Below are 72,089 nucleotides of genomic sequence, written 5' to 3' on the forward strand. Positions count from 1 at the left end.
TTCTGAATGATAGTTTTGCTGGATAAAGTAATCTTGGTTTTAGGTTCTTTGAATATTTCTTGCCATTCCCTTCTGGCCTGCAAAGTTTCTGTTGAGAAATCTGCTGACAGTTGTATGGGTATTCCCTTGCAGGTAACTGAGTTTCTTTCTCTTGCTGCTTTTAAGATTCTCTCTTTGTCTTTTGCTCTTGGCATTTTAATGATGATGTGTCTTGGTGTGGTCCTCTTTGGATTCCTTTTGTTTGGGGTTCTCTGTGCTTCCTGGACCTGTAAGTCTATTTCTTTCACCAGGTGGGGGAAGTTTTCTGTCATTATTTCTTCAAATAGGTTTTCAATATCTTGCTCTTTCTCATGTTCTGGCACCCTATAATTCTGATGTTGGTACGCTTGAAGCTGTCCCAGAGGCTCCTTACACTATCTTCGTATTTTCGGATTCTTTTTTCATTTTGCTTTTCTGGTTGGGTGTTTTTTGCTTCTTCGCATTTCACATCTTTGCCTTGATTCTTGCGCTCCTCTGGTTTGCTGTTGGGAGTCTGTATAGTATTCGTTATTTCAGTCTGTGTATGCTTAATTTCTAGTTGGTTCTTTATCATAACATCGAGGGTCTCATTAGATTTCTTGAGGATCTCACTACATTTATCGGCGGCTTCTAGACAGTTCTTAAGAGACCTTAAAAGTGTGGTTCTGAACTCAATATCCTCCATTGACAGTTTTTTTTTTATTATTAGTTAAGGTATTACAAATGTGTCCTCATCCCCCCCATTAACCCCCAACCTCCCCCTCCCCCCCCCACCCCGCACACTCATGCTCCTATCCCCCTGTTCCTCCATTGACAGTTTTGTCCTGTTTCTTTGTCTCCGCATTTTTTATGCTTTCTTGGTGCACCCCCTAGTGGTCTTTGTGCGCAGTCTTCTTGTAGTTAAGCCTTGATTGTTGTCGGCAATACCGGGGGTGATTTGACCTCCAGGCTAACTGGCTATGAGAGTCAGCTGTGTCTGCAGTGGGAGAACTTCTGTCCACAAAATATTTATTAATTACAAAGAATATCTTCACAGTAGAGAAGCCTGGTACATACCACTTTAGTCAAGTGATCCAAGTGAACATCATCAGTAACAGGACACATCGAAATCATGCTCCACCTGACAGAATGCGGAGTACAGTGTCACTTCTGTGATAGTACCTCCAAAAATGTGTAACCTGAATCTAATGAGGAAAAATCAGACAAACCCAAAACAAGGAACATTCTCCAAAATACCTGGCCTGTAGGCTTCAAAAGTGCCAAGATCTTGAAAGTCATTGAAAGACCAATGAAATACTCCAGACTGAGGTGATGAAAGAGACATGACAGCTAAAAGCAACATATGGCCCTAGCCGGTTTGGCTCACTGGATAGAGTGTCGACCTGGGGTTCGATTTTGGTCAAGGGCATATACCTTGGTTGCAGGCACATCCCCAGCAGGGGGTGTGCAGGAGGAAGTTGTTTGATGCTTCTCTCTCATCGATGTTTCTAACTCTCTTTTCCTCTCCCTTCCTCTCTGTAAAACATCAATAAAATATATTTTAAAAAAATAAAAGCAACATATGGCTCTGAACTGGATTCTTTGTGATAATAGATCACTTGGGGACAATTGATGAAACTTGATTGGGACCTGAGAATTAGTTATTAGTAATCCATTTATGTTAATTTCCTTGTTTTAATGATTATGTCATAATTAGAAAAATATCCTTGTTGGCAAAAAACAAAACAAAAAACACACAATCATTCGGAGATAATGGGTATCAGGTGGATAACTAGCTCTCAAATCATTCAGAAAGAAAACCCCAAGACATTCTCTATTGTAATTCAAACCTTTCTCTACGTTTGTGATTGCTTCAAAATAAAATAATAATAATTTAAAAATGCAAAGAGCCCTGGCTGGTGTGGCTCAGTTGGTTGGACATAAATCCCTGCAACAAAAGGTTGCTGATTGGATTCCTGGTCTAGGCACATGCTTGGGTTGCAGGCTCAATCCCCAGCAGGGGGAATGCAGAGGCAGCTGATTGATGTTCTGCTTTCACATAGATATTTCCCTTTCTCTCCCTCTAAAACTCAATAAACTATTCTTTTTTAAAAAAAGAATGTCTTACTCATGAAAGGCAAGGACAGGCTGAGTTTTAGATTAAAGGAGGCTAGCTAGAACTAACAAATCAATGCCTGATCCCGAATTACATCCTGGAAACCACCACCACTCTATTTGTACAAAGAATATTATTATTTGTACAATTGGAGAACTATGAATGTGGCCTGTAGGTTAGATAATAGTATTTTATCAATATTATTTTCCTGATACTATTTTTATTGATTTATTTTAGAGAGAGAGAGAAAGGGAAATGTTGATTTGTTGTTCTACTTATTTATGCATTCATTGGTTGCTGCTTGTGTGTGCCCTGATTGGGGATTGAACCCACAACCTTGATGTACCAGGATGATGCTCTAACCTACTGAGCTACCTGTCCAGGGCAATTTCACCATGCCTACATAAAAGAAATATTTTATTCTGAGAGATACATGCTGAAGTATTTAGGGTTAAAGGAATATCATGCCTAAAATTTACTTGGAAATGGTTCAGGAAAAACGGGGAATATTCATATATATTGAAAGGAAATAACAAATCAAATAACAAACTGTTAACATTTGGGAAAACTGGGTGCAATGAATATGAAAGTCTTTGCAACTTTTCTGCAAGTCTGAAATTATTTTATTAGAAAGTGTTACCAAAAATGACCCAGCTGGCATGGCTCAGTGGTTGAACGTTGACTTATTAATAAGGAGGTTCTGGCTTGATTCCAGTTGGGGCATGTGCCTGAGTTTCAGGCTCAATCCCTGGTGTCGGGAGTACAGGAGGTAGCCCATCAATGATTCTCTCTCATCATTGATGTTTCTATGTCTCTCTACCTCTCCTTTCCTCTCTGAAATTATACACACACACACACACACACACACACACACACACACACACACACACACTGGCCAGATTATTATGACCACCTGAAGTTTGTAGGCAAATTAGCTATAATTTCGCGCTGAAGATACTAGAGGGCCAGACCATTATAAATAGGGAAGCAGGTTGTTTACCATGACAGTAGAACTGATTTTTTTCTGAAGATACGGGTAAACAACCGATTTAACAGCCTTTGAATGTGGGATATATTTGAACGTGAGTGGTCAGATTATTATGACCACCTGATGTTTGTAGGCAAATTAGCCGTATACTGCATCATATGGGATATGGAAGCTGAAGGCCTGTTCGAACACTTTTGTTGTCTGCAGTTACCAAGATAAAACGTCTCCAATTCGCACAGGAACACAAGGATTGGACAGTTGAGCATTGGAAAAAAGTCATGTGGTCCGATGAATCACGTTTCCAGTTGCATCTTGCAGATGGCAGAGTGAGAATTTGGCGGAAACAGCATGAAAGCTCGCACCCCCCACATGCATGAGTACAACCCTTCAAGCTGGTGGGAGCAGTGTTATGGTTTGGGGCATGTTTTCCTGGCATGATTTGGGCCCTTTAATTTGTGTGGAACAACGTCTGAATAGCACAACATACCTAAGCATTGTTGCTGGGATGAAGTTAAAAGAGCCATCAGGCAGCTGGTTCCACAACCATCAAATCTCACAGAACTTGGCAGTGCTATTCATCAGGCATGGTGTCAGATTCCTCGCATCAAACAAAAGTCCTGGACCAGATGACTTCACAGGTGAATTTTACTAAACATTCAAAAAACTAACAGCTATCCTTCTAATACTATTCCAAAAATAATTCATGTAGAGGGAAGATTCCCAAGCACATTTTATGAGGCTAGCATTATCCTAATTCCAGAAACCGATAAAGACATTATAAAGAAATAAAATTATATGCTGCTATCTCTAATGAACACAGATGCAAAAATTCTCAACAAAATATTAGCAAACTGAATCCAGTACTACATTAAAAAGATAATACAAGTGCACACATACTGGAATGGCTACCATCAACAAACCACAAGTGCTGGCGAGGATGTGGAGAAAAAGGAACCCTAGTACACTGCTGGTGGGAATGCAGACTAGTACAACCACTATGGAAGACAGTATGGAGTTTTCTCAAAAAATTAAAAATGGAGCTGCCATTTAACCCAGTGACCCCACTTCTAGGAATATATCCTAAGAAGCCAAAAATACCAATCAGAAAGAATATATGCAACCCTATGTTGATAGTAGTGTTATAGCTAAGATCTAGAAACAGCCCAAGTACCCATCAGTAGATGAATGGATGAAAAAAACACCTGTGGCACATTTACACAATGGAGTACTATGCATCTGTAGAAAAGAAGGATCTCTTACCCTTTGAGACAGCATGAAGGGACCTGGAGAGTATTATGTTAAGTGAAATAAGCCAGTCAGAGAAAGACAGGTATCACATGATCTCACTTATATGTGAAATCTAATGAATAAAATAAATTGAAAAACAAAATAGATCCAGAGAACATGGAAGCATGCAACAGACAGAGGATCCTCAGAAGGTGGGGGGGGGGGGGGGAGGGAAAAGATCTTCCAAAGAACTTGTATGCATATATGCATAACCCATGGACACAGACAATAGTGGGTTGAAGGCCTGGAGAGGGGATGGGAATTGGGGTTAAATGGAGAAAAAAGGGGACATCTGTAATACTTTCAACAATAGGGATAAATTTTAAAAAAATAAAAATAAAATCAAACCTGCACATCATAAAAAATAAAGTAAATGTAAAGTAAATATAGTGATTTAATTGGTTTGTTAAATACATACATAATTGACATAAAAAAGATAATACACCATGATCAAGTGGGACTTATTCCAGGGTTGCAAGTTTGGTACAATATATGCAAATCAATAAATGTGATACACCACATAAACAAAATGAAGGATAAAAACACATGATCATACCAATAGATGCAGAAAAGCATTTGATAAAATCCAGCACCCATTTACGAAAAATAAAAACCTCTCAGCAAAGTGGGAACAGAGGGAACATACCTCAACACAATAAAGGCCGTACATGGCAAACTCACAGCCAACATCATATTTAGTGGTGAAAAATGGAAAGATTTTCCTCTAATATCAGGAACAAGACAAGGATGTCCACTCTCACCACTCTTATTCAACATAGCACTGGAAGTCCTAGCCAGAGCAATAAGGTAAGAGCGAGAAATAAAAGGCACCCAAATCAGTAATAAAAAAGTAAAATTGTCACTTTTTGTAGATGACATGATTTTTTATATAGAAAATCTTAAAGACTCCATCAAAAAACTATTAGAAACAGTTAACAAATATAGTAAAGTTACAGGATACAAAATCAATGTACAAAAATCCACTGTATTCTTATATACTAACAATGAAATTTTAGAAAAAGAAATGGAAAAAACAATTCCTTTTGCAACTACAACAAAAATCAATAAAGTACTTAGGAATAATCTTAACAAAGGTTGTAAAGGATTTATATATTGAAAACTACAAATCATTATTAAAAGAGATTGAAAAAGACACAATGAAATGGGAAAGATATGTCATGTTCATAGATTGGAAGAATCAACATAGTTAAAATGTCCATATTACCCAAAGCAATATGCAAATTTAATGCAATTTCCATCAATATCTCAATGACATTTTTTAAAGAACCTCATCAGACTTTTATGGAACCAAAACGATTCTGACTAGCCAAAGCAATCCCAAGAAAAAAGAATGAACCTGGAGGTATAACATTCTCTGATTTCAAATTATACTACAAAGTGACAATAACCAAAACAGCATGGTATTGGCAGAAAAAGAGACACACAGACCAGTGGAACAGACCTGAGAGCCCAGAAATAAACCCACATGTACATGGGCAAATAATTTTCAACAAAGGAGTCAAAACATACAATAGAGAAAAGAAAGCCCCTTCAATAAATGGTGCTGGGAAAATTGGAAAGCCACATGTAAAAGAATGAAACAACTACAGTTTGTCTCCATATACAAAAATTAATTCAAAATGGATTAAAGACCTAAATATAAAATCTGAAACAATAAATTACATAGAAGAAAACATAGGTACTAAAGTTAAGGACCTTGATCTTAAAGAGGATTTTATGAATTGACCCTAAAAGCAAGTGTAGTAATGGCAAAAATGAATTAATAGGACTATATCAAACTAAAAAGCTTCTGCACAGCAAAAGAAACCACCAACAAAACAAAAAAAGGCAACCAAACGAATGGGAGAAAATATTTCCAAACAACAGCTATGGCAAGGGATTAATATCCAAAGTATATAAACAACTCAACACCAACCAAACAAACAATCCAACTGAAAAAAAAAATGGACAGAAGACCTGGACAGACATTTCTCCCAAAAATACATACAAATGGCCAACAGATATATGAAAAGATGTTCAACTTAACTATTACGGAAATGCAAATCAAAACTACAATGAGATATCACCTCACATCTGTTAGAATGACTATTATCAACAACATGCAAATGATGTATTATAAAATTGTACACTTGAAACCTATATAATCTTAGTAACCAATGTCACCTTTACAAATTTGATTTTAAAAATTTGTAATTTTGCCGAAACCGGTTTGGCTCAGTGGATAGAGCGTCGGCCTGCGGACTGAAGGGTCCCAGGTTCGATTCCGGTCAAGGGCATGTACCTGGGTTGCGGGCATATCCCCAGTAGGAGATGTGCAGGAGGCAGCTGATCGATGTTTCTCTCTCATCGATGTTTCTCTCTCATCGATGTTTCTGACTCTCTATCTCTCTCCCTTCCTCTCTGTAAAAAATCAATAAAATATATTTTTAAAAAATTGTAATTTAAAATTTTAGAATTAAAAAATATTCCTGTATTCATCTAAAAAAAGACAAGCCCGTTATTCTTTGCTATATGGCCATCCAGTCTAGTATATGCACTATTTTCTAGCCTAGTTGAGATTATACTGAACATATAATTTTTAAAAAATGCTTTATTGATTTCAGAGAGGAAGGGAGAGGGAGAAAGAGATAGAAACATCAGTGATGAGATAATAATTTATTTATCAACTGCCTCCTCCACGGCTACTGAGCATCCAGCCCACAATCCGGGCATGTGCACTGACCAGAAATTGAACCATGACCTCCTGGTTTAGAAGTCGATGCTCAACCACTGAGCAACACTGGCCAGGCTGTACATATAATTTTTTATTCTGCTTTTCTTCCTCTCCACATAATACCATTTTTCTTTTAAAATATCTCTTCTTTTTTGTTTGTTTTTTTAAAAAAATATTTTATTGATTTTTTACAGAGAGGAAGGGAGAGGGCTAGAGAGTTAGAAACATCGATCAGCTGCCTCCTGCACACCTCCTACTGGGGATGTGCCCACAACCAAGGTACATGCCCTTGACCAGAATCAAACCTGGGACCCTTGAGTCCGCAGGCCGACGCTCTATCCACTGAGCCAAACCGGTTAGGGCCAGGGCAAATGTTTTAAGTTTCATCCAAATCTAGATATCCTCATGAGATTATATCAAACAAATAAACATTATCTTTCGTATAACAGAAAATGGGTTGAGAATTAACAGGACTATTGTGACCTCCCTAAGAGGGACCCTATATCCTACTTTTCCCATCAAGGATCCAAAATAGAGCTATTTACTCAACTTGGGAGTTTTTTTGTCACTTCTTACACTATTAAAAGAAAAAAAAAACTACTTAAATGAAGTTGTTGGTTTTTTTTAATCTAGCAAACTTAAAAGAGGTAGGGTGTCTTACACCAAATTTGGAATGAAGGAGACTCTTTAAGTCCTTTTAATCCTTTTCTCATTCCCATCCATAATCTGGAGACAAACTTTGGATGTTAAGATTTTTGGAGGTGCGCTTAAGATTTGGTGGGGTTTTTTTTTTAGCTGTAAAACTCTAAAGAATAACTACAGAGAAATGGGGGCTTAGTAGAAAGATAGTAGGCTTTCTTTCTAACTGACTCATTGAGGTACATATACCAGTCAGCTCAGCTAACCAGGTAAAAAATAGAAAAGGATTCAAAAGAAGCCCAAATATAATTAGTTAAAAAAAATCCAATACAGAGGTAACCCCCACATCAGATCAATTACAAATAAGACTATAATTTCCCATTAATATAAAGCTTGGTGGGAAACAACAGAATATAAATAATATGCAACATAAAACTTGGAGAATAATGGCTTTAGCATAGTATAAACACTACCTCATACTGAGGATGTCCTGCACAGATAAGAAGCAGTTCTAGAGTTCGCAGGTCCCCAAGACCTTGGCCTGGAGTACAAACAATTTTTTCAAGAAAAGTTTCACATAGTTCAGTAAAAATCCGACAGTAATTCAGAACTTTGTCTAAATCTTCACGTGCCACAGCCATATGATAGGCAGTCTCCAATGTCAGGACTCCTTGAAACAGTTGCATGGCTAATGGCAAGTTAGTCTCCACATTCTCAATGGCATAGAGAGCTGAGCACACACAGTCTGAAGCAGCTTCATGTAGGTTGGATGAGGTCTTATCCTGTTGCAAAACCTCAAAAAGGAGTGCTAGTAACTTATTGTTAGCCATGAAGTTACTGTCCAAAACGCCTAGGTTAAACCAACTCCCCAAACAGCGAAAGACCTTCATAAGCATTTTCTCATCTGTTCCTGCTTTTTCTACACAGGTCATCAATAGAGATACCACTGTACTAGAGTAGAAGGCCAAATCTTCTATTATTTCTGTGCGTCGGTTAGCTCCAATTCGTAAGGAACGACTATGTACTTCTTCAGGTAACACTGTAAGGATCTCCAGCAGAAAAGGCAGAGAAGTCACATCATTGCTATATTTTTCCACCAATGTTTGTACACACCCCTTCCATGAAGGCATCTGTAGGGCAAGGTCTGCTATTGCTAAAGCCAGCTGTGTTACAGTGACAGGTGACAAGTCTTTCAAGTTCTGGATATGGGTTAGTAATGAGTCCCGCAAAGAGGCATGAGAGTCTGTGGGGAGCTCATAAAATGAGGTCTGAATCTTCATTTTCATGGTCTGTGCAGCAAAATAGCATGATTCTACATCCTGTCGAATTTGTAGCAACTGGTCTGAAATCTCCCATGCATGAACCGAACGCTGCAGCTCCCCAAGCCAAAACGAGGCGCGCTCCTTGCCGCTGGGATCCGGGTCGTGGTAAAGCGCCTGCACTGCCTGGTACACGAGCTGCAGGGTCGGCTTGGCTCCTTCCATGGTGGTGGTGGCGGCGGCGGCGGCGGCGGCGGCGGCAGTGACGGCTCTCGCTCTTCTCCACCACTCCTCCGGTTGCTCCGCCTTCGCCTTTCCTTACTGTGTCAGCCACAGCCGCTCCCCGACTGGCGCCATCTCTTCTTTGCTAAAATATCTCTTCTTAACTCCTTTTAGAAATAGCCCCATATTTATTTTATGAAAAGAAGCAGAGTAACAAAATCCTTAGAAAAGGCCCTGATTGCTTTGGCTCAGTGGATAGAACGTCGGCTTGTGGACTCAAGGGTCCCAGGTTCGATTCCGGCTAAGGGCATGTACCTTGGTTGTGGGCACTTCCCCAGTGGGGGGTGTGCAGGAGGCAGCTGATCAATGTTTCTGACTCTCTGTCCCTCTCCCTTCCTCTCTGTAAGAAATCAATAAAATATATTTTTTAAAAAATCCTTAAAAAAGAAAAGCATGGAAAAAAAAGATTGGAAAAGTATGGTTCTGCAATTACTAAGAAATGGCTTCCATTTACTTATTCATGTCTCTGAAAATCTAAAGTCTACTTTTTTCTTCTTTCTGTATCTGTATTACATTTTCCCTATTCATATTTGGACAGTTTTGTTGGGGTCAGTATGCCTAAGTGACTGTGTCTGAGGAACAGCATGACATTTTGGAAAATTTTTCAATAATTCAATTTTAGGAAAACCCAAAGTAAATTATTGTTCTTTTAAGCTACCAAAACTGATATAATAATGGTGAATAGAGTATTAAAATGTTAGACCCAACATATAGAGATTATCCAATCTAATTCTCCTTAATTTTACAGATGGTAAAACTGAGCTCCAGAGAAGTAGAACAAATCACTATAGGCCACACAGGTTCTGATGACAGAGTCTGGATTAAATGTAGGTTTCCTGATTCCTAGGCCACTACTTTATAAAACTTCTAAAACCCTTTGAATCAATTAATTAATTCTTGTAAGAACTAAGTGAAGTGTGTTAGTGTTATTTATTCTAACTTAGAGCCATTTACTGAAAAAAGTTATTAGATGTCCGTAAGCCAAAATGATTCTATTGCAATTAAACATGTTTTTTTAGTCATTCCAAAGAGAACAGACTATTAAGTGGGCCTGTCATCTTAGGAATTAGCTTTTAGTTTCTTGGCAATCAGTTTAAAGATCGCCACTTTTCACCTGACATCTTAAGTTCCTTTTACACTAAGCATAAAGCCTATATTTGCTTAGTAAAATTAAGCAAATACAGTCATATTCGCTTCCTTTTAGTGCTCCTCCAGCAAATGAATTAATGGGAGTCGGGAAATGTGTCATTGCTGGACTTGCATAAAGTATTAGAATGCATCCATTTTCTTGTTGGTTTTCCTTCCAAATGACTTCCTTAGGCTTCAGTTTCTTATCTACCATTTTGCTATATGGAATAAGCAGGGATGTGCAATATATTTCCTTATGTAATTCATTGTGGTAATTATTGTCTGAACATGATAAAATAATTTGCCAAAGCGGACTTGAATTAAGATGTGTATAGAAGATTCTTTTTTTAAAAAAATATATTTTATTGATTTTTTTTTACAGAGAGGAAAGGAGAGGGATAGAGAGTTAGAAACATCGATGAGAGAGAAGCATCGATCAGTTGCCTCTTGCACACCCCCCACTGGGGATGTGCCTGCAACCAAGGTACATGCCCTTGACTGGAATCGAACCTGGGACCCTTGAGTCTGCAGGCCGACGCTCTATCCAGTGAGCCAAACCGGCTAGAGCCATAGAAGATTCTTTAATCATTAAAGCAAATGAGTTGGAATTTTTAGTTCAAAGACCTAGGGAATTGGTAAGTTTGGAGTTCAGGGTTTCCTTGTCTTTACTTTCTTGGATTTTCCTCCTTCGAGTATTTACTGCTACCATGTTGTCTGCTTTGACATTCCAAGAGGGCTTGTTCTTTCCAAAAAGTACCTATAGTGCCCCAATTATTTCCTGCCACCATGAAAATGCCCAGGGTCCCAGTGCCCTGATCTCAGCCAGCGAGTAGAGGAATTATAGACAGAGCATCTCATTTGATTTTATTGCTGGTGAACTGAGGCTCCAGAGGCATGGTTACTTCCCCAAGGTTAACAACAGAGCTGGAATTCTAGTATCCCGAGGACTGGCTTAACCTACTATGAGTCTTAGCTTCCTTCTCTGGAAAATGGAAATAAAGATATGTACTCAGGTTACTGTGAGGATCAAATATGACAAAATAAGTGAAAACACTTTTAAAACTGCAATTTTGTACAGGTACCTTAAATTTTTTCCCATTAATCTAAACTGCTTTCCTTATGTCAAGTGTTAAGAACTAGTAAATGTTAGCATGTGTCTATTCCAAGTGGCATTTTTAAAAATTTATTTTTCAATTACAGTTGACATAGAAAATTATATTAGTTTCAGGTGTACAACATAGTGATTTGATATTTATATAACTTACAAAACGATCCCCCTGTTAAATCTAGTACCCATCTGGATACATATATATAGTTATTACAATATTATTGACTATATTCCCTGTACTGTACTTTAAATCCGTGTGACTATTTATATAACTGGCAATTTGTACTTCTTAATCCCTCCACCTTTTTCACTCACCCTCCAGCCCCCCTCCCATCTGGCAACCATCAACTGTTTTCTGTATCTAAGAGTTTGTTTCTGTTTTGCTCGTTTGTTTATTTTATTTTTCTAGATTCCACATGTAAGTGAAATCATATAGTATTTGTCTTTTTCTGACTTATTTCATTAGTGTAGTATCCTTTAGGTCCATCCATATTGTCACAAATGGCAAGATTTCAATTTTTTCTATGGCTGAGTAATATTCCATTTTACATATGTACCACATCTTCTTTATCCAATTGTCTATTAATGGGTTTCTTCCATATGTTGGCTATTGTAAATAACAATGCAATGAACTGAACATAGGACTGCATATATCTTTTTAAATTAGTGTTTTGGGTTTCTTCGGATAAATACCCAGAAGTGAATTGCTGGTTCATATAGAAGTTCTTTTTATTGTTATTTTTTGCGAAGAACTTGAATACTGTTGTCCTTAGCTGCTGCACCAATTTACAACCCCAGCAACAGTGTGCGAGGGTTTCCTTTTCTCCACAATCTCATCAACACTTGTTTGTTGATTTCTTGATTATAGCCATTCTGACAGGTGTGAAATGATAGTTCATTGTGGTTTTTAATTTTTTTTTAATTCATTGGGGTGAAATTAGTTTATAAAATTATTTAGGTTCAAGTGTACAGTTTCATCATACATTATCTGTATATTGCACTGTGTGTTTACCATGCAAATTCAAATCTTTTTCCCTCACCATTTATCCCCCTTTACTTTCTTCTCCCTCCCCTAACCCCCCTTTCTCTCTTGTAATCACCATGCTGCATCTGTGTCTATAAGGTGTGTGTGTGTGTGTGTGTGTGTGTGTGTGTGTGTGTGTGTTTTGTTTAATTCCCCCAACACCTCTCCCCTCTGACAGCTGCCAGTCTGCTTTCTGCATTTATGAGCCTGTTTCCATTTTTTTTTATTTTATTCGTTAGATTCCACATATAAGTGAAATCATATGGTATTGTCTTTCTATAACTGGCTTATTTCACTTAGCATAATACTTGTCAGGTCCATGAACACTATCACAAAAGGTAAGATTTCCTTCTTTTTTATAGCCGAGTAGTAGTATTTTATTGTGTAAATGTACCACAGATTTTTCATCTGCTCATCTATTGATGGACATTTGGGCTGCTTCCAAATATTTGGCTATTGTAAATAACGCTGCAGTGAACATAGGGATGCATATATTCGTTTATTCAGTGGAAATGGGTCTGTGGAGGTCAGTCGATTATGTATGCTGCAGCCTCCCAGTCATTGTAACTTTTTAATAATTATCTTATTTACTTATTTATTTTATTGTTTAAAGCTTTACAGATGTCTTCTTTTTCCCATTGTAACTTTTTTGCGTGGGTTGGGGATGAGGGAGCTGGAGCAAAGCCTGGCCTTCACCGGGAACAACCGCTTGTGAGATAAAGTTCGGCTTGGGCTTGGCGCTAGACAGGGGCGGGGCTACTTGAACGGCCTCAGGGGATCGGGATTGGCCCTACGGGAATAGGAGGGGCGGGGCTAGTGTATTGTTGCCATTGGTCCAGCCGACTGGTTGAGGATAGAGGGGGCGCCCGGGCGCAGGTCCGGAGCTCCGCCGGGGGCATTGGAGGCGTTGGTATCGGGGTGTAGACTTGTGTCGCCGACTTGGTTGCTGCGGGGACGCTCGTGCCTTTCAACACCTGGCCTCACGGGCCACAGTCTCAGGGAGCGAAGGGAGCGTTGCCGTCGCGACTTCGGTGGCCGGAAAGAGGCGGCGGCGGCAGATCCGCTACCTCAGCGGTGACCCGCGCGGAGACGCAATTGCTTCTGAGGCGCCGGGTAAATGTCCGCAGCGCTGCTGGTAGAGAGGGCGGCCACATCCAGTTCTAGCCGGCCGCCCTGGTTAACCGGAGCTGTGGGGCTTTGCGATAGGGCCACCCCGGACCTTCGGTGGGATTTAGGGAGGAGATACTCAGGGTATCAGGGCCCCCTCATCCCCGGCCTCTGAAGAGTCAGGTTTTCCACAGACGCGCCGGTCTCTTAAGTTGGTCCTCTCCCGTCACCCGACCTTACCTCACCCCCTCCGGCCCTGGCGCCACACTAGGAGGCGCTCCGGCCACTGCTCCGTCTGAGGAAAATGCGGACGCCCACTCCCCGGGGGTACGCAGGCAGTGGTGTCCCACTTCGTGGGATGATGGTGCCCTCTCGTATTTGATCCACACGCCAGGAACCGGGAAACTGTCCTTGCTTCGGGGTCCTTGCCTTCAGGGCCCCGTCAAGAGTCTCGGCTTGAGGCGTAGGTACAATCAGAACTTTTCCAATCTGGCTGGGAGGGCAGGTTTCACCCCATGAGGCACGGGCTGGTTCTGAGTCGCGTTGCCGGGAAGAATCAAGTTGGAGAGGCCCGCGCTGTCGGAGAAACTGGAGTTCTCATGGAGTCCTCGCGACCCATGTCTCCTTTACATTCGGTTTACCGCGTTTTCCATTTTCTTTAAAGCCAGCCGCTACCCGAGAACTTGGCAGTGTTGCTAACTCAGGAGCGAGTTGTACTGGAAAACCGGGTTCGAGCATGAGGACTGGTTACCCTTTGGGCCTTGTCATTTTCTCAACTATCAGGCCCATTTTGAACTGTTTTCCTGCCTTCCTCTGATCTACCTCTGAAACTTCATGCCGTTGAAAGTGTGTAAACTTGGGCGGCGCAATTGGTAGGGCCGTCTCCGTGCTGAGAATACCACGCTTTGAGACAATATAGTTGGGACCCCTCAAGTTCTGTTTTTTGTGGGTTTTTTTGCTTTTAAAAAAGAATAGGGCATTTCAGTAGTCACAGTTTGTCTGTGCCATGTTTATTTGTTTGGAAAGGAATCCCTCAAAACATGGAGTGACTTGCAGGAAGGTATTTTTATTCTGACTCTTGTTAAGCACAGAGAAAAGCGACAAGGGGAAAAGACCAGCGGGCACAGCTGTGTACAGCAAAGTGGGTGGGGCTGACGAGGTGGAGTAACACTGTGGGGGGGGGGGAGGCAGGGTCAGCAGAGACCATCTTAGCTCTGACGCGTCATGCGCTTTCCATGTGGTCACAGCCAAAGATCATACCTGCGTTTGGCCCGTTTATCTGGCTTTCCCATCATATACTCACGTGACAAGAGTGGCCTTTGGCTGGTTTCGTGTGTCATTTCCAGAATCAGAAGGAAAGGTGAGGCACAAAAGTTTGGGAATGTGGAGATAATGGTTGTGGGAAGTGGAGAGAGAGAGAGAGAGAGAGAGAGAGAGAATTTCTCTCTGCCACCACAATTGGCCACATGTTTATCTTCCCAGCATGCATTCTTGCCTTTGCTAGGAAGAGGGACTTTTGCTGAGTTGTTTCACAGGCAGGATGGTAGAATGTGTGCAACTCTCTGATTTAGTATTCACTTGGAGATATATATATATATATATATATATATATATATATGTATATATATGTATATATGTATATATATGTATATTTGTATATATATGTGTGTATGTGTGTATGTGTGTGTGTGTGTGTATATATATATATATATATATATATATATATATATATATATATATAAAATGTTATATCCAACAGGCTCCTGGAAGGATTCTAATTCCAGATTAGCTTCTTGTCTTCCTGTGTAATTAGGGAATTGTACATCCTCACCATCATCGGCCACGCCAAGGAGTAGCCAGAGCCTCAGCACATGCAGGGCCACATGCGGGTGGCGTGGCTGGCATGGCAGTGCCCCGTGAACCTCCCTCTCTCTCCCTCGGTACAGCCTGGGACAGAGGAGGTCCCACTCTGGCCCTCCAGTGTGTACACTGCAGGGACTTCCATTTGAACCCCCTAGAAGGAGGGCCCTTCTAGCCCTCCTGCCTTGCCAATGGGCGTTGAGGCTGGGTTTCCATGCCACTTCATGCCCACTCACTGTTGCATGAGCCCAGTCTGCCAATCAACTCCAGGGGGCAACTCCCAGGGGAGAGGGATTGAGCCAAGAGGTTAGAGTGCATGTCTCCCCTCCTGTCCCAGCTCCCTGCCTGGGATAAGGTATCCCCTTCCTCTCCTCACCCCCACCCTGGAGTGCTGACTTCTGGGCAGAGAGGATGGAATGTTTCGGGGGAGAAGGTTGCCTTCCTCTCATTCTGCTGTCTTTAAAATTCCAATCAACAGGACCCTCTGGGGAAGAAAAGGATACATATAACTACATATCCTAGGTTTTCATTCTGCATTCTCTTTTTTTCTTATTGTTTATTGCATTTCATCCACTTTTAACATTATACCTCTTTCTCTCTGGTAGTGTTCCCTGGTCAGGATGCCAGGACACAGCGGTCCACTGTGAAGAATTCATATGAATTTCGGCTTCTCCAGTCTTTCCTCCCTTGATCGTGTTCTTGCCTTAAGGTACTGGGTAATATCCTACTTTGTAGGAATTGTATTCAAATAAGCTTACCTTGGGGTTTTTAAAAGGTTGGGAAATACTGCTGCTTTCAGAACCTACTTAGGAGCCTTGGCCAGTGTGGCTCAGTTAGTTGGGCATCATCCCACTCACTGAAAGGTTGCCAATTCTATTCCTGGTCAGGGCACATGCCTGGGTTTCAGGCTCAATCCCCAATAGAGGGGGTGCAGGAGGCAGTAGATCCATTGATGTTACCCCCCCTTCCTCTCTGTCTAAAAATCAATTTTAAAAATCTTTAAAAATTAATGAATTTGACAAAAAGAAGAAAGAAAAGAAAGTACTTAGTAGTGCCAAGCACAGTTCCATGTAAAGGCTGCTTTTGCCCTGTAGGTGGTGACTCGTGGGCAGGAAGTTTGCTGGTACTTTTCAGACTGTGAAGATAAAATAGGGAAGTAACACTGATGACTTCATGATATGCATTTCCCACAAATAATATTCTGACTATTCCATGAGTGAAGCAAAAGTATGGGATATACTCAGCCACATTTCTTTAAAAACCTGGTAGCTTTTGTGTTTTTAATGTGAAGAAGAGAAAGCAATGAGTCTACTTTAGTGTCATTATAGTAAATCAATCCAAAGTATTCCTGGTTGGAAGTGTCTGGAGAGACATATTTTACAACAAAAATGTTCCTGGTGCTAATGAAAGGGCAAAAGATCAAAAGACTGGTGAGCCAGGTCTGTGATTGTCCTATGCATAATTTAAAAATTGCTCCATGGCCCGGCTGGTGTGGCTTAGTCATGAGCATCGACCCATGAACCAGGAGGTCACCGTTTGATTCCAGGTCAGGGCACATGCTGGGGTTGCAGGCTCAATCCCCAGTGTGAGGGCATGCAAGAGGCGGCTGATCAGTGATTCTCTCTCATCACTGATGTTTCTCTCTCTCTCTCTCTCTCTCTCTCTCTCTCTCTCTCTCTCTCCCTCTCTCTCTCTCTCTCTCTCTCTCTCTCCTTTTCTCTGAAATAAATAAAAGATATCTTTAAAAAAATTGCTCCCTCCCTTGCCATCATGGAGTGACTCCCAAACTCACTAACAGAGTTATGTAAATGCATTTGCACAGAAAGGCTTAACACAAACCCTTCTTTAGGTTAATTTATCTTTATTAGCCTTGGAAACACTTTGCTTTCACAAACATTTCACATAAAGGAAACATTAGTATGATCTTTTAAAACGGGAAAGTGGAAACAAGAAATAAAGTTGCCCAGAGATAAATTAACATGAAGCTGGTTTTCTTCATTTCAAGATCAAAATATCCCATACTGGATATTTTTAGAGCAGATTTTCTTTGAGCAGTGGTAGAAGAGATTTGCTCTCAGTAGGATGCTCATATTTTATGGTCACGCAGTTATCATTGCTGAATAGCTGCAGATCTCCAAGAGTCCCTTCCTTTCTGTCCCCAAAACCCTCAGTGCCTCAGTAGGACCATCTTAGTTTGAGAATTTAGTGGATCCTATTGTGACTATATCCTATTATTGCAACGCTGAGGCCACTCATTTTAATGATGTGATTAAACTTTTTTTCAAGGTCAGAGCATATGGTCAGCCTCAGTTTAAAAATTGTTGTTCAGGTTAATAATGCATCAAAACACATAGATTTTCAATCATGAACTTTTACTGAAGAATCAGGCAATAGTTTATTTGATCAACACTTACTAGGATTCTGTACTAGCCAGGAATTTTGCAATTGGCTAGGTTGATTTGACCCAAATACATCTAGGCTGCCTGCTGACAATAAAAATATGTTGATATAATTTTGTATATCTTAAATGCTTTCAAAATGACTAACTTTAAGGTTCAAAAGCCTGGAGAAAAAGAACTGCTTTGAAAGACGATATTGAGTTGTGCAGATGGTCCTATTTTTTTCAGTTTTTAAAAAAGTGCCTCATTCCAATATCCTTGCTAGCGCTCTGACAACAAATATTTATGAAAGGAGAAAAAGTGAGAGAGGATGAATGATGGATACTTTGATTACAACTCAAGTACTTTTAAAGTTATATTTCTAATATAAAAAACCAGAGATGTAGCAGGAATCTCTCTAGTATCTTCTGAACTGAAAGGAGGTATTGGAGTGACTTTGGATGCAAACCCTACAGAATGTACTGAATTTCACTGCAGGTTAAAACAACCATTTTAGGCTTGTGAGAACATCTCAATATTGTTTCCTTTCTCTCCTCTTATTCTAGTTATTGCAGTCAGCTTTGCTACTAGATATAGAGGCAAGGAAAAGGAAATAGATGACTAGAGAAAGCAGCCATGTTCTCTGAGAATCTGTTATAATTTTTCTGGCATGGGGAGCATGTTGAGTGAAATGCTTTGGCAAAGCTATGTACACAAGATATTGCTGGAATGCACACTGTAAATATTATGCGATAACTATGATTTTTAAGGTTAGAAGAGCTCTCATTTGCCTCTGCAAAAGTATTAAAGAATAAGTGATTTCAGAGTCTTGCTTTTAAAAATTTATCTTTTATTGTTGACGGTATTACAGATGTCTGCCATTTCCTCCTTTTGCCCCCCTCCACCCAGTCCGCACTCCACCTCAGGCCTTCACCACACTATTGTCTGTGTTCATGGGCTATTCATATTTGCATATAAGTTCTTTGGTTAATCTCTTCCTGTCCCTCCCACCTCACTTCCCTCTGAGAACTGTCAGTCTGTTCCATACACCCATGCCTCTGGAACTATTTTGTTTGTCAGTTTATTTTATTCATTAGATTCCACATATAAGTGAGATCATGTGATATTGTCTTTCTATGACTTGCTTATTTCACTCAGCATAATATTCTCCAGGTCCATCCATGCTGTCTTAAAGAGTAAGATATCCTCTTTTTTTTTTTTTTTTTTTTACAGCCCTATAGTATTTCACTGTGTATATGTACCACAGCTTTTTTATCCACTCATCTACTGATGTGCACTTGGGCTGTTTCCAGAGCTAAGCTATAACACTGATATGAACATAGGTGTGTATATATTCTTTCTAATTGGTGTTCCAGGTTTCTTAGGATATATTTTCAGAAGTGGGATTACTGGTCAAATAGAAGTTCCGTTTTTAATTTTTTGAGGAAACTCGATATTGTTTTCCATAGTAGTTGCACCAGTCTGCATTCCTACCAGCAGTGCACTAGGGTTCCCCTTTCTCCACATCCTTACCAGTACTTGTCATTTGTTGATTTATTGATGGTAGCCATTCTGGCAGGTATGAGGTGATACCTCATTGTGATTTTAATTTTCATTGATGATTAGTGACATTGAGAATTTTTTCATGTTTTTTTGTACATCTCTATGTCCTCTTTGGAGTAGTGTTGCTTTTAATCAGGCCAAGAAGAAAGATGTGTGTATGTGGTGGTGGAAGGGGATTGAGGAGGTCATAGCGGAACATAATAGAAATGGGAATAGTTAAAAATCTTTTATTAAAATTTAACTTTTTGCCCTAATCGGTTTGACTCAGTGGATAGAGCATTGGCCTGCATACTCAAAGGTCCCAAGTTCAATTCTGGTCAAGGGCACATGCCTGGGTTGTGGGCTCAATCTCAAGTAGGGGGCATGTAGGAGGCAGCCGACCAATGATTCTCTCTCATCATTGATGTTTCTATCGCTCTCTCCCTCTCCCTTTCTCTCTGAAATCAATAAAAATATTTCTTTAACTTTTTGATGATATATGGGGGCTATAACTATGGCATTTGGCATTCTTTGCCATCAGAGTTTGGTTTATACTAGGCTCTTACAACTTTGATGAATAAAGTAATCTCAATGCATATGACAGTGAAAATGATGGGAAAATTTTAAATGAATTCTACCACTGCTGTCAAATGAAGCACAGACATTTTAAAAGGGAATTTAGAGGGAAATTAGGATGTTCTAAAGAATCAGTTTTAATTCATAGCCTAATAACTTGATCATAGTTATTTCACCTCCTTTGATATATATACTAAATAATATCTAATTTAAAATAGGTTATTTAAAAATAGAGACATTGAAACATGCAACAGACTGATGTATTTCAGAAAAGGGGCAGAATGGAAAGAGACTAAACAAAACTTTTATGCATGTTGCATAGCCCATGGACAAACATTAGTGCAGGGGAAGGCCTGCGGAGGGGCAGGAGCAGGGTGGAGAGGGTCAAAGGAGGACAAAAAAAGGAGACATTTCTAATACTTTCAAGAATACAGTTAAAACAATAAATATGTTTATTTAAAAAATGTTATTGATTGATCTGAGAGAGAGAGAGAGAGAGAGAGAGAGAGAGATTTGTTGTTCCACTTATTTATCATTCATTGGTTGAGTCTTATATATGCCCTGACCAGAGATCAGACCCACAAACTTGGTATATTGGGAGGAGGCTCCAACAAACTGAGCTGCCAGGCCAGGGTATTTATTTTGTTTAACAACAAGGATTGTGTAGGGGGAAGAGCACAGACCTTTTTAGACCTATTTTCTTTTTTTTTTTTAAAGAATTGTGCTGAGGCCTTTTCTAATATATTTTTATTTATTTTTTACAGAGAGGAAGGGAGAGGGATAGAGAGTTAGAAACATCGATGAGAGAGAAACATCGATCAGCTGCCTCCTGCACAGGGCTTACCCCCTACTGGGGATGTGCCCGAAACCAAGGTACATGCCCTTGACTGGAATCGAACCCAGGACCCTTTAGTCCGCAGGCTGACGCTCTATCCACTGAGCCAAACTGGTCAGGGCTAGACCTATTTTCAAGAGCAATGTAGAACCCTAGGCAGCTTTAAGTAGATTCGGGATTGGCACACTAAAGCTTGGAGTTGAGAAAGTTTCCTGATTTAGAAGAAAGCATATGTTAAAGTTGAGTGTTGAGTATAAGTATTTTCCATAAACATCTGTCTGTTTTTACTATAAGATAAATCAACTATGACTTTAACAATTTGCAGCCCAATTAGTGGTTGCTGTGGGTGGTGGAAGGATTACAAAGGGGCACAAGGGAACCTTTCTGGGGTAATGGGCATTTTCACTATCTCAATTGTGGTGATAGTTTCATAGGTATGTATACATATGTCAAAATTCATCAAAATGTACACTTTTGATACATGGGCACCTTATGTTATCATATATCAATTATGTCTCAAGCAATTTTTAAAAACACCTTCTATAGTCTGTGGTGTATCTAATATTGAATTTGTCAACTGCTCTTTCATTATTGAAAATCCTATTTTACCTATTCTAATCTCCAAGGCTTCAGCCTTGACTCACACAATCTTTGGTTATGGGCTCAGATGCCTCTCAGCATTTACAGTGATGGCAGAGAGAGGGGAATCTCTGATGGGGGAGGGAGTTGCTACGGTATTACTCAGTTTTGGTCCTTTTCTAGGCAAGTTTATATTAGTAGTTGTGAATTGCTTCCTTTTAATAGTTTGTTGTTGTGTGAGCTAACTGTTTTCAATGGAAAATTTAATACAAAATTAACATGTTTATTGTAAACATTCAAAAATTGAAGCAACAAGAAGTGTTCAAGGTAAAATGGGAAAGTCCATTCCTGTCCTATACTCCCATTCCATTTCCCAGAGGAAATATTGTTGACAATTTGATATACATCTTTCCAGACTTTATATGTAGAGGTGTGTGTGTGTGTGTGTGTGTGTGTGTGTGTGTATGTATGTGTGTGTATACATGTCCATGAAAGTTGGGGGTGGGGAGGCTCAAAATATAATTTTCCTCTTACCTTCTAAGTTCTAGCTGGGCTAATAAAATAACATGAGAGATTAACAGGAGAAAATGTCCAAATTTTATAACAGATTTACATGTGGGGCTGTCATAAGCTATGAGACCAAAAGACATCTTGGGCAGTTGAGGTTTATGTGCTATTTTGGACAAAGGAGAAGGGGCCAGAGGTCTGGCACTTCAAAGGAAAAGCAGGCAATTACAGGTAGACAAAGAGCAAACATGTGGTAAACAAATTCTTTCTGGGCCACGCAGAAACAATGGGACACAGAGCAGAGAGAGTCTAACAAACAGGCTTTGCTGGATTTCTTACTGCCACACTTAGTTTATGTTACGATACTAAGGTGATGCTCTCTTCCTTTAAGCAGGATTTTCTACCTGAATTCCTTTAGGCAGGTAAGGGGAGAAGGTCAAAGATTCTTTCTGAGTCTTTTGTTTCTTAACAATCAGCATAAAATCAATATCCCAGAAGGCACATTTTGCGGTGACAAAACTTTATTACTTATATTAAATACTAGAGGCCCGGTGCACAAAAATTTGTGCACTCGGGGTTGGGAGAGGAGGTCCCTCAGCCTGGCCTGTGCCCTCTCACAGTCTGGGACCCATCAGGAGATAAGGACCTGCTGGTTTAGGCCTGCTCCCGGGTGGCAGAGGGCAGGCCTAATCCTAGGTGTAACCCCTGGTCGGGCTCAGAGCAGGGCCCATTGGGGAGTTGGGGCCCCGCCTCCTGTCATGCACAGAGCAGGGCAGATTGGGAGGTTGCGATGCCACCCTCAGTCATGCTCAGGGTAGGGCCGATTGGGGGGTTGGGGCACCACCCCCTGTCAAACTCAAGGCAGGGTCCATAGGGAGGTTGCAGCGCCACTCCTGTCACGCACAGAGCAGGGCCGATCAGAGGGTTGGGGCTCCGCACCCTGTCACACTGATCCCGGTGCTGGGAAGCCTAGGTGCTCCGCTGATCCCAGGGCCAGGACGCCTCTCGGCTCCCCTGATCCCTGGCCCGGAGGCCTCTCGGCTCCGCTGATCACCGGGGCCGCGAGGCCTCTGGACTCCGCTGATCACCGGGGCCAGGAGGCCTCTCGGCTCCGCTGATCACCGGGGCCGGGAGGCCTCTCGGCTCCGCTGATCGCGGGGCCTCCGACTCCGCTGATCACCGGGGCCGGGAGGCCTCTCGACTCCGCTGATCACCGGGGCCGGTAGGCCTCTCAGCTCCGCTGATCACCGGGGCCGGGAGGCCTCTCGGCTCCGCTGATCACCAGGGCCGGTAGGCCTCTCGGCTCCGCTGATCACTGGGGCCGGGAGGCCTCTCGGCTCCGCTGATCACTGGGGCCGGGAGGCCTCTCGGCTCCGCTGATCGCGGGGCCTCCGACTCCGCTGATCACCGGGGCCGGGAGGCCTCTCGACTCCGCTGATCACCGGGGCCGGTAGGCCTCTCAGCTCCGCTGATCACCGGGGCCGGGAGGCCTCTCGGCTCCGCTGATCACCAGGGCCGGTAGGCCTCTCGGCTCCGCTGATCACTGGGGCCGGGAGGCCTCTCGGCTCCGCTGATCACTGGGGCCGGGAGGCCTCTCGGCTCCGCTGATCGCGGGGCCTCCGACTCCGCTGATCACCGGGGCCGGGAGGCCTCTCGACTCCGCTGATCACCGGGGCCGGTAGGCCTCTCAGCTCCGCTGATCACCGGGGCCGGGAGGCCTCTCGGCTCCGCTGATCACCAGGGCCGGTAGGCCTCTCGGCTCCGCTGATCACTGGGGCCGGGAGGCCTCTGGACTCCGCTGATCACCGGGGCCAGGAGGCCTCTCGGCTCCGCTGATCACCGGGGCCGGGAGGCCTCTCGGCTCCGCTGATCGCGGGGCCTCCGACTCCGCTGATCACCGGGGCCGGGAGGCCTCTCGACTCCGCTGATCACCGGGGCCGGTAGGCCTCTCAGCTCCGCTGATCACCGGGGCCGGGAGGCCTCTCGGCTCCGCTGATCACCAGGGCCGGTAGGCCTCTCGGCTCCGCTGATCACTGGGGCCGGGAGGCCTCTGGACTCCGCTGATCACCGGGGCCGGGAGGCCTCTCGGCTCCGCTGATCAACGGGGCCGCGAGGCCTCTGGACTCCGCTGATCACCGGGGCCGGGAGGCCTCTCGGCTCCGCTGATCACCGGGGCCGGGAGGCCTCTCGGCTCCGCTGATCACCGGGGCCGGGAGGCCTCTCGGCTCCGCTGATCACCGGGGCCGGGAGGCCTCTCGGCTCCGCTGATCACCGGGGCCGGGAGGCCTCTCGGCTCCGCTGATCTCGGGGCAGGACTCCTCTTGACTCTGCTGATCCCAGGCCCTGAGGCCTCTCTGCCCTGCTGCTTCAGGGCTGTTTGGCTTCGCTCTGCTTGGAGCCTGAGTATGCAAATTAACCGCCATCTTTTAGCTTCTATAATTGAAACATTGTATCTTTTGGAGTTGTTGCTTCAGGAGCTCAGAGCCCTGCAGCTGCGGGGATCCTTGACTTTCTCCATCGCTGGGGCAACCAAGCCTCCTATTCTCAGCTGCCTGGCTGCCAGCCGCCATCTTGGCTGACAGTTAATTTGCATATCTCGCTGATTAGCCAATGAAAAAGGTATCGGTTGTACGCCAATTACCATTTTTCTCTTTTATTAGTATAGGATATTGCTTACATTTAATATATTACTTTTACAAAAGCAAGATTATATTACACATTATTATTATGCAACTTGCCTTTTATTTTTTCTTCTAAAATGTATTATGGGCACCCTTCCCTGTCAGTAAGCACAGGTCTACACTTTCCTCTCTCCCTCCTCCCTTTTCTTCCTTCTTTTTCTTTTTCATTCTTTTCTACTCTTCCAACTTCCCTTCCTCCTCCTTCTCCCTCCCCCAATCCTTCTTCTTCATTTTTTGTTAGTTTTGGGACTGAGGTCTTTTTTAATTTTATTTCTCTAACATACATTTTTTATTTATTTTTTTATTATACATGGGACTGAGGTCTTACAGAGAGGAAGGGAGAGGGATAGAGAGTTAGAAACATCGATGAGAGAGAAACATCAATCAGCTGCCTCCTGCACAGGGCTTACCCCCTACTGGGGATGTGCCCGAAACCAAGGTACATGCCCTTGACTGGAATTGAACCCAGGACCCTTTAGTCCGCAGGCTGACGCTCTATCCACTGAGCCAAACTGGTCAGGGCTAGACCTATTTTCAAGAGCAATGTAGAACCCTAGGCTCCTTGAAATCACAAGGAGAACTATTTACTCTCTCTTTATTGTTTATTATCGGGCCTTTAGAATGTTGAATAAAATGGATCAGTAAAGAATGAATTGCGGAAAAGCACCACAATGGGAATTATCATTACCGTGCACCTATATGCCAGGCACTGTCTAGTTAATTTGTAGTGATCTGGCAGAAGTTGCTATAGTATCGAAGCCATGACATATGTAAAAAGCCTACTTCTTGGTACATACTAGGCCATCAGTAATTTTTAAAAATAAGATTAGAAAATCAGTTCTTTATTCTGGGAGAGTATTTTAAGATGAAATATTAATAAACTTTTAAGATCTAAAGCACATGAACAACTGGGGAAAATATGAGAAGAACAAATTTTTGATTAGTTACTATTGCTGCTGTTGGGAATAAGAAATTTGAACTGAGGATTCTAAGGGAGGCCAGTTTTTTCATGTTTTAAAAAACAATTGGGTCCTCTTGGGAAAGTCGGAAAATAACTTCAATGTTTCCTAATCGAGGTATACTAGTGGAGTCCTCTCACTGGAGAAATGACTGTGAAAAGATAAACTATAGAGCAGAGGTCATGGACTGGCAAGCCAATGAAGCCTGCAGAAATGTTTATTCACACTTTGAAGTACTTTTAAATTGTGTTAAATGATTGTCAACAGGCTAGCCCAGATTTGTCCTCATGCCATGGTAAGGATCCAGGAGAGTAAGGGCTACTTGACACATAGGTTTAGGTCTGACACTCTGTCACTTCTGGTACATTCTATTGAGGGGGGGGGACACAAACACCACAAACCAAAATAAAACAAAAAATAGCTCACATTCAAGGGCTGGGAAAAATAGGCTATTTTTTGATAACTATAACTTAAAGTTACATTACAAAGGCTGTAAATACAGTGATGGGTGGAAAATCAGGGCATTTTTTTCAACCATTATACCACAATATTCAAATGAATAGTGTCCTTAAAGTTGTCATTTTTCAAAGCTGTATAACCCTTCTAACAGTGTACCCACTTATTAAAAAATATAATTAGAGCCTTTCTCAGAATCTCCTAAGGAGGGTGTTATAAGCCAATTAAATTCATTCTTTACTGATCCATTTTATTCAACATTCTAAAGGCCAGATAATAAACAATAAAGAGAGAGTAAATAGTTCTCCTTGTGATTTCAAACTCTCTCTCAGCAGATTGTCAAGTAGAATAAGCACATGAGATACTTCGATAAGAGCCATGAAACATATTTTAATGCCTTCAAGAAGTTATGGCAGAACCCCAGATTATAACAACAATCACTTAAAATCCCAGCTGGCAGCTTGCCTGATAGCAAAAGAATGTTTAAATCAAGATTACTTTTCTTCCTAAACATCCATTTATTAATGACAACACAAATCTTTACATGAACTATTGATCAGAGCCCAGTGGAGTCTAAGGAAATTTATTCTAGATGCTTCCTTGTAGCTTTTACCTGAACAGTAAGAAATAAAAGAAACTCTGGCTACTTCTTACCTTAATGTTACATGCCAGAGCTTTCCCACCATCCCCTTTAAGCATCAGCTTCATCCCTCAAAGGGTCTCCATGGCTTTTATGAAGTCAGCTGACTCCTAGTACTGTACAAAGGCCTCAAATGTCTGCATGCTGAAGCTAAAACCCCCAAAGCTTCCACCATTCATTACCTCTCTGTAGGGGTTAAACATAGAAATATCCACATTCTTGATCTTCCCAAAATTCTCAATGACCACCTGTAGGATCTTTTCACATGGCTTCCCCCCAGTGGAACCTTTAGGCGCAAACCACTTGCCAGGCAAGCCTTCAAAATGTGTGGAATCCAGGCTCTTATTGTGGTCCAGCTCACCAGCCCTGTCACTTGATGGGGCCTCCTGTTCCTTCGGGAAGTGCTCCCACTGTCCCTGAGCATCTGTAGCCACTACTTTTAAGTCTGGTTTCAATCCATTTAGCTTGATGATCTTCCCATGTAATTTTGCCTTCAGGATCTAAACCAGTGATGGCGAACCTTTTGAGCTCGGCGTGTCAGCATTTTGAAAAACCCTAACTTAACTCTGGCGCCGTGTCACATACAGAAATTTTTTGATATTTGCAACCATAGTAAAACAAAGATTTATATTTTTGATATTTATTTTATATCTTTAAATGCCATTTAACAAAGAAAAATCAACCAAAGAAATGAGTTCGCGGGTCACCTCTGACACGCGCGTCATAGATTCGCCATCACTGATAAACCAAACTTTGTGTTTAAGCCTCCCCCTGGAATCGGATGAAATCCTTCATACACTTGGAGTTGAACTGTGGTGAACTAACTGGTCAGGGCAAATCAGCCTCTTCAGCTGGTCAAGAACTTCCCAGTTCAAGAAAGGCCTCATAGGTTATGTACTCTCTGGGAGCCATACATTGATAATCAATTTTGCTATGGGCATGAGGTAGAGGTGCTGATCTGCACAGAGCTCTGTTGCCTCAGAGTTATCATACACCGCCGTCACCGTCATTGTATCCTCAGGCAACCTTGGATGGTGAAAGGGAACATTTTCAAACAAATAGAGCAAAACACAAATTTGGACTTTGAATGGTGCTAGCATTTGCTGGACTTAGGTCAAACTGAGAGGGGAAAGTATACTATAGGGATATTTAAGACAATAGCTTTCTTTTGTTTAATATGCTTTAGAGGTTGCAAAGAGTTTCCATATACTGTCTCAGTTTCCTTAACTGTGAAATAAAAGTAATAGGACTTCAGGAAGGATGAAATGGGAGAGTACATGTGAAATCCTTAGAATAGTGCTTGGATTCAATAAACATAAGCTATGGCTATTGTCTATACTACTTTATCTCATTTGATTCATGAAACAACCTGTGAGTAGGTATTTCCATGCCTGTTTTACTGATGGGAAAATTTAGATGAATTCAGGAAAATTAAATGAGCTGCCCATACATTAAGACCCTAAGATTCTAAATATCCAATATATTATAAGTCCCATAAAAACCTGCTGGAGGTGTCACAGAAAGAGGGCAAGAGTAAAATACATGTAGCGCCTTCGTGAACATGCACCTAGCTAACCATTCTAAGGTTGGTTTCTAAGTCTTATATGCCCATATCAATTCTTATTCTTCCAGTCTATTGACTTTAACTAAATTGAACTCTAAGTTCAAGTGAAGAAGAGACAACCTCTTCTAATAAGTGACAAAGTGAATTTGTCCTCTACTTTGGGACTACAAAACTCCCGAAACACAACTGCTTGTGGGCATTTCACTTTAACAAACTATTTTAAGCTGTCTCAAGGTGAATATCACTAAAACTGAGAATTAGGAATTTCTGCTTCTATTTGCTAACTTGAAGTAGCACTTCCCAATTTTTTTTTTTAAAAAAAAAAGCTTTTTTTTTTCCTCTAAAAGTAGATGTATTCAGAATCTACATCACCTGATTTTCTCATTAATGTCAACTTTGGGAACATTTAGACTCAAACGTATATAGCCAGATGATGGAAATTCTAATATAAAATTTATTACTAAGTCTTGGTTGACATCATAGGTACAAATTTCTTTAATAACTGTCCTTGAAGGACAATACGATTTAAGAGACAAAGTTTGCACAAACTGGTTGTTGAAAAGGCCATCAAAAGCAGAATCTATGATAGTAGGTTGTAGAAATCCTTATGGTAGCAACACCGAACTGAGATGATATGAGCATAAACATGTTCTTTTCCAAAAACATTATCTAAATAGCAATTGGAGAAAAAAGTCCAGTAAGTTTGGTGCAATTTGCAGCATGAGAATCAACACTAAGCTTCTTTAGGAGAAAAATTCATTTGACATTCAATTAAGATATACTGAACCCCCAAATTTGGCTATAGTGGATAGGTATCTATTTATATGACCTAATTTAAAATCAATGTTTTAAAAAATATTACAGTAAAAGTACACACAAAATAGTTAATCACGTCAAAGGAATCAGGTTTGTCATGTTCTCCATTTTTTCCAGTGATACTGCCTTTGTTTTAAACATTTTAGAATGCTTCTCTTGGATTGCTTTCAAAGTCTGGGTTACATTTTTTAAAAATAGCCTTGATGAAGGTCAGTTTCAAAATTCTTCTCTTTTTGTTGTTGTTATTAAACCATACGGGGGATATTTTTTTTTCAATTGATTTTTAGAGAGTGGAAGGGAGAGAGGGAGGGAGAGGGAGAAGAGAGAGAGGGAGGGAGGAGGGAGAGAGAGAAACATTGATGTGAGAGAGACATGTCGATTGATTCCCTCCCACATGCTCCCAGACCTGAGCCATGCAACCCAGGTATGGTGCCCTTGACTGAGAATCAAACCCAAGACCCTTCCATGCTTGGGCCAACGCTCTAACCACTGAACACACTGGCCAGGGTTCAAAATTCTTTTAACATAGATTTGATATTTAGAAATCATCAAAAATTACCTAGAAAAAAATAAATGGTTTTTCTGTCAACTATCTGATATAGCTGCTTCTTACAATACCACCCAGAGATGACCCTGGCTGGAGACCCAGGCTTGTGCTCCTTAGCCTAGATATTCCCCTCTCCACAGGGTCCTTGTTTCACCCTCAGTCCAGCTCTGGGAGGACTCCCACACCAGCACGTTGCATTGGTGCCTGACAGGAAGGTCTACTACTTTACTTCCTGGATACTGTCTAGAAATTGGCCTGGTGCCTCCAACCTAACAAGTCACTTTGGTCTAGGACAGTGATGGCGAACCTATGACACGTGTGTCAGAGGTGACCCGCGAACTCATTTCTTTGGTTGATTTTTCTTTGTTAAATGGCATTTAAAGATATAAAATAAATATCAAAAATATAAATCTTTGTTTTACTATGGTTGCAAATATCAAAAAATTTCTGTATGTGACACGGCGCCAGAGTTAAGTTAGGGTTTTTCAAAATGCTGACACGCCGAGCTCAAAAGGTTCGCCATCACTGGTTTAGATCCTGAAGGCAAAATTACATGGGAAGATCATCAAGCTAAATGGATTGAAACCAGACTTAAAAGTAGTGGCTACAGATGCTCAGGGACAGTGGGAGCACTTCCCGAAGGAACAGGAGGCCCCATCAAGTGACAGGGCTGGTGAGCTGGACCACAATAAGAGCCTGGATTCCACACATTTTGAAGGCTTGCCTGGCAAGTGGTTTGCGCCTAAAGGTTCCACTGGGGGGAAGCCATGTGAAAAGATCCTACAGGTGGTCATTGAGAATTTTGGGAAGATCAAGAATGTGGATATTTCTATGTTTAACCCCTACAGAGAGGTAATGAATGGTGGAAGCTTTGGGGGTTTTAGCTTCAGCATGCAGACATTTGAGGCCTTTGTACAGTACTAGGAGTCAGCTGACTTCATAAAAGCCATGGAGACCCTTTGAGGGATGAAGCTGATGCTTAAAGGGGATGGTGGGAAAGCTCTGGCATGTAACATTAAGGTAAGAAGTAGCCAGAGTTTCTTTTATTTCTTACTGTTCAGGTAAAAGCTACAAGGAAGCATCTAGAATAAATTTCCTTAGACTCCACTGGGCTCTGATCAATAGTTCATGTAAAGATTTGTGTTGTCATTAATAAATGGATGTTTAGGAAGAAAAGTAATCTTGATTTAAACATTCTTTTGCTATCAGGCAAGCTGCCAGCTGGGATTTTAAGTGATTGTTGTTATAATCTGGGGTTCTGCCATAACTTCTTGAAGGCATTAAAATATGTTTCATGGCTCTTATCGAAGTATCTCATGTGCTTATTCTACTTGACAATCTGCTGAGAGAGAGTTTGAAATCACAAGGAGAACTATTTACTCTCTTTATTATCGAGATCACAAATTATATTTTCAAGATGCCTGATAGGTAAATTGCTAAAACATAATCCTAACAAACTTGGATTATTTCCTTTCAAACTACACTCAGCCTGTCTAGTCATGTCACCTTTTTGATGTCTGACTACTTAGTCATCTCTTTCTTGAAATCTTAATCCAGCAGAGGAAAGGATGCTGCTAAAGCCTCCTTTTTCTCTAAATTAATCTTTAGCATGAATTTAGACTTTTAGCTTAAGTAGCTTCCTATGTATGAACCTGTGTAGGTGTGTTATGTGAGAAGATACTTCTGTTAAAATGTACATTTTAAAATTATGAGCTACTCAGTCAGACCAAAGATACAGCAAATACTATAATGACCACCCATATATACCAGTGCCCAGCTGCCCAGGTTGTGCCTATTAGAGCCTGTGCCTGATGATGGCATTGTGATGTTACCTGTGGCAGTTAAGTGAGCTCCTCAAGGCTCTGCCAAAGAAAATCCTGAAGCCCACAAGACTGTTAGGAAGGCTCAGCGGAAGTAGTGGAACAGTGTGGGGACTAGGAAATAGAGAGAATATTTCTAATTCATTTGGTTTTTTTTTAAATATATTTTATTGATTTTTACAGAGAGGAAGGGAGAGGGACAGAGAGTTAGAAACATCGATGAGAGAGAAACATCGACCAGCTGCCTCCCGCACACTCCCTACTGGGGATGTGCCCGCAACCAAGGTACATGCCCTTGACCGGAATCGAACCTGGGACCCTTCAGTCCGCAGGCCAATGCTCCATCCACTGAGCCAAACCGGTTTGGCATAATTCATTTGGTTTTGAATTGCCCATGGCCAAATTAGTTTTATTTCTGTGGCCTGAGACACAATGGCCAGCTTATAATGAAACTTTGAAATATTTGGGGTCAGGTTATGTATGATACAACCAAACACTTCCGTAAGGAGTTATTTGGAGGCAAAATCAGGAAAGGCTAAGATTACAAGAACTGGAGGAAGAAAGCAAAGAAAAGAAGAGAGATCAGGAAGAGTCTGTAAGGTAAGGAGACCAACTTTAACAACGAGGGTGTTGTACTTTTGATTTATGGATTTATCTCTTTGGATGAATGGCTAGACTTGATAGAAAGATTACATTGAGGTGGGAGGGGACAGGAATTGGCTCAGATTGTAGAACTGCACGCAGTTCTTTTAGCAGTGCTATTACAAAGCCCAAAATGACAAAAACAGTTGAAAACAAGAGACTTTAAAAGACAACATCCTTGTTAGGGAGAACAAGTAGTGAGAAATAATGGATTAGCCTGATTAAGCTAAAATGATTTTTAAAAAAGGACCAGGAACTTTTATAGTGAAAATTCTAGCCTGATTAAGCTAAAATGATTTTTAAAAAAGGGCCAGGAACTTTTATAGTGAAAATTCTAGTCTACCAAAATTTTTAAAAGATACCAATTTACCTAAAATTTACCAACTTTTACCTAGCCTACCAATCTAAAATGCTTTTTAATTAAACTTCTTTTCAGGTCTAGAAGAGGTTTTCTTCAACAGGATGGTCAATATTCAAACTAACTCATAGGCAAGAAGGTATGGATTGATTTATTGGCACTATATTTCTTGTTGACCTAAGTTCTTTTTGTGAACCTTTATTCCTTTGAACTTACCATTGTTTCCCAATTTAGGAGCTTGAGACTAGAAAGTACTATTGGATTGTCAAAGGTTTTCCAAGGTACAAATGGGCCAGAACTTCTGGGCTCTGAAAACCAGTTTTACCTCCTGGCCCCTCCCCTTGCATGTTTATTCTTTTAGTTTTTCTTGTAAATTACAGCCATTCAAAAAGGGAGATAAAGAGTATCTTCCCCTGTGTCTCTCACTTTTTTAGCTGTTGAGGTGATAGGACTTACTTGAGGTCACGTCTGTGAAACTTGGCCAGAGGTTGTGGCTAGTCAATGTAACTATTCCCCCAAAATTTCTGAACCGAACATGCAGTTTAGATAATCCTCCAGCTTTTGGGCTAAATTCTCACTCAGGTAATTGTCCTTTTTTGTTTTTTTCCCCATGTTTCCACAGGGCCTAACCAAAACAGTTTATATTTTCAGAAAACAGAGGTTAAAAAAAAAGCCCATACTCAGTGGCTAGAGCGTCAGCCTATGGACTCAAGGGTTCCAGGTTCGATTCTGGTCAAGGGCATGTACCTTGGTTGCGGGCACATCCCCAGTAGGGTGTGTGCAGGAGGCAGCTGATCGATGTTTCTCTCTCATCGATGTTTCTAACTCTCTGTCCCTCTCCCTACCTCTCTGTAAAAAAATCAATAAAATATATTTTTTTAAAAAGCCCATAATCTTTGAATCCAGTATGTTTTTTAATTTATTTTTTATCTTTTATTGATTTCAGAGAGGAAGGGAGAGGCAGAGAGAGATAGAAACATCAATGACGAGAGAGAATCATTAATCAACTGCCTCCTGCACGGCCCCTACTGGGGATCAAGCCTCCAACCCGGCATGTGCCCTTGACTGGAATCGAACCTGGGACCTTTCAGTCCGCAGGTAAACACTCTAACCACTGAGACAAACCAGCTAGGGCACCAGTATGTTATTTTATGATAGTGTACTGTGCTGTAGTATATATGAAGGACCAGTTCTCACCCTTAAGGTTTCTGAGTGCCTTGACTTACCTTTATTTGCCTATGTAAAACCAACTCATGGAAGGTTTTGATCTCAAGAAAAATGAAATCATTACTGTGAAAGCTGGTCCAGTAATCCCTGACTATGGTTTGAGAAAGTGGAGACTAGAGGCCCCTCCTTAAAATTCTGTAATCTTTTTTTGTAAGGTCTCCTGTACTTGCTTCTAATTAATCAACTCAATTATGTGTCTTTCTCTTTTGATGGATGCATCACAGTGTCTTTTGTCTCTGCCAGGCCCTGGTATTAGCAGTGAGAGATTCCTACAAACCTAAATGATTTGTTGTCTGTCCATGTTGCCCCCTTCTCTTCCCACCCACAGTGGTGAAGGAGTGGGAAAGAGAGCAGATGCCAAATAAATACCTTCTGAATAGTTGCCCTTTAATTATTGTCCAGAAAAAGAAAGGAGGAGAGGAAAGCCCAGGAAGAGAGGAAGAAGGCCAGGGTCAGGAGGTGACCCCTGAAGGGACAGACACCAGCAAAGGAAGCGGGACAGAGACAAAGCTGAGTCGCCTGGAGAGCCCAACACTTCGGAGGAGTGAGAGGAGAGGAAGTTCCTACTGGCTCAAGGCAGGTGGAGGCCACTTGATTGCTACTGGTGCTCCTGAGGAAAATTTCAGTAAGGCTCTTTCCCATTCATTTGTTGTTCAGTTTTTGTAAGAGACACAACCCTTCCAGTTAAGCTATCAACTATTTAAAATAGATTCTATGGAAGGCACATTGCAGTTTATTTTCAATAAGCTGATCTATAGTAACCCCAAGTATGGGTTTCCAAAAGGTGTATCCAAATTCTCTCAAGGAGTTGTGTCTCACCTTTGCCATCTGTCACACACGTTGTGTTCCTAAACTTCAAGACAGTTTTACCCAGGGCAGTATAGCTAGCGTATCTACTTTTCTAGGTTCCTAATGGATTTAACAGAAAATGCCAGGGGGAAGAAATGGATGGTGTGGGTGTTAGTTTTGTAGTCTTCCATTAACTTTACATGTCCATGTATCTGTAACAGTTTGAATGAGAAGGGAGAGTCTTGAACAGATAGCTTTGTATAGCAAGCTCATGTTAATTAGTCTTAAAGTATTTGCTGAGGAATTTCTCATGTCACACAGCAATTGTTTTATTTGGAAAGTTCCAATTTTGGAACTTCTTTTCCCTCCACTCACTGACCTCTTAAAGATAACCAGACTTAATAGATGTCCCAGAGTAAAGGTCAGAAAGGCTCCCAAACTGATCATTTAAAAATCCATATTCAGTGTTTGTTTTTAAAAAATATATTTTTATTGATTTTAGAGAGAAAGGGAAAGGGAGAGAGAGATAGGAACATCAATGATAAGAGAGAATCATTGATCAGTTGCCCCACACTGGGAATTGAGCCCGCAACCCAGGCATGTGCCCTGACCAGGAATTGAACTGTGATCTCCTGGTTCATAGGTCGATGCTCAACCACTGAGCCATGCTGGCCGGGCCATATTCGGTGTTTTTAAATACTGTACAAAGGGTAAATGGCATTAGTTGAGTTGATTTAATGTATATTTGAAATCTTAGCCTTCTCATTAATGCGAACAATCAGTGAAACCAGGATCAGAAAAAATATTGCATTTCCACTTATAATAAGGGTAGCTGGATCTTTTAAAGTTTACCTTAATAACCACTGAAGAATTTCTCTTTAAATGTGAATGATGTCTAATTCTTGGCCCCATTGATACCTTATACTAATTACGCAATTCTAATCCTAGTTAATGGGTAAGCACTATGTCATGATTTGCACCAGGTGTCAGTAGAAGCACTGTATAAACTGCCCCAGCAGGGTGGGATTGTAACACCACAGATAGAACCGTTGTCATTGGCCACATTTTCTACTTGCTGTGCTGCTTCTGACTGAGGGCGGGCAGAAACACCCTCATCGGCAATCCATAGGAAAAAAACTAGGATGAAAAACAGAAAGACAGGTTACCTTTCAAGTCAGTTGACTCTCTTGTAGACACGTTTCACCCACCAGTTTTGTTTTGTTTTGTTTTTGTTCTAGGATTTTCTGGGAGGGCTATAGGGCATTTCTAATTCCTCTTCATACCCTCAGTTTGTGAACAAATAACAAAAGGGTCATGTGCTTTGAAAATATGTAAATAGTGGTGTCTTGTAATATAAGGATGGCACAAATCTAGTAAAAGCAGTTCATATTAGACTGAGACATTTAATTTTATACCTCCTGTTTCCTAGTACAACAGTGTTCCTAATTTGGATTGATCCTAGGTGGTATTAGAAACCTATTACAAAAATGGCAGAAATCCAACTTTTCTTTGAACATTTTTATTTGTTTAGTTTTTTATGTCAGACTTTTAACCTTTTTCTTTGAAGGAACCCACACAGTTTAACCCACAAGAAGTAGATGTTGCAGGCCCTGAAGCTGCTCATGGTCTGGGGAATTCATTGAAAACTCTAAAGAAAGAAAAGTTAAATAGCCAATATCTTCAAAGTCAGGAGAAAGTGCCAAGATACAGGTTGCCAGTTTAGATAATAAATAAAAACAAAAAATGGAGGAAAGAAATAGGGCTCAGTTACATGAATTTTCCCTCCATTGTAGAAAAAATGGAAATGATTCAGTCAGAAAAAAGGGAACTGGACAATTATTCACCAATGAATGCAATGACATTTTTGACTTTGAACAGAATTCCTTGCAGATTACATTAATTCAAGGTCAGCCTCCTGAGAAGGAAGACCACCTCAGTTCTAATAACTATCCTTTCAGATTATCTGAGCAAGATCTATGCAAGAAAAACCATGAAACATGTGACCTCCTTGACTTTCTATTAAACCATTATTACCACACTCCAAAATATCCTTCTATCTGTCTAGAACCAAGTCACCCAACAAGCACATGTCAGTGGCAGAGATCTGTCCATGCTATAGGAAATGGATTTCAGATCAATTTGAGAAATTACCAATGTGACTCAACCAGCTGGATTCAAATGCAAAACCTGCATACTCAGGGTCCTGTGCAAAAGCCACAAAATAGAGCAAAAGTTTATTATGCCGAAGGATGTTCCGAGGAGTTTAAAAATCAGCCCAGGGACACAGCCAGTGAATCTGATGATCAGTTGACCCCAACTGATGGAAAGGGCCATCTGTTGGAAAAGACCCATGCTTACCAGGTCGAAGATTCCAAATCCGGAAGTCAAAGCCAATTTTCCTCACCCAAAAGGTCAGCAGAGTTGGAGTTGGCAGATTTCCTCGAGGAAATTAGTAGTGATTCTGAATGCTTCAATGAAACCCTCATCATAAACACAGAGGAGGAAGAGAAATCTGTGGCCATATATGAAAATCCACCTGAAAGAGGATCTCTCGATGCTGAAGTCATCACTAACAATCAAGAAATTAGATCAAGTCAGCCGACCTTGTATTCAGAGTGTAACAATTTTGAGGAGGAGAAACACTCTAAATACCATTTTAGGAAACCGGTCAAGAGGTTCAAGTATGAACGAAGAAGTTCAGTGCTTGAGGGTGAAAACAATTCCATGAGAGTTGAGAACAGCAACAGCAAAATGAAGTAAAGGCTAGGCCCCAAGTACACGTTTGGTCAGGGCAACTACCGCAAGTCCAGTTCCGGTTACCTACTAGGCAATATCGCAAGAAAGAGGAGATGGTTCCGTTATAATACATTTTACCAGAGAGTGAACTACAGGCTCTTTCGTGCTCCAACATCATCATCAAAATTTACTAATGCTTTCTATTCAAGGCGTTTTCCCCAAAGAAGACAGACTATGTGGAAGACAAGAAATAACCAGAATGTAAGAAGATTCACAAGACATGAGAATTCTACACATTTCAGGCCAACTTCTGATAATTATAATATTAGATGTAACAATCAGGAGCACACTGGCTATAGAAGCTGTTTAGAAAACAACTAAAGCAATTCTTTATACTTCTAAATGCTTTAAAGGTCTCTTAGATCAGGAACACCCTTATTCACAATAAACAATTTGCAAAAAGAACATTTAAAACCAAGTATAGCTGTGTAGTTAGCAACAACAAGAGCAAGAGCAACATTTAAAAGCTTGAGCAAGGTCAATTGAAAAAACTTGTTTCTCTTGCCAAACTATGGGTCAAAATCACTGCAGGTGTGTTGGCAATCTTTGGAAATACAAAACATCCAGTTTCTGAAAGTTGGTAAAACAATGTACTTGCAAAAGTTCCTGATCTAAGAGCAGACATTTCTACAGTTCAACTATAACTTTAATTTGGTGCCATTGAAAGAGCAAATTAACGATGAGAAGTATTGAGATAGCCTCTTTGACCCTTTAGCTATCGTAAGGTCATCATTTAGTATCATTTATCTTCAAAGAGGACAACAGCGGATAAGGATCTTTTCACGTGTTCTTTGATTTCGTCAGAACACCATGTACAACAAACTTTCTTACCTTTCATCTAGAAACAACTATGTATAAAAGAAATGAGACAACAGTTAGAACATAGACTTCTTCATATCATTAGAGGTTTTCATGAGCACCCATCAGAAGGAAATTAATCTTCTTAATATATTCATAGTACTCAGAGTTTTCCTTTTAGAAAGAATTGGAAGAAGCATCTAAAAGGGGCTCAGATTGTCCTTTGAGTTTTAAAGGGACAGTGGACTATTAGCAGAGTTGTTTTTGAAGAACCCTATGACATTCCAGCCTAGAAAAGCAACAGGATTGAAGTGATACAACCAGTGGGACTTGCAAAAGGGAATATTGAAAGATCCTCGGGCAGCAAAAATGGCACTTGAGAAGAAAAGACATGACAGTATTCCATTTCAGGTTACATAATCTTTTCAGGGTTGGATGACATCAGTTTGTAAAAAGCCACTGGATAGCCCCCAAAATGACTTTCTAAAACAGTAACAAGTGCCTCCTCAATCCTCAACAATGCCATGGAGTTAGGAAGAATCAAGGGCAATGCCCATAGTTTTCTAGCTGGGGAAAATCATATGTGTGCCAGATTTGTAAACTCTTAAGCAATTTATCTTTTTACCTACTGTTTTTGGAGTTCTTTCTTTTTTATTGCTTAAAGTATTACAAAGGGTTGGAGTTCTTGAATATGTTTTTTTACATTGAAATATTTTACAGATTCTTAGACTTACTGCAGTGCATGTAATGTTGAAAGCTTGACTGATTCATTCTGCCTTATGTTGGATTTAGAACCTCAGGGCCAGTAGATGACCTTTTATCTCCAACAAAGCTATACCCAACTTAGCAACTGAAGACATTGATAGGATCAGATTACCAGCAGCAAAAAATGGTGACTTTAACCTACAGAAGTATTAGAAGGCAACATTTTCATACCACATGATTCATTTGCAATAGTCCTAACTTGATAGAACAGTACCAGCTGGTAAAGCCAAGGTAGAATGCCAATCAATGTGGTTGCCCAGAGTGAGAGGCACAACATGTATTCATAACCAGCCTCTTGAGCAACCTGATATCTGAAGGGGCTAGAAAATCTTCTCATTTATCTAAAGTGAGAGCCACGTGTTGTTTCATTAATGTCTTCTAATCATATTCAATAGAAGTATGCTAGTACATGCAAAAGTTCAGAAGTGAAGTAGCAAAGCAGGTTATGTTTACTGTCATTACTTTCTATTAGTTAACATTGTTATTCTTTGTTGTGCTGTTATTTAACTGGGGCAAAAGTGTTTTCTCATATCTGTTTTCTATGTCTTATGAAGTAACCAACAAATGAGGTGTTGACTCTGTTTTCTTCAATTCCACTTTCAAGCCAGTTATTCTACCATCAAACTAGGTTTGGCTTGTCAAATCTGAAAAATCGCTCATGGGGCAAATGCCTTTTCTCTTCTGAAGACTGGCATTGACTATTAATGTTCAAAGTACTGTTGTCCAAGCAGTCTTTTAAAACTATTAATGGCTTGTACTTTGTCAGACAACTTTCTGCAACCAGGTATTCTCTTTCAATGAGACCCTGCCTGTTTATTTTCTCATGTTTCATGCCATTGAAACAAGATTATGGATTTATAATGGAAAACAGATATGTTCTGAATAAAAAAAACACCTCAATTTCTTATTTGATCATTTTTCTTTGTAGAGCTTTCAGTCATGGAAACAATCTGCTGCTCATAAAGACATAAAATAATAGAAATAGTTTAAAACAGTATGTGCATTTTTTGTATAATAGAGCTGGTGCTAAGTTAGATCTGTGTAATAATTTCTGTCTTGTTTTGTTTTGTTTGCTAACTAAATACCATCTTGGGGCCTAGAAGAAAATAAAATGCTGGTTTTATGTTTACTTTTGGAACAACCCTGGGTTTTTATGTCTTGTAACACATTCTAGATTTAACTAAACCTCTTTTCGTTGTGTAGGACTTAAATATGGAAGAGAATAATTGTACTTTTCAACTGAATGACTTAGTAGGGAATGGAACAGAACTGAAAATACTATCATTACTTTCTATTAGTTAACATTGTTATTCTTTGTTGTGCTGTTATTTAACTGGGGCAAAAGTGTTTTCTCATATCTGTTTTCTATGTCCTATGATGTAAGGGCCTGAACTTTAAAATTGTTCTCATATTTTTCATTGTATGTGCTGCTGATAGTGTTTTAAGAAAGCTCAAAATTTGTCAAGGTATTTTTGTCAATTTGTTTGAATTGCTCAGGTAGAAAGCTATGCAAACTGGTAATTTGAAAATAAGAATCAAATGTATTTGTATTTATTACAGTACAGTTTAAATGTTAACTTTTAAATAAATGCTGATAATTCCATGCTAGTTTCTACCTATAGAATGCTGCCTTGCATTAATATTGCTAACCATTTGTACTGTTAAAGAAATAATACACATTCAATTTTCAGATAGATTAAAGATAAAATTGTTATAGTGAAAAGAGTCTTGTTTCATTTACCATATTATTGGCTGCAATGTTGGACATCTACAATAACATTTTCTTTTCAAATGTTTTTATTGATTTTAGAGAGAGAGGAAGGGAGAGTGAGAGAAACATTAATTGGCTGCCTCCTGCATATCCCCTACTAGGGATCAAGTATGAAACTGAGGAATGTGCTCTGATCAGGAATTGAACAAGTGACCTCTCAGTGCATGGGACAATACCCAACCAACTGAACCACACTGGCCAGGGCACTACAATAACATTTTCTATGAAAATATACATCTCTACTTTCAATATTGTTTCTATGTACCTTGTCCGTTTATGATGCTAGTTAATGGAAATTAACTTTCAGAGATCATGAAACCACAGTTTTATTTTCATTTTGGATAAATTGAAATTAAGATATTGGAACTTATGATTCTTCTCCCCTCAACCAAAGTTTTACCAGTGCTATGGAAAGGTAGCAAAAGGACTTCATGGAATCTCATCTCATCCCTTCAGCCGTTGGTGGAAGTAATAAAGTTATGCAATGTCAAAAAATAACTGTGGGTGTGGGCTGGGTGTCTAGTCTGGTGGGAAGTCTAGACAGTTATGCAGTGTCCCAAAACAGGTGTGGGTGTGAGCTGGGGCCTTAGTAATCAGTCCTTGACCATTCATGAGTTAACTGTTCTTTCACATGAAATGTACAGCAAACTGCCTCTAAGTATCCTATATAATAAAAGCCTAATATGCAGATTGTCCCCTTGGGCAGCTGGGAGATCGACCAGGAGTTTGACCGCTCACTATGACTTGCGCTGATCACCAGGAGGCGTCAACAAAGCAGTGCTGGCAGTGGGCGGCAGTGGAGGCACTGCTGGCCCCGATGGACCCCTATGAGTGGGACCACGGTGGGATGGTGGAGCAGGTGAGCGGGTAGTGCCAGGCCAAGGTGGGTGCAAGTGGGGCCTGATAGCCCCACCAATCACCCTGCAGATGGAGACCAGTGGCAGTGGTGGGGGGCGGGGCCGCCACCCGGCTCCCAGGCGCTGAGGGACCTGGGCTGCAGGGAGGAGGCCTGGCCCCGGTTGATCTCCCCGCAGGCAGGATGGTGGAGCAGGTGAGGGGCCGGCACCAGGCCAAGGCGAGGTGCCAGTCGGGGCTGCAGGGCTGCAAGGCTGGGGGCAAGAGCTGGGGCCCAATCCCCACAGGCCACCCTGAGGGACCCTACCCGTGCACGAATTCGTGCACCAGGCCTCTAGTTATTTATATAAGGAAGGCAGAGTGTCCAATCTGGGCACTTGAGAGCTGAAAGGGTCCTTTTTGGGTTCAAAGAGTTCTTTGTGAAATAGCAAGGACTGTATGGATGCTTTTTCTGGATCTTGGGTTTGCCCTCTGAGGTAAGGTAAATGTGACAGTATGTAGAGAAGTCACAAATTTGTGTAGATACTGAAAACACTTAGAATATGCTGCTTCAGACCCAGAGATGCTGATTGTGAGAACAGTGTTTCTGCAGGAGTTGGACAAAAGTAGGTGGAGAGCAAACATGTTCACCTGACACTTTCCCCACTGGCCTATAGTGGTTCCCTCATCTTCTTGAATTGCCTTTCACATAAAATGGCTTATGAATATGTGAACTGGATGTGTAATGTCTTTAGATTCAAGTCCTAACTTACAATAATATCCTTTTACATGTAGTCAGTACAATGTTGATTTAGTTCTGAATGGAGGGAAATCAGGCTATTTGGGATTGAAGCTTTAACCTGGCATTAGACAAACCCATTTAACTTTGTAAAATAAGTAGCTTAATCTTAACATCTAAATGAGATTTCAGGCTGCAAAGGTGGCCCAAGTTCGTCTCCCACTCCTTCCCCCAAAGCATATGGTGGTAAAACAGGTTGCTTGTCACAAAACGGGCAATTTATTTGTTGAATGAAATCTAGTTGAGGAAAAGGGCACATTTAAATAAAAAACCAGGTTAATAATATGGTTTAATAACAAAAACATTCTGTGAGCCCTCTTTCATTCAGGGTCTACATCGCTTATAAGAAAACTTCCAACATTAAACATTAAAAGGCCAAAACACTAATATTCAGAGTAATCATTTGTATATGTTTATACAACTGATATATGCAAATCTAATATCCCCCTTTTGACATGAAGGGAATGAAGTTTGCTACTCTAAGGATTCTTGACTACTTAACTGATCAGATGGTACATGAAAACAAAACTTTGCCTGGTTGGATAGCTCAGTGGGTTAGAGCATCATCCCGATAATCCCAAGGTTGCCGGTTTGATCCCTAGTCTGGTCACATACAAGGAGCAACTGATGAATTCATAAATAAGTAGAACAAAAAAATCGACTTAACAAAACCTTAAAACTCTACCTTGGCATTTGGTAGCAATCCCTTCAATAAAATTATCCCCTTATGTCCTTGCTATATAAAGACCTAAGGCAGAGGTCTGCCTTTGAGTTTAGAAAGTTCTTAAAGAGGCAGAATTTGACAAGTCACAAAAAATCAATTCAATCCACTATTTCTTAACAGCTGGTATTTGGTATGTGGTGGGAGGCTTCTATGAAGTTTTGTCCCTTTATTTGTTTCTCCTGAAATACAAAAAAAAAAAAAAAAATCACTCAAAAGGGAAAATCTTAGTATTTAAGGTAAAGTGATTAATCTGGTTCTTTATATTTGTTTTTGTTTTTTTAAATAAAACAACCCACCACATTATATTGGGTAAAACCATTTTATTAACTGACCAAAGCACTTCATTTTGTTTTCTGATTTGAGGTAAAACCATTAAACATGGTTCACAAGAAAATACAAGGAAAATACTATTCAACTACAATTACAAGAGTTTGAAACTTCACTAGTTGTTCACATAACACAAATTCATATAACTGTACAGTCTACTTAGCTAAGTTTATCGTTAACCATAAGACCAATATCAAAGACCTAGACACTTGACTACTACTCTTGCAGTGGCTCTAGTTTTGTGACAAAAGAGTTAACTGTTACCACTTTATGAATATACTTTACTTCAAAAACCACTTGGCTAGTGATGTGCACTGTTTTCTCACTCAGGGGGGTGTGAAGGCTCTTAGTAGAGCAATCACCTGATCTACATGCCCCTCATGTCAAATCATGTAAAATAACCATTGCTCCACCATGAACATGGAGACTGAAAAGATAGCCCTATAATGTTCTTCATGTATTTAGATTTTTAGGCAAGCCAGCTGATTTTCCCCAAAGCTTCCTTTTGAATGTTCAGATCATGTTTTAATCCTCACTATAGAGAACAGTTAGTGAAGGTGTCCAAGTGTCTGAACAATGATGCTGTCTAGAAACAATGTATTTCTTCCAACTAAGCCCAGCTTTGAGATTTCATTTTCTTACTGGACAGCTCTCTTTAATAAATATCAAAGCCTTTGGGACACTGCAGATTTGCTTTAGAGATGGAATTCATGCAGTTAAATCCATTGAGAAATAAGGAATTTGCTGTCTTTAGAGAACATCATGACTAAAAGTTGATCCTTTGTTCTTAGTGCTTGAAGGACTGCACATTTTGCATTTCTACGTATTTGGGGGAAATACCCAAGTCTTACCTATCTTTTAGGAAAAACAAATTTAAATTCAGCCTGTACTAACTACAAATAGAAGAAGAACAGTACTAACATTTGTATTACAGCACTGCAGTTCACTTTCTGCATTTATGACACACAAACATCATGCACTCAAAGAAGTTAATTTTTTCAGTGTCACTAGTGATGTTAATTAAAAAAATTTACAGCAAGTTCAAAACTTTTCTAAATATTGAAATCACCACATTTTAAAGACAGACTGGAATGTTACAAATGATTCTGCAAAATACAAAAATAGATATGCATCCATGAATGCTTTAATCGTTTTTCCGAGCATTCTCATCTTTTGGTTCTTCATCATCCGAGTACACAGTGGGCTCTTCTCCCTCCTTCAGCAGTTTGCCCACGTGATGATACTTGACTGGATAGAAAAAAACCACAAATGGTCAAGTCACTACCATATTTCGTGTTATTGATTAGAGGCCTACAATCTACTTAGCAATGTGTTGGGCTTCTTAGAGTTTTGTTCAGAAGACAAATATAAAAAAGCAATGTCTGACAGAGTGTGCAATGAGTATGCAAATGAGTGTACAAATGTTTAGAAGGCTCATTATGAGGTAGTTAGAATATGCTTTAGAAAATGTGCAGAAGGATTTGGGTAGGAAAACACCACATACAAAAGCATGCAGGTGAGACTGAACATACCTGGGAAGCAATAAAGAGACCAAGTTGGCAGGAGTAGAGTAGGAGCAAGGTTGTCTAAGCAGTGTGGGGAAATACTATAAAGGATGTGGAAAGCCAGCCTGAGGAGTTTGGACTTCTATATGTGGCAAAGGGCACTGAAGGTTTATGACAAAGGTAGGACCAGGTAAAATAGTGCTTTGGCAACAGTGGTATCGCTGTGATGTTGAGGGGAGATGACAGTAAAGGAGAGACCAGAAAAAGGGTGACCAAGAGGCCAGCAAGGGTGCACAGGACCAAGAGTCAGGAGTAGGGGGGTGTTGGTGTGGGAAGGGAAAGGGAAGAACATATGGTAATTTAAAGGATAACTGCAAACATGAGTTAATGAAGTGAAAATTGGAGATTCCATGGACCGAAATGGGGACTCTGGAGAGGAACAGGATGGATTTATTACAAGGACTGGATAAATTAGTATTGGTAAGCAGGTCCTTGGAAAACCCTGATAAAGTTCAACCCAATTGTGAGGATAGAAAGCATATTGTAGGGAGTAAGGAGGTACAGAGAGGAAATGAAGCAATGCTTAGGAACAACCACTGGTTGTTTGACAGTGGAGGGAATGAATGATAATATCTAGTGGATGAAGATGCTGGCAGGAGATGAAAATTTTCCCCAACACGAGGAAAAAGCTATACGATGTTAAAGCAAGTGGTAAAGGAGGCATAGCACTGGAGATGTTGGAGAAAACAGATTTAAGAGGATATACTGGAATGCAAAAGACTTGGGAAGAGATGGAGTCAGCAAACCACCACCATAATGGCTGTTTCCTTGTGGCCAAGCTAACACAGGGTTAATCATCTCCATGTCAGAGGCCAAGAGGACAGAGCCTCCTCTTTCCAAATATGGTTAGGAATTAAAGGAGTACCAACCTGTCTAACAAGGTAATCTGAGCTGCTTTTGTGTGAAATAATCACCAGGATCAACTGGAACTTCCCTATCTGAACATATTATAAAGGTCCCTAGGGTGCTTGGGACTGTGCAAGACAAATAAAAGCTGCGGGTGCTTGAGAAACATGCCTTAAGGGGAATCCACAGCAACCCTGAAGCCGAAGTTTCACAACAGCAATTGGGACTAAGCATAGTTCAAGGGGGATGGGAACCACACTTTTTACCCCACTGATGAAGGCAAGCCCTAGAAAATAGAGCTTTGTAAGTTATAAATTACAGCTCATTGGTTTCATATAGAAGAATCTATTGTTACAAAGGCATCTTGAGGATGCAAACATGAGGGACTATGTTAGATAGCTAAATTATGTTTTCCATGTAAAAAGACTTGCCTCTAGCCTTGAAAGCTACGCTTAATCTGATTGAGATCCAAACTCTAAAGGTAGAGCCTTATCTGACTAATTATTAACTAAGAACTCTCTCTGAAGTCAGCATTAGTTTCAAAGAAAATGGTTGGATTTAGGGGAAAAAAAGCAATATAATCAGTAATATTTAACTGATTATAGGGAACAGCAATTAGAAAAATCACATTTTAAATGAAAAAATTCCTTAAAGAAATGATCATGGTCTTTATATACTGTTTCAAAGCTGGGAAAGATTATTATCAAATTATTAGCAATGAAATATTGCTCAAGGTATCTTTAAACATTTAGGTTTGACAAAAATCAATTTCTCAGTGCTCAAAATTTGAACTTAACCTCCAAACTTACTTCTCCTCCAAAGACCTCAGCCCATAGCAAAAGCCAGGAAACAAGTGTCTCCGTTTTTTTTCCTTTTTAAAAATGCAGACACCGTTGTTGCTGGGCATATTATAAGCATCATTTATTTGTAGATGAAGCCTATATTTAGGCTCAGTTAGATTCAAAGAGAAGCTGTTTTATAGAATACAAGTCTCCTATTCTTTAGCAGAAATGTGGGTTGCTTTTAAACAGTAAGCTCTACAAGAGAGGGCTTATGAAAACCCCTCTTTCTGTAGCCATGATGGCCGCTGGCCTTTCCCCTCATATCAGTCACCAAATCGTAGTGTGGAATCTGTGCAAACCTTTCAAAAACTAAAAAAACCAGAAACCCGAGATTCCATAGAGAACAAGCTAAAAATTGGTATGCAGTCATGGCAAGTGACTCAGCACTACTGCAATTACTTCAAGCCATGAACTTGATCCGTCCAAGATTCAGGAGCCTATCAAAATGCTCCCCAAGTTTCAGGTTATTTAGTAATAACTATTGGACTGCTGTGAATCCCATTACTGGTCGAAATTTGATCTAGCCACAACTTAAAAAAAAATGCTTACAAGTGAACTGAGAGTCCCAGTCACTCAGGGTCTCCTGCTGGGCAGGAGTGAGATCAGAAAGGTCATCATACTCATCCTTCAGAGCTTCCTTATCCAGGCAAAATGTGGCGAGGCCCCTGGATGCATCTCTTCCGGCAAAGACCCCATATGGCCCCTCTTTAAAAACAAAACAAAACCAAAGACAGAATCTTTATTAGACAGTCAATTTCTCTGTGGTTTATACACAGAAAATGGCTTCCTTACCCATCAACATCAAAAGCCCCTTTTTGGAATATCCAATTTCATTTGGAAACCATAAGTGATGTTGATACTTTGATCATTATGTAGTGGATACTACAAGGCCTGTTGTTATTAAACTTATTTAGATAACTAAAACAATCAAAATATTATACATTACCATCCATTTCCTGTGATTTTTCAAATAGCTAATAAAATAGCCATAAATGATGATCTCCCGGGGGGCTGGGGGGGGGGGGGAAGGGGGCTGGTAGGGACTAATACAAGATAATACTAAGTACACGGGTCACAGTTCAGCTTTAGGAGATTGAAAACAGAGCCTGGCTCTTTTCTAGGCACCGGGGCTACACCAGTGAAAGTTATGGTTTCTTAAGATAATAAACACCAAGGTTTTAGTAAATCAGAACATTTCCTTATAAATGTCGACAGAGATCTTTGGTTGCAAGAATGTACTAAACATTAACATGTGGCATCTGCAGGATAAATTCTTTTATGAGATTATTAGTGGTTCAGAAATCTATCCACAAGTTACATAATCTTCACTGTCAATAAAGATGAGGTAGAACAGAGATAATCTCTGTCACTCTGTTTTTGGTGGGCTTGAAGGAAGATTAAAAATCCTAAAATTTTCATGGAAAATAGAGGAATCAATACCTCAAAATAATTCCACCTAAGAGAGTAGTGAATCATTGTGTAGGTACTTAAAGTGGATATTTACACTTGCTTAAATATTGTACAAATAAATGCAAAGAATCCAATGTGTTTCCACAAAGGTTGATTGAGTAGCAAACCTGACATTAAAGTTTGTAAAAGTATGGGTCAAGTTTCAATATGGCCTGGCCAGCTGAAACCTCAATCCACCAGGATTTTTTCTTTTTTACAAAATAGATGAAATTTATGCTCAACTTTGAAATGCAAGTAAGATTCTTAAAAAAATGGTTATTTTAAATCGTGATTATTAGTATATGCTACTATTTCCACCAGAGAAGGTTAAAAAAAAACCTTCATAGTTTTCTAATAGGAATAGTAGCACCTAGTGCTTAAAAATAGGCCAATTGTATTGGTTTGGACCACACCATTTCAGAAATTCACAGAAAACCACAGTCTGAGAGGAACATTAAAGGACTTTGAAGAATGTGTATTAACTAGAATGTAAGCTCCATGAGCAGAGATTTGTGGGAGGTTTTGTGTGTGTGTGTGTGTGTGTGTGTGTGCGCGCGCGTGCACGCGCGTGTGTTCACTGCCATAGTCCCAGCACCTACAAAAGTGCCATGCATAGGCGAGGCCCTAGAATGAAATGAATAATTCCTAGGAATCCTTTGTAATATGAAGTATCCTTTCCATACAATGTCACATATTCATGGGCTTACAGGATGACAGTGCAGGGTAGAGACTTAGAGATCTCACAAGGGCCATCATTTTAAAGAGGGACAACTAAGGCCCAGAGAGAACAATGCTTGACACTGGGTCACACAGCTGGTCAATAATCCAACCAGGGCTCGAACCCAGGTTGCTTGACTCCCAATTTTGTGCTTTTTGCACAGGCCTACATTCTGCTCAATGACTTTGCAAACTAAAATCATATGATGATGCCCCACATGCTTGTGTTTTGACTGCTTTATGGTGCAGCTCAGTAATAACAGTTATTTACATGATTATGTTTATTGATAATGCCTCTAGGTGTGCCACCATAAGTGACAAATAATATAGGTGTGGTCTTCAAATTATTTTGATAGTTACATGTCTGCAGAAAGTGTATCTTAATGATCCACAAGGAAAAACTGCTAAATGGGAGAGTTCCTTAATTTTAACACATCTGATTTTGATTAGTTGGATTGGGAGAGTAAAACAAAGTGGGAGTGGAGAGGGCCAGATTGCTGCCTTCTATACTCTTCTCTCTCCATGGCAGCAGGAAAGAGAGTGTAGGCAGTGTGTATATACTCCCAGAGCTCCTTGGTTTTAGAGGAGCCCATATTGGAGGAGCTAAAATCTCTTCTTCCTCCACTGCAAATACGTATTCTATAAAACCAGGCTGCATCTCGAATTGGCCTGGAGAAGTAGCATGTTAAATGTAGATTCCTGGGGATCTTTCATTGTTATGGTGTTTAGGCCAGAAATCCATATTTTTCCTCAAGCTCATCAGGTGATTCTGATTCAACTGGGCTTGAAAGGCCTCATCTCTCACCCTCATTTCTCTTCTGGTTGGCTTTTCCTGAATCCCCACACCCAGTAGCCTTCATAGCCCTACCCCCTTTGTTTCTCAGGATCCTCCCACTTCTCCCTCCCTCCCTTTTTAATTTTTTTGGCTTCTAGTCCTTTCTCTCCTGCTATACACTACTGTATTACCTTCTCATCTTACTACATTCCCATTGTCCGCCACATTTGGCCTTTATTCCTCCCTCACCCAGCTCCCTTCTCCCTAACGAACCTCCCTTGTTTATCTTCCAGCTTTTCCCTGTCCGCTAAACACGGAGTGCACACACATACCAAACACATGCACAAACATACCTGACACATGCCATATTCCAAGCGTCTGCGCGCACACACACACACCCACACGCTCCCGACAAGCCACATACACTGACTATGCACACACAGCGCACACTCACATCACACCCCCACGCACCATGCTTCTACCTGCTGCTAATCCCATCTCCCTTTCCTTCTCCCACACCCTCGCATTCCACCATGGCTACTCCTGGCATCAACGGCCTTTACGTCCTCTTCAAGGCTGGGCGTCCCTCCTCCCACTGCCCACCCCCCAGGCCACCCTTAAGGCAACACCATCCTCTTCTTCCAGGAATCCGCAAATCCGATACCTTCAAAACTCCCCTAACACTGCTTTCTGCTGTATCCCACACACACCCTTTCCAGCCGCCCCTCCCCCCGTCCATTTTACACCCCCCCCCCCCCCGCAGCTTAAGCGCGTCAGACTCTCCACACACCTCCACCCGGGCATTGGTAGGGGCGGGGAATCTGGCCCCCAGAGGCCCGCAGCCCTAGAGCACCTCTCGACCCCCGCCTCCGCCCCGGGGGAAGCCGCTCAGCCCCCACCGCCCGCCTCTCCTCCTGCCCGCCCTCACTAACTCGGTCGCCATTCCTCCCCGGGGGCGCTCCACTTTCCCCTCGCCCCTCCGGGCTCATCCCCGTGCCGGGCCCCCTTCTTTTGTTTCCACGTCCCGGGGGCCAACCGCCTTACCAGGCCCATAGAACTTGCGGCCTTTGGTCACGTCGAACACCTTGCCGTTGATGGCCATGAGTATGCGCGGGTCCTGGACGCCGTCGAAGCATCGCAGCTCGGCAGGGGTGAAGTCACGCCGCTTAAGGCGGGGCAGCGGGGGCGGCTCGTCGTCGTCGCTGTCGCCGCTGGCCGCCGGCTGGTCCCCGCGCACGATCTTGTACAGCAGGAAGATGCAGAGGCCGAGCAGCAGCAGGTTGAGAGGCGATGTGAAAATCTCGTTCAGCAGCCCGCTCTCCAGCTCGCTCGGTTCGGCGCCCGTCGCCACCACTTCCTCGGCAGCCATGATCGCTGGAGCAAAGGTTGGGCCGGACTTGGGAAAGCTCCGGAACTTGAGGCTTTCTCCACCCTCTCCGAGAGCTTAGTGCGCGCGGGGCTCGGCGAACAACGACTAGGCAGGGGAGGAGGCGGGGCCAGGAGGGGAGTGGGCGGGGCAGAAGTGGGCGGAGCGTCCCAGCCTGGTCTGTCTCGAAGCTGCTGACGCGCGGCGCTGGGCCGAGTCTGGCTCCGCCTAGCTCAGGCCTCCCATCTTCCTGTGGACCGTGGATCCCCTCCCCCAGTGGGATCCAGCCTCCTCCACTGCTGAGATAACTGAGCCCACCCCTCAGCTCCACCTGCGAGGCTCCGGACCCCTCCCGATGCCATCCTCTCGCTCACCACGATGCAGGGCGCAGCCCTCCCGAGCACCCTGCTAGCTCCTGACACACCGACCCCCTCAGAGAGTCTTGGCTCTATTGGGCTCTGTCTGAAGACGACCCCTCCCCCCCCCCCCGGCTCCCCCCCCCCCCCCGCCACCTGATGCGCGCCAAACACCGACTCCATTTCCTAGCTTCGGGCTTCTCTCCTGCCTTCTATTTCAAAGCCTCATGTTTTCCCAGCCATCCCCCAGAACAGGAGACTTTCTCATAGGAGACAGAAGCCACACTCCTTGAGCTCCCTTGTCCACTTTCAAGACCCAGCCCCATTTTCACTTTGGGAACCCCCGTTTGCTCTCTTTAACGGCCTTTTTCCAATCCTCCCCCCCAGATGCTGTGGGGCAGACACCCCCAGGATTGCTGAAGTCAGTGCACAGCCCCCCTGCTGACAACTCTCCCAATATCTGGGGAAACAGATCAATCGCCAGATTTACTCTGGAAACCTAAAACCTTTTACAATCACTAATTTGCTCAGTCCCAACACATCAGCAATCTACGTTCTATCGCTGCTCTTTTGTGTGGTAGGAACGCGGGGTGGGGTGGGGGGGCGGCTTAGAATAATGAGGAAACTTTCTTTGTTTTTGTCAGCGTTCTATTTGAGCTCTGTCGAGCTACCCTTGCAGTCACAACAACTCTGTATTGAAGTCCAGAGGAAGGCTGGCGTTTGGAATGATCCTAGGTTTGGTTCCTTCTTTTTCTAGGTATTTCATCTGGCCTTTGATGTGCTAAAGGGCTACACTGGAGCAGGCCTTATGGAAGCTGCCTACCCCCTTTAGTCTTTTCTGACCTTCTTTATTGTGGCCGGGGGAGGGGAACCTAAGAAAGGATAGAGGGGGGCAAATAATTAAAACCAAGCCATGCCCACATCTGCAGCCCAGAGCTGTACTTTTCCCTCAGGAATTCTGTTCACTTGCTCATCATTTACCACCCCCCCCCCCTTCCCAACACACAGGAGACTTGAGAGAATTGGCCTCTTACCTCAGAATTCTCAAAGTTTCTGGCACAAACTGTTTCTATCCCTGCCCTCACCCACCCCATCTTCTTAAATCATTTAAAAGTTCATGTGAGCTTAACAATCTCTAAATCAACCCACTCATCCTCCCCCCACCTCCCCAGATCTAAATTTATGGTTATCTGAAATGGCCCTCAGATCTTTTGTCAAAATTCTGCGATTTAATCAGCCCAGCCGGAGTGGCTCAGTGGTTGAGCGTTGACCCATTAACCAGGAGGTGATGGTTGGATTCTCTGTCAGGGCGCTTGCCCAGTTGTGGGCTTGATTCCCCGGTGGGGGGCGTGCAGGAGGCAGCTGATCAATGATTCTCTCTCATCATTGATGTTCTATCTCTCTCTCCCTCTCCCTTCCTCTCTGAAATCAATAAAAATGTATTTTAAAAAGCTCTTCAATTTAATCAAAAAGAAACAACCTCAAACTCAAGGCTGTACTAAGGATCTAATTACCTTAAACACACACACACACACACACACACACACACACACACACACACACTCACACCTGTATGGCCAAGACATTTTTACAAACCAACAAACTTGTGAAAAATATTTTTGTTTGCAATCAATATGACAAAATGTAGATCTCTTTTAAGAGCTCATTTTAATTTATAAGAAAATCCAGGAGATTCTAGTCAATAAATGGGCAAAAATAGAAATAAGTAGTTCACAGAGAGGGGATAACAATGGTGAATAAGCATATGAGAAATGTTTAGTCTTGCTAGCAGTGAAAAATTGAGATACCGCTGTCATTGACAACTTTCCCATAGGTGAGATAAAAGAACAAGGATGATATACAATGCTAGCAAGAGAGTGAGGGTAATCTTGTCACACTATTGGGGGGAGTAAAAATTGGTATAACCTTTTGTTAGCCATAAAAGTATTTTCTATCCGTTAATTCCACTTCTAGAAAGCTATTGTTTGATCCAGGAAGTCCACCTCAAGGAATCCACTCCAAGGAAATATTCAGAAATGCGAACAAAGATTTCGTTACCAAGATGCTCACCAGAGAATCATTTCTAATATGGGAAAACTGGAAAGAACCTGAATATTCAACTTTAAGAAATAGATCATTAATTGGCTTGAATTGTGACAAAACCATAAAATGGTGTATGATACAACCATCCAAATATTATTATGACATGGGAGAATTACTTTTTAATCTTAAAAGAGCAAAACAGGATACAAACTATGTACAGCAGGGGTCCCCAAACTACCGCCCACGGGCCACATGCAAATACAAATGTTGTATTGGTTCCCGTTTTGTTTTTTTACTTCAAAATAAGATATGTGCAGTGTGCATAGGAATTTGTTCATAGATTTTTTTTAAACTATAGTCCGGCCCTCCAACGGTCTGAGGGACAGTGAACTGGCCCCCTGTTTAAAAAGTTTGAGGACCCCTGATGTACAGTATAAACTCAGCTATGTAAAAATAATACATAAAAGGAAGCCTGAAAGGAAACATGCTAAAATGCTAACTGTTGTGATTGTTAACTTCTTTATACTTTTCTATATTTTCCACAATGAGCATATGTTACTGTTAACTTCAGGGGGGAATAGTTTATTATTTCTTTTCTGAAAAACTGTAGAATGGTAATACATGTTCATTATAACAAACTTAAACAATACGTATGTGTATAAAGTAAAGAATGAAACTCATCTCCCTCTCCCACTCCCCAAACAATCTTTGAATCTGGCTCACACATTAGCAGTTTGGTTTATATTCCTGCAGACATCTCTCTCTCTCTCTCTCTCTCTCTCTCTCTCTCTCTCTCTCTCTCTCTCTCTCTCACACACACACACACACACACACACACACACACACACACACACACACATTCTTGTTCTACCAAATTGGGAAATTCTTGAAATAATAAACAATTCATCAGTTTTTATTCTAACAAAGAGAGGCACAAAGTAAAAAAGAAGAATAAGTAGAACAAGCCATTAGCTCCCACCCATATAACCCCTGTTGGAATTTTTCAAAGTCATACTCATTTATTCCTAAGGTGTAAAAGTCAAACTCTAGAAAGATACAAAATACAAATTAAAGGCCTTCTGCCCACCCTTGATTCTCTCTTCTCAAATGCAACCACTATTAAAAGTGGGAGATATGTCAGACAGAGAAAGACAAATACTATGTGATATCTCTTATGTGTGGAATCTAATAACATCAACAATAACAACTCAAAAGACCACAGAGTGGCCTGGCATGGCTCAGTAGTTGAGCATCCACCTATGAACCAAGAGGTCACAGTTCGACTCTGTCAGGGCACAAGCCCAGGTTGCAGGCTTGATCCCCAATGTAGGGCATGAAGGAGGCAGCCAATCAATGATTCTCATCATTGATGTTTCTATTTCTCTATCCATCTCCCTTCCCCTCTCTGAAATAAATAAAATATTTTTTTAAAAGAACAGGAAAAAAGGCCACAGAGTGGAATGGTGGTTACCAGGGGATAAGGGGTGGGAGAACTGGAAAGTTGTTGTTTAAAGGTTCCAAACTTGCCGAACTGGTTTGGCTCAGTGGATAGAGCATCGGCCTGCGGACTCAAGGGTCCCAGGTTCAATTTCGGTCAGGGGCATGTACCCTGGTTGCGGGCACATCCCCAGTGGGGGGCGTGCAGGAGGCAGCTGATCGACCTCTCTCATCGATGTTTCTAACTCTCTATCCCTCTCCCTTCTTCTCTGTAAAAAATCAATAAAATATATATTTAAAGGTTCCAAACTTGCAACTAGTAGGTAAATAAATCCTGGAGCTCTAATATATGGTACAGTGAATATAGACAATAAAACTATTATGAATATTAAACGTACTAAGAGATTAGATCTGAATTGCTTCCACCAGTAGAAGAAATAATTATGTGACACCGACAGAGGTGTTAGCTGACTACAATGTCAACCATATTGCAATATAAATTTGTCAAATCAATAGGTTGTACACCTTAAACTTGCACAATGTTACATGTAATTTAAAATTATATCTCAATTTTTTTTAAAGCAGGGGAAATCTTTTTATAGCAGGCTGGGGAGATTTATAATTTTCATTTATCACAGTCCAGAGTCCATTCTGCTACAGTCTATAGTCCCTTGGAGGGGTAAGAGGAAAGGACATCCTGCTTCACACAGAAGGTAGGAAATGTCGGCAATTTAAAACCTCAAGAAGTGATTCAGCTTGAAAATATAAATGCTTTCAAAGCAGATTTGACATTAAATAAAGTGGGCTCTTAGGTAACACTGGGATGCCGAGATTGCTGAAGAAAAGCATCCCACCATTCTGCCTTATGTCACTATATTAGGTGGAAAGGTCTCTTCCAGAGTGGCAGTTCTCAAGTTCTCTGGAAGTGAGCAAGGTGACAAGTCCTTCAGAACATGAGAGTTGCATTTTACATGCTCTTTGGCTTCAAATCAATTTTCAAAGCCTATGTACTTGACCTGAGGACTACTTATTTCCCAAGATATATGTTAAGTCTTCTAATCTTTCTGAAGTTCTTGCCTCCTTTAAATTATATTCAGAGGTTTATAAGGGCTTTTAAAGAGAAATAAGACAATTGGCTGATTAGCTAGAAAATGTGGGAAGTAATTAAACCTCAGCAGTAATCAAATAAATCCAAAGGAACATATTAACAACATACCATTCATCATTATTCATATCAATGGAGCATTTTTTGCCTTTTGTTTCTTAAAGCTCTTTAAGAATGGCAATACTCAGTGTTGGCAAGCATGTAGCAGGAGGAGCACCCTGACAAAATGCTGGCGAGAGTAAAATTTCTAGAATAAAAGATTCATTCTGTTCACCAATGTATTTAAGCCCTTAGACCATCTCTGCCATGTATTAGGTGATTACTAAATATTTGTTGAATTAAAGTATATTGTAAATGGATACAGAATTTCTAGAAAACCCTTTTAGCAATATACATCAAGAGCTTCAAATTATTCATAACCTGTGACCAAGGAATCTAACTTCTAGAAATTTTTCCTAGTGAAATACTCAGAGATTTGTTTGGAAAAACCACAAAACATAATATATAGCAGCAAAAAACTGGAAGCAATGTAAGTATACAAAGATGTTCCCATCTCACTCAGAGTAAGAGCCCAAAGTCTTTATAGTGGCCTGCAAGGCTCTACAGAATTTTTACTGCCTCACCCTACCCTTACCTTTAGGAATTTAGGACCTCGGTTTCCCACTTCTTTCCTTCATCACTGTGCTCCAGCCACAGTGGCCTCCTTGCTGGTTCTCAAACAATCAGGCACATTCCAATTCATCTGTATCTGTGATTCATTTTGTTGGAATACTCTTCCCCAGATATCCTCATGGATCATTCCTTCACTGCTTTCAAATCTCAAAGTACCCTCCTTCAACTCTCCATCCCTTTCCCTGGCTTTTTTTTTTTTCGCTATCACATTTACTGCTTCCAAATATACAATATCATTTACTCACCTATGGGTTACCTCCTCCAACTTGAATATAAGCTACACGAGAACAGAGATTTTGTCTATTTCTCTCACAGCTGTATCTCCCTCTACTTAGAATAGTGCTTAATAAATATTTGTGGACTTGAATTGATTTGAATATGAAAATCCATTATTTTAAATATATATGCACAGAAAAAAATCTGAAGGACATACAGCTAAACAGAGTTCACATTTTTAAAATATGAAAAATAAAATTCTAAAGTTGTTGCCCTAACTGTTGTGGCTCAGTTGGTTGGGTATCCATTTTGATTTCCAGTCAGGGAACATGACCAGGTTTTTGGTTCCATCCATGGTTATGGGGGTGCTCTCACATTGATGTTTATCTCTCTTTCTGTCCCTTCTTCTCTCTCTAAAAAGAAATTTTAAAATATTTTTAAAAATATAAAATTTTCATGTCTTTAGTAATAAAAGTATATGGATTCCATATTTTCAATTTCAGAAACTAGAATAGATAATACTTGGTAATGATATTTTAAAGAGACTCAAAAGGGGGCTGTCCATCCACATCCACTTGACCATCCTCTATTGAATCTTGTTCTATGTTAGGCTCTGTGGCAGATGCTAGGGATGCAAAGTCTTGTCCCTCAAGGAAGGAGCTCACCATCTAGCAAGAGGTGTTAGAGACAGTCAAAAGGTAACTGTGGTTGAGGTCTGCATGTCATCAAGGGAAGATAGGCAAAGGAAACATGGGAAGTCTGATCTAGGAAGGTTCTCACAGGAGGTGCCTTTGAGCTGAGTCTTTAAAATGTTCACCAGGTAGACAAAGAAGGGATGAGTTTTCTAGGGAAACCAATGTTTCTCAAACTTTGGTGAATATAAAAATAATCAGTGTGGGGGAAGAGGGTACTTATTAAAATGCCTATTCCTAGGATCAGCCCCCAAAGGTTCTGATCCATTAAGTCTAAAGCAAAGCCTGAGAATCTTCATCTTTAATAATAGCTGTCATTGTTTGAGCACTTATTATGTGCCATGGATCTATGCTAAGTGAGATAAATCAGACAGAGAAAGACAAATACTGTATGATCTCACTCATGGGTGGAATTGGAGATGGGGTTGGGGAAACAGAACAGATGCCGTTTAAGAACTTGCAATACATAGTAAATTATCCCTGGAGACCTAAGACACAGTATGGTGAATATAGACAACAATATTGTATTATAATAAACTTGCTAATTAGCCCAACCACTAAAACTCTTGGCTGTTCACTATTAGCCTATTTTATTTCCAGTTCCAGCAAGTGCACAAGCACCCCAGGTGATTCCAATCCAGGTAAGAAACACAGAGGTATAGGAAGCAATCTGAGCAAAGGCACTGAGATGCCAAACAGCATGCCCCATTCTGGGGAGACCCTTTAATAAGTTCCCATTGTCAATGACATCAAGTCCAGAGTTTTTAACATGGTTTATCACTGTAGTGGACTATCTAGACCCAAGCACTCACTAATTTCCCCTGCTCCCCGACTACTGAAAGTGTTAGTGGCTGAGAGCTTGCAACCAAGAATCTTCTTCCTGAGATTGCACTGGGCTGAAGAGAGCTTCGTAGGCCAAAGTTACACCTCCTTCTCAAGGCAGCCTGCAGGCAATGAATGGTCAATACAGTTTGTCTGATCCTGCTTCCTTTCCTTCCCTTTCAGATGTAGATTCCAAGAGCATTCTACAACAAACTTCCTGTATACTAACCTCCACCACAGAGTCTGCTTTCCCAAGGAATCTAACCCAGGACTCTAACCTATGATCTGGCCTCAGCCTACGAGTCCAGCTTTATCTCTTTCTACTTCCTCCTTACTCTCAATACTCTATCCTGAAGCTAGGAGTGATATGGCCAATATCACAGTTAATGTGTATTTACTGAGTGCTACACACACTTTACGTATATTGCCTCACTTATCTCACAGTGAGGTAGGTTCTATTACCATCCTCTTTTTATAGATGAGGAAACGGATACACAGGGAGTTTAAGTTACTTGCCCAAAGTCACCCAGTTCGAAAGAGGCAAATCTGGGATTCAAAACCAGAGGCCAGACTTTACATGAGATTTTGGCTTTTTAAACGTATCATTCTGGGCCCAGCTATTGTGGCTCAGTGGTTGAACGGCCACCTATGAACCAAAAGGTCACGGCACACATGCCTGGATTTCTGGTTCAGTCCCTAGTGGGGGGCGTGCAGGAGGCAGCTGATCAATGATTCCCTCTCAGCATTGATGTTTCTGTCTTTCTATCTCCCTTCCTCTCTGAAATCACTAAAAGTATTTTTAAAAAATAAATAAAAGTATCATGGTGGTAGGAGCATGGAGGGCACATTGCAGGGATGGATACTGGAGCAGAGGCACCAATGAGGAGGCCTACTGCAAGGGAAAATGAGGGCCTAAATCAACATTGTGATAGTGAGGACATAGAAGCAGGGTTAAATAAGATAGGGGGTTGGATGGGACAGGGCTTAGGTTTCCTCCTCTACTTCTCCCATTCCCTCCATATCCACTTTGTAAATGGTGTATTATCAACCGTAAGAAGTTACAAAGTGGGAAGGGAAAACTTGCAGAAAGGACCTTGTATTCAGACGGGGGTTGTGTCTTAAAGAGTTCATGCATCAGCAGTGTGGGCATCAACTGGGAGCTTGTTAGAAATACACGATCTTGGGCAGCATCCCAGGCCTACTGAATTAGAATCTCCATTTTAACTAGACCCCCATATGAGTTACGTGCATATTCATGTTTGAAAAAGACAGACATAATGAATATCCTACTGGAGATATCCAGTTGAATATTTGGGCATGGGACACAGGATAGACTCACAGGCTAGAATGATAAAGAGGAGAGATATCAGCCTGTGAGTGAAATCACTGGCATTGAAGTAGATTACCAGGGGGAATATAGGACAGAGGTCTCACCAAGGCTTATTGCACAATGTGTTAATCCAAGGTTGAAAATTGTTGGCCCTGCTGACAAGAGCCAATTCCAATGATTGTTTATTTGACCCTCACATTAGGTTAATTTTAAAAACATTAGATGTAAACATTTAGCCAAAAGATTTTTTATAAGGCCCTTATTTCTGACTTATCTTAAAATTATTAGAGCCATGTGTGTCAACAATTGGCCACAGCTGATTAGCAGCTGCCTCCTTCAAAGGACACAACCTGAAGGAGGCCCTCTCTTCCCTACTGTATCCTCCAATGCTGAGACCAAATATCAGTTGTCTTTTATTATATTTTCTCTGTTTTTGTTAATATTAACAAGGATAGTTAAATGTTTTTTTAATACCCATTACCCTATTGAAAGTGGAAAATGAAGGAGAAGAGGGTTAGTATTTTAAAAAAATCCACCATCTTTGCATTACTCATTCATATTACTTGCCTGGCATCTATAGGTTGTTAACCAGTTGTAGAGAGAAAAAGAAAGCCAAGATAGAATGTTGGGGGAAAATTAACAGAATCTTAGGGGTAGGTGGAGGAAGAGGAACCCGCCAAGGATATTGAAAATAAAAATTCCCGGTTGAGAGAAAGATAACTGGGAGAGTGTGGTCTGACAGAAACAACATGAGGAGGGAGTTTCCAGGAAAGGAGAGGTTCACACTGTTGAGTGCTGCAGAGGAATCTAGAAAGGTGAAAACTGAAGACTAAATTGGACTAGACCACTTGGAAGTCCTGGGTTATCTATGCCAGAGTTCTCATGGTGTGGCAAAAAGGCTGAAGCCTTGTTTCAGTGGCCTAGGGAGTGAGTGGGATGTGAGGACTGAGGACTGTAGCTCTCACGATAACCTTGAGAAGCTCAACTAAAGGGAGGGTGTGTGGGAGACAGAGGAAAATTGGATTTCTTAGTTTGATTTGTTTTTTTTGAAAGCTGTAATAGACTCAGGCTATGGTACATAGCCAGGAGATGCTTAGAGGTTGAAAATACAGGAGATTTGGATTTCATCCTCTCCTATCTCACTTCCTGCCACAGGGATAGGAGAGAGAGAGAGAGAGAGAGAGAGAGAGAGAGAGAGAGAGAGAGAGAGAGAGAGAGAGAGAGAGAAATGAATCTCAAGGTTGAGGGAATTCAAATATGATAGCATCAATGTTTTCCATGAAGTAGGAGGCAAGGTCAGCTGCTGGAGGAGAAGAGTGGGGATGGGGAGGGGTAGAGCAGAGACTTGAATGCTGGCCAAGGTTAATATTTTCACCATTCCTTCCATAGGGGCTTTTAGAAACAGGAGAAGTCAAGGTACTATGTTGCCTAGGAAACTCAGTGGTTTGCTAAAGCAATAGTAGGTTGTTTTTAATCTTATTAACCCATTCATACCCATTGACACCTAGAAGAGAAGTGGTGAGTAGGGGTGGAAATAGAGAGAATTATGCCTCATAGGGCACACAGCAGGCATCCTCTGTAGTCTAAGGACAACATGGGCGCATGTGTAACCTTGGAACAAGAGAATAAAAGAAAATGGGAGAAATCACCAACTAAGTGGCAAGCAGTAGGTGTTAAAGACAAATTTCCCCTCTTTGTGTTTGTGTGTGTCTGCAGGCTCACAGATACACAGACACACACACACACACACACACAGGCAGGCAGACAGACACACACAGAGTCCATACCTCTGCACGTGTATAGGTGTAATTCCACTATCCCACCAACCAGAAATATCTAGGGTTAAAATGCTGGAATTATTCCTTCATTGATTTTTTTTCTATGTGGCAGGATAATCTGTTTAATTATCACCTGTTTTCTCTGCTTTAAGTTTATCACTAAATAAAATTTATTTTGCCCCAGCTGGTTTGGCTCAGTGGATAGAGCATCGGCCTTCGGAATAAAGGGTCCCTGGTTCAATTCTGGTCAAGGGCACATGCCAGGGGTTGCCAACTCTATCCCCAGTAGGGGGAATGCAGGAGGCAGCTGGTCAATGATTCTCTCACCATTGATGTTTCTATCTTTCTCTCCCTCTCCCTTCCTCTGAAATCAATAAAAATATATTTTAAAAAATAAAATTTATTTTTTTCTCCCTTACTCGATTTTACCACAAAGGAAGGCCAGGGCTTGTGACATGGAGCTCTGAATTCTACTCGCCCCAGGAGGAAAGTAAAGAGGCCTATGCTTCAAAAAAGGTCTAGGTTATTGAGAGCTTTGAGCTGGATTGTCTGAGGGTGGAGGCGTCTCAGGCAGGAAGAGCGGAGTGTGGGCCAGCCCCAGTGAGTGCTGGCTCACCTGAGTATGGGCACATACTGGGGAGGGAGGAAGCGTTCCAAAGTGTCTTGGATCTATACCCTAAATCCCTAAATCCCCAGAAGCCCGGAGCAGGTATATAAATTCTACTAAGGGAGTGTTTTCCTCCAGACTCAATTGTCCTCCCCAAGCTAATTCTGGTTCACCTTTCCTGGTAACTTTAGCATCTAAAAGGATGATACATCACCCACCCTAGCTGTCTACTTCCTTGATGTTCTTCACTTCCAACCACCTTTTTCTTTATCCCACATTAGCCACCCTCTCTCTTGGTCATACACTAGACCTTTTCAATAGTCCAACCCTGGTTAAACCCAACTGTCCCTCATTCCCTAACTAAACATAAACAACTGAACATGTGATGGAAAGCACAGTACTCTATTGTATGCTTTCACTTGAAAAAGTAAAACTTTTTATTTATAGATGACATGATCACTCATATAGTAAATCCAATGGATTCTACAAATAAGCTACAGAACTAATGAGAGAGTTTAGCAAAATTGAAGGATACAAGATTGACATATATATTAATTTATTTATATTTAATAATAATGAACCATCAAAAATTGAAATGAGAAAAATACCATTTACAATAGTATTGAAAATATTAACTACTTAGGGACAAAAAGATATACATATTTTAATTCCAATTATATAAATCTCCAGGAAATGCAATCTAATCTATAATAGCAGAAAATAGATCAATGAGTACTTGGGATAGGAGATGGGGAGGGGTTTGCTTTAAAAAATTTTTTTTTACCATAATTCACAAATGGACAGTGATGTTCAAGAATTATATGACAGTCATAGTCCATTCTCTCTCCCACTCTCCTTCTCTGAGGGCATACCATCTCTATTCTTTTCAAATCTCTCTAATGTTGCCTTTTTATTATCACCCTTAATTGATCACCATGCATTTTGTTTTATTAAGAAAATAGAAGCAGCCAGGAGGTCACATGCCTGGGTTGTGCGCTTGATCCCCAGTAGGGTGTGTGCAGGAGGCAGCCAATCAATGATTCTCTCTCATCATTGATGTTTCTATCTCTCTCTCCCTCTCCCTTCCTCTCTAAAATCAATAAAAACTATATTTTTTTAAAAAAAACCAAAAGTCTAGGACCAGATGGCTTCACCAGTGAATTCTACCAAACGTTCAAAGAAAAATTAAAACCTATCCTTCTCAAACTCTTCCAAAAAATTAAAGAATATGCAATGTATCCTAACATTCTATAAGGTCAATATAACCCTGATACCAAAATCTGGCAAAGATAACACAAAAAAAGAAAACTACAGACCAATATCTCTGATGAATACAGACGCAAATATCCTAAACAAAATACTAGCAAATTGAATGCAACAGTACATCCAAAAACGAATACATCACAATCAAGTGGGGCACAAGGATGGTTCAACTTACACAAACCAATCAATGTAATACACCGCATTAACAAAAGAAAGGATAAAAATCATATAATCTTATCAATAGATGCAGGAAAAGCACTTGATAAGATACAACATCCATTTGTGATGAAAACACTCAAAATAGGAATAGAAGGAAATTGTTTCAACATAATAAAGGCCATATATGATAAACTCTCAGCTAATATCATAGTCAGTGGCGAAAAATTGAAAGCTTTTCCTCTAAGATTAGGAACAAGACAAGGATGTCCACTCTCACTACTCTTATTCAAGATAGTTCTGGAAGTCTTAGTTAGGGCAATAAGGCAAGAGAAATAAATAAAAGGCATCCAAATAGGAAAGAAAGAAGTCAAATTGTCACTTTTTGCAGATAACATGATTTTGTATATAGAAAACCCTAAAGACTCCAGCAAAAAACTATTAGAAACAATAAACAAATACAGTCAAGTTGAAGGATACAAAATCAATGTGCAAAAATTCATCACCTTCCTGTATACTAACAACAAAACTTCAAAAAAAGAAATGAAAAAAAATCCTTTTGCAATTGTAACCAAAAGAATAAAATACCTAGGAATAAACTTAACAAAGAAAGTGAAATACCTATATACTGAAAATTACAAAGCATTATTAAAAGAGATGGAAAAAGACACAACAAAATGGAAAAATATCCCATGTTCATGGACTGGAAGAATCAACATAGTTATGGCCATATTACCCAAAACAATATACAGATTTAATGCCATCCCCATCAAAATCCCAGTATCATTTTTTTTAAAGAAATAGAAGGAGAAATCATCAGATTTGTATGGAACCATAAAAGACCCCGAATAGCCAAAGCAAACCTGAGAAGAAAGAACGAAGCTGGAAGCCTCACGCTACCTGACTTCAAATTATACTATAAAGCTACGACAATCAAAACAGCATGGTATTGGCAGAGAAACAGACACACAGATCAGTGGAACAGACCTGAGAGCCCAGCTATAAAATTACATGTATACGGACAGATATTTTTTGACAAAGGAGACAGAAATGCACATTGGAGTAAAGATAGTCTCTTCAATAAGTGGTGCTGGGAAAACTAGAAAGCCACATGCAAATAAATGAGACTGGATTACAGTTTGTCCTCATGTACAAAAATTAATTCAAAATGGATCAAAGACCTAAATATAAGACCTGAAACAATAAGTTACATAGAAGAAAGTACAGCTGCCAAACTTATGGACCCGGGTTGTAGAGAACATTTTATGAACTTGACCCCAAAGGCAAGGGAAGTAAAGTTAAAATTAAATGAATGGGACTATATCAAACTCAAAAGCTTATGCACAGCAAAAGAAACTGGCAGCAAAACAAACAGGCAGCCAACCAGATAGAAGATGATATTTTCAAACAGTAACTCCGACAAAGGTTTAATTTCCAAAATATATAAAGAATTCGTAAAACTCAATACCAAATAATCCAATCAAAAAGTGGGCAGAAGACCTCTCCCAAAAAGACATGGGAACAGCCAATAGATATATGAAAAGATTCAACCTCACTGGCAATCAGGGAAATGCAAATCAAACTACAATGGGATATCACCTTATACCTGTTAGCGTGGCCATTATCAACAAGACAAGCAATAACAAGTGTTGGAGAGGTTGCGGGGGAAAAAAGAGGACCCTTATTTACTGATGGTGGGAATGTTCACTGGTACAACCACTATGGAAAGCAATTTAGTAATTCCTCAAAAAAGTAGGATACCAAAGGACCCAGCAATCCCTCTCCTGGGTATATACCTGAAAAACTCAAAATCATATATTCACAAAGATTATATATATACACACACACACACACACACACACACACACACACACACACACACACACATATATCCCTATGTTCATTGTAGCATTATTCATGGTGGCCAAGACATGGAGACAACCAAAGTGCCCTGCAATAGAGGACTGGATAAAGAATATGTGGCACATATACACAATGGAATGCTACTCAGTCATAACGAAGGATGAAATAGCGCCATTTGCAACAACATGGATAGACCTTGAGAACATTATGCTAAGTGAAATAAGTCAGTCAGGAAAAGCTAAGAACTATATGATTTCACTCATATGTGGGATATAAAACTGAAACTCATGAACATAAACAGCAGTGTGGTGGTTGCCAAAGGGAAGCGGGTGGGGCAGAAGGGGGTCTTAATATAAGGTGACAGGAAATTTGATTTTGGGTGGTGGGCACACAGTGCAATATACCAATCTTGTAACATAGAAACCCACATCCGAAACCTATATGTTCATGTTGACCAATGTCACCCCAATCAATTTCATAAATAAAGATAAAAATTTTAAAATAAAATTTTGAAAAAAAGAATTATTGGGTCAGAGGTTGTGAATATTTTTCATGAACTTGGTGTGATGGTTGATTTTATGTGTCAACCTGATTGGGCCACAGGGTGCCCAGATTAAACATTATTTCTGGGTGTGTCTGTGAGGGTGTTGTCAGATGACATTAGCTTTTAAATTGGTGGACTCAGTAAAATAGATTGCACTCCCCAATCTGGGTGGGCACCATCCAATCCATTGAGGACCTAAATAGAATGCCTGCTTCTTGTCCACCTGCTGAGCTGGAACATTGATCTTCTCCTGACTTTGGACTGGGACTTACACCATTAGCTCCCCTGGTTCTCAAGCTTTCTCCAGACTCGGACTGAACTATACCATTGGCTCTCTTGAGTCTCCAGCTTGCATATGGTCGATTATGAGACCTCTCAAACTACATGATCACGTGAGCCAATTCCTTATAATAAATCCTATTGGTCTGTTTTTCTGGAGAACCCTGATTTGCGGGGGTATACTAATGGATAAACCAACTGGCAATATTTGAGAGTATTAATTTCACTGTGCCCTTCTCACTTAAGCTAGGCATAATTGTTTTTTTAGCTTTTTTTTTTGCTATGTTCCATGCAATGTTTGCATACTTATAAAAAAAGCACTCATTGCTTTTCTGAAATTCAAATTTCACTGTGTCCTGTATTTTATCTGGCAACCCTACCTGAGGTGATTATCCAAACTCTTTTCTTTTTGGAGGTAATCCATTGTGAATCATGCAGGCAAGGACTCACCTCCCACCATGGAAACTAAGGGAAGCACATGTATCTTCACACGCCCTAGCTGGTTAGGGAACCAAGAGCAGACCCAGGCTCTCATCAAAGACTTTGAATTTTGAGAGATTTATACAAAAAGAGGCAGTTTTGAATTCATTCATAGAAACTACATCTAGCAGAGGCCCCAGAAGCCAATGTTGGATCAGTGCAGTCCAGAGGCATCAGTGTTTTGTTGTGATGGTAACCAGAGGTGATGGAGGTAGCAGTTGGCCAGTGGTGACATATTAATCAAAGTGGCCCTGTGACATGACCTTAACTAGAGTCCTCACTGACAAGCCTCCCTTGTCTCTTTCTCATTTCCCTGGGCTGGTTAATCTGCCATCCTGTTGATTTTGTGAAATGCTAAAATGTTTGCTTAATTCATCCAGAGTCGGTTTCTGTTGTTTGCAACCAAGAACACTGATTGCTATAAATATAAGGCCAGACAGTCTACAGAAAAATTGAAATCATGATATTTACCGCCATTTAAAAAAAGTTTTAATTGCTTTTAGAAGGAGGAGGAGGAGGAGGAGGAGGAGGAGGAGGAGGAGGAGGAGGAGGAGAGAGATTGAATGGCTACCTCCCATAAGTGCCCTGATCAGGGACCAAACCCACAACTTGGGTATTTGCCCTGACCAGGAATCAAACCTTCCACCTTTTGGTGCATAAAGAATGCTCCAACCAACCACACTGGCCAGGGCTCCCCAATTTTTGTATTCCTAAAAATGAATCTTATCATTATTTTTATAAACTAAAATGATGGTTTATAATGGGAACCAGATATATAGTTACAATCACATAGTCCGACACAAAAAACTGTGGGTGCATCAGGAGTTGGAAAGTTATAAAATAATGAGTGTCACACTGGGTATAGAAGTAAAGCTGTTCCAGAACTTCAGGTGGCAGGCTAATATGACCTCTCCCTGTGATCATGTCTGTGGTCACCCTTGGAGTCCATCTTGCCAGGGACAAAGCCACCTCTGTCCCCAGCACCCAGGCCCCTTGGAAGCCCCCACGGTCCCCGTCATGGCCTCCATAGCCACCCTGATCATAGCTTCTTCTGCCTCCACAATGATCATCTCCATAGCTATCCCCCATATGAGAGCCTCCTGGTCCCTGTCCTAGACCATCTGGTTTAGGGGCCTTACATGGTTGCATTCATTCCTCCAAGAGAAGTCCATGTTTTCACAGGACACTTCCAGTCCCCAGCTCTCTGCTGTCCTCCACTGCCGCCACCACCTCCATTTGGGAATCCTCCTCGGCCACTGCCACCACCTACATAACCTCCACGGTCCATGGGTCCTCCTCGTCCTTGGACTCCATGACCATTGCTACCACCTCAATTAAAATCTACATGCCGAGTAGCAAATGAAACCTTGATAGGGTTCCCAGATAATTCTTTACCATCAAACCAGTCAATAGCTGCTTTAGCAGAAGGTGGGTCATCAAATGATACCATTGCCTTTCTCTTCAGCTTGCTCCGTTCCTTGTCTGTGTACAGATTAAACATGGCTTATCCTGTTTTTAGTTTGTCTTAATAATACCATTCTGCTCGAAGTAATCAGCCACACACTCAATTGTAATATTCTCACCCAGGCCTTGCATGAAGATGGTATTGTTGTCTGAATTATCCTGTCAAGATCCTTGGTCCTGAGGGCCACCAAATTTACTGCAACCACCAAGGTCACTTCTGCCCATGCCTCTCGACCTCAGTGGCCACCTCCAAGACCTCTGGATTCATAGCCACCACTGCTTCAGTTGTAACCACCGCCACCACCCCGGCCTTGTCCCCCATGGTCTTGCTGGCCTCCACCATATCCACTGCCACCATCAGTGGCTATGTTCCATGCAATGTTTGGAACATTGGTCCTGATTGCCATAAATGCTGCCATTGCTGCCACCTCTCATGGAGGACTGATCTTGGCCATAGTTACCTCCTCCACCACCCCCTCTGCCACTGCTACTGTTGTACTGGTTCTGCTGTCCATAGCCCTGAGGAGGATTCTAGGAGCTTTTCTGCTGTCCATAGCTGGTGGCTGTCCACCACAGCTAGACTGCTGACCATAGCCCCCACTCGGGGGCTACCCAAGGTTGCTGCTCTGAGAACTGCTACTGTAACTTCCTGAGGTGCTGCTAGGAGCCGGCTGCTGGCCATAGCCAGGGTAAAACTGCTGCCCATAAGATGACTGAGAACTCTGACCACCGCCATAGCCACCATTTGAGCCATATCCCTGGGGAGCTGACTGAGTACCCTAGCCTGTGTCCTGGGTCTGTCCATAAGAACCATAGGTGCTCTGGCCATAGCCTGAAGTGTCCCCAGACTGGCTGTAGCCATCATAACTCTGTTGTCCATAGGGCTGGTTGTTCTGCTGGGAATAACCCTGCCCAGGCTGGGTGGGGTAGGCCCCATAGCTTTGGGTTGCTTGCTGGGTATAGTCGTTTGAGACCATGTTGGCGCATGTGCACACAGGCCGACACGCCACAAAATTCCCACATCATAGAGCATCAACGTCTCAAGGACTGTTATTATTATTTTTTAAGATATTCTCCCAACCAAATGACTGTTGTTTGAAGGATAGATTTGGAATTTCTGAAAATAAGCAATAGATGGTGGTATTAGGTAATACATTCTTTTTTTAAATATATTTTATTGATTTTTCACAGAGAGGAAGGGAGAGAGATAGAGAGTTAGAGGAAGGGAGAGAGATAGAGAGTTAGAAACATCGATGAGAGAGAAACATCGATCAGCTGCCTCCTGCACATCTCCTACTGGGGATATGCCCACAACCCAGGTACATGCCCTTGACCGGAATCGAACCTGGGACCTTTCAGTCCGCAGGCCGACGCTCTATCCACTGAGCCAAACCGGTTTCGGCGGTAATACATTCTTGATTGTGTGCCCAAATAACCAAGTTTAACATTATCAGTAACACCACCACTAAGGGCACCACTAGTCAATAGGAATGACTAACGTTAATTGAGTGACTAATATGTGCCAGAAACTGTTCTAAGTGTTTTATAGGATGAACTTGTTCCTTTCACCCAATGAAGCAGATACTTCCATTACCTGCATTTTGCAGAAGAGGCAACCAAAGCATGTTCAGGTTAAGTAACTTGTTCAAGATCAGAAAATTAATTAGTGGTGAAGATAAGATTTGAACCCAAGAAGTCTGTCCCCAGGGCCTGTAATCTTAATCCATATGCTCTACTACCTCTCATAATTATGCTACAGTGGTCATTTCTTGATTGCCTACTCTGAGCCAAATTCTGAGCCAGGCAAGTTGCATGAGGAGGTCACTATTGCCATTTTATAGATGAGGTAATTACAACTCAGAGAGGCTAAGTAAAGAGTTCATATTCCACACAGAGAGAGACAAACCCAAGAACATTTATAGATGTAATTTTATAATGTTAATAATAAAATTAAAGTACATTAAATTAAGAAAAGTGTCACTTGAGAGAGTAATTCCACCTTGGAGAGAGGGAAAAATAGACTTTGAAAGTGCTTGGCATAATAAAGTATTCCTTTTTATTTCAGCTCTTCAGAGACGTGTGGTCAAAATATTCTTCTTTACTTCTCTCTCACAGTGGTTCTCAACCTTCTGGCCCTTTAAATACAGTTCCTCATGTTGTGACCCAACCATAAAATTATTTTCGTTGCTACTTCATAACTGTAATGTTGCTACTGTTATGAATCCTAATGTAAATATCTGATATGCAGGATGGTCTTAGGTGACCCCTGTGAAAGGGTCGTTCGACCGCCAAAGGGGTCGCGACCCAAAGGTTGAGAACCGCTGCTAGGAGCTAAAGAAGGTATGTAAGCTAAAGGCATTATTGGAGCCTGGCTCATTGTTCCTTCTGAGGATGCTGTCTAATGAGCCAGAGAGGTGATTTAGGGAGCCTCCAAGTTGGATAACTTAGGTAGGCTCTGGAGGGAAGCAGTCCTCTTAACAAAATGATTGTAATATTTATGTGGGACAGTAAGCTTACATAAACAGCTAAGAAAAGTTTGAGTCAGAGGAGTAATGCTATCAAAATATACTATAAAACCATAGCATTTAAAACAGTGTGACAGTGGTGCAAGAAGAGACAGATCAATGGAACATAACAAACAGCCTCGAAAAAACAAAACATGTGTATGTACATATGTACACTTAAAAACATATGAATTTATAAGGTAAAGATTACAGAGCAATGAGAAAGGAAAAGGTGATTCCATAAACAGTACAAAGGTGATTTGTGACTTGGGAAAATAATCATATCATACACACTGAAATAAATTCTGCCTGTGTAAAAGATAAATTTTCAAAATGGAGAAAATGAGATTATCCATCCAATTCCTGGATGAGTAAGTGCTTTTTGGCATACATGTGATAGAAGAGATCACAAAGAAAGAAATTGACTGGTATGCCTACATAAAAATTAAATCTTCTAAATATCAAGAAACAGCATAAACAAGATAAAAGGCAAAAATATCCCTGAAAATTCTTCCAATAAATATAAACAATTAATAGAGATGTTGTAAATCAATAAGAAAGACACTAAAAGAGCAAACAACAAATGCACAAAAAAACTAAACAGAGTAATCACATATGAAGAAACACAAATGTGTAATAAAACTAACAAATTTTGGTCTCACTTGAAATTTTAAAATGACAGCTAAAAATAAGAGAGCATCTCCCACCTACCAAATCAGCAAAGATTTTTAAAAGTCATAATCCCCATGCCCTGACCGGTTTTGCTCAGTGGATAGAGCGTCGGCCTGCGGACTGAGGGGTCCCAGGATCGATTCCGGTCAAGGGCATGTACCTTGGTTGTGGGCACATCCCCAGCGGAGGGTGTGCAGGAGGCAGCTGATAGATGTTTCTCTCTCATCGATGTTTCTGACTCTCTATCCCTCTTCTTTCCTTTCTGTGGAAAATCAATAAAATATATTTTTTAAAAAAGTCATAATCCCCGAATATTACAAAGCACTTCCATGTACTGACAAGGAGGACAAATTGGTCTGGCCTTGCTGAATGGCAATTTGGCAGCATGCATGAAAAGTCTTTGGAAGAGTTCCGACCTTTTTTTCCTAGAAATTCCATATCTACAAATTTATCTTAAGGAAATAGGTTTGTACAAAAACATTCATTTCAGCCCTAGGAGAACCATTAGGAAAATGGTTAAATAAACTATGGTGCAGCCAAACAATAGAATGTTATGCAGTTATAAAAAATGATTTTTCCAAAGGATTTTTAATACCAGAAAAATGTATGGTAATAAATTAGATAATGTAGGTGAAATGGACAGATTCCCAGAAACACACATATTACCAAAATTGATTCAAGAAGAAACGGAAAAGTTAAATAGACCTATAAAAAATAGAGATTTAATTAGTAATCAAAAGCCTCTCATTGTCACACAGGCACACCTACTTCTTGTCCACACCTCTTATAAAGAAGAGTCATTTTTACTTTTTATGAAACAAACTATAAATAGTTTGGGGTTCAGGTTCCAGACGAAGGCAACACTGGAGGTGGATAAGGTTTGTCTTAACCCCCCTCTTTATATGCTTTTGGGTCATCTCTAGGGCACTATTTCGTCTTTCCAGTGGTCTCCTGTTATTATCATTTTCACTCTAGAAAAATTTTCCC

The 72,089-nt window shown here is 41.0% G+C and overlaps 2 protein-coding genes and 3 pseudogenes across 2 annotated transcripts; 1 reads left to right on the forward strand and 4 right to left on the reverse strand.

Moving 5' to 3' along the window:
- Nucleotides 1-7,292: 7,292 nt before the first annotated feature.
- LOC132223839 (transportin-3-like) lies at nt 7,293-9,378 on the reverse strand. The gene has a single exon (XM_059678875.1). It carries the CDS (start codon nt 9,243-9,245, stop codon nt 8,214-8,216), a length of 1,032 nt encoding a protein of 343 aa, XP_059534858.1. The 5' UTR covers nt 9,246-9,378; the 3' UTR covers nt 7,293-8,213.
- A 17,414-nt stretch (nt 9,379-26,792) lies between these two features.
- LOC132223456 (A-kinase anchor protein 17B-like) lies at nt 26,793-27,692 on the reverse strand (annotated as a pseudogene).
- Nucleotides 27,693-28,004: 312 nt separating this feature from the next.
- On the forward strand, nt 28,005-36,300 carry LOC132223457 (A-kinase anchor protein 17B-like; annotated as a pseudogene).
- Nucleotides 36,301-43,232: 6,932 nt separating this feature from the next.
- On the reverse strand, nt 43,233-50,917 carry PGRMC1 (progesterone receptor membrane component 1). The gene is made up of 3 exons (XM_059679984.1): nt 50,498-50,917; nt 47,062-47,217; nt 43,233-44,507 (listed from the first exon to the last, which is right to left on the reverse strand). The coding sequence occupies exons 1-3, from the start codon at nt 50,820-50,822 to the stop codon at nt 44,404-44,406; spliced, it is 585 nt and encodes a 194-aa protein (XP_059535967.1). The 5' UTR covers nt 50,823-50,917; the 3' UTR covers nt 43,233-44,403.
- Nucleotides 50,918-67,360: 16,443 nt separating this feature from the next.
- LOC132224157 (RNA-binding protein FUS-like) lies at nt 67,361-68,942 on the reverse strand (annotated as a pseudogene).
- Nucleotides 68,943-72,089: the final 3,147 nt, after the last annotated feature.

The sequence above is a fragment of the Myotis daubentonii genome, chromosome X, assembly GCF_963259705.1.
Source record: "Myotis daubentonii chromosome X, mMyoDau2.1, whole genome shotgun sequence".
Classification (NCBI taxonomy): domain Eukaryota; kingdom Metazoa; phylum Chordata; class Mammalia; order Chiroptera; family Vespertilionidae; genus Myotis; species Myotis daubentonii.

Bases quoted from the DNA above. Each gene is read 5' to 3' on its own strand.
- PGRMC1 (XM_059679984.1), bottom strand. From the start codon at position 50,822: ATGGCTGCCGAGGAAGTGGTGGCGACGGGCGCCGAACCGAGCGAGCTG. The intron at 47,218-50,497 runs GTAAGGCGGTTG...TTGTTTTTAAAG, and splicing joins CCGCAAGTTCTATGGGCCTG to AGGGGCCATATGGGGTCTTT. The intron at 44,508-47,061 runs GTAAGCATTTTT...TTTTCTATCCAG, and splicing joins CTGGGACTCTCAGTTCACTT to TCAAGTATCATCACGTGGGC.
- LOC132223839 (XM_059678875.1), bottom strand. From the start codon at position 9,245: ATGGAAGGAGCCAAGCCGACCCTGCAGCTCGTGTACCAGGCAGTGCAG.